Source organism: Anomalospiza imberbis, chromosome 5 (assembly GCF_031753505.1).
Source record: "Anomalospiza imberbis isolate Cuckoo-Finch-1a 21T00152 chromosome 5, ASM3175350v1, whole genome shotgun sequence".
NCBI classification, from domain to species: domain Eukaryota; kingdom Metazoa; phylum Chordata; class Aves; order Passeriformes; family Viduidae; genus Anomalospiza; species Anomalospiza imberbis.
Window position 1 is genome coordinate 30,399,738 of NC_089685.1, and position 72,089 is coordinate 30,471,826.

Consider the following 72,089-nt stretch of genomic DNA (forward strand, 5'->3'; position numbering starts at 1 on the left):
CAGTCTGAACTGCATGCTTAAGAGAAGACACAACAGTGAAAAATACACTTCCACCTTTTATCACAAAAACTGTACCTTCCCTAAGCCTAACCAGCAAAGAAAATAAAGTCAGATCAATCACTAATGCAATTCCCAGGTCATTTGACAGACTTGCATGAAGACTAGATTCCAGCTTAGAATGCATTCCTTAGAGGTCAGGCTAGTTTCCTGCTCTCTCAAGGATAATCACTAACAAAGGATTTTGCAGGGCAATAGTGTCCTCTGAATAACACAGCCCTTAGAAATACACCTGAAGGAAGTCAAAAAAGCATCATGCAAAAATAGCAAAGACAGAATGCAATTCAAAACACTAATTGCTCTCTAATACATGAGAAAGAGTGGCTTGACAACTGCTCCAAAAGAAAAGCTACAGGGTGAATCTTACCTGGGGAGAAGTAAGAATAATAAATGTGCAGTACTATGCTATTATTAAGGTCCTTTTTGCTATTCCTAGAAAAGCATGGATTTACTGAAAACAAATAAAACTTTGTGGTAGAAGAGACTGGCACAGACTTCTTGCCTCACAGTTGCCCCTACATGGGACACAGGTGAAGGAGAGAAAAGAGGATGTATATTTAACGCTCCACACTCTTGGATTCTAATACTGACAGTAGAACAATCCCAAGCTGCCTAGACACCACAGCACCTAAACACAACCTCATTTTTTTAATCTTCTCTCTACTTCCTCTGTTGTAACATCGCTCATTAAGGTTTCATGGGAGGAAAATAAAAGGGCTGAACAGGGTACACTAGAGTTGGCAGCTACCAAATAGTATCAAGATAACAAGCTCAAATTACGGCAATGGAAAGAAAGGATAGCAAGTGTGAAAAGGGACCAACCTGAGCAACAAAGAGCTCTTCAATGATCTCAAAAGAGAAAAGCATGCAAGTAATAGAAATGAGGGCAGATTGTTTAATAATTATTAAGTAGCAGTAACAAGAAAACATAGAACCACAAAAGAAAAACACAGTAAGTGGTAGTTGACAGGAGTAAGAAGAGACTGCACTGTCAAGTGCACCAGCATTAAAACAAAAAAAACCACCCTGAACAATGGACATGTTAGTCATGGAAGATGGAAGAAAACAAGTGACAGCTAATGACAGTGGTAATGAGCTGTTCAGTATCTGTTTCCATTTCAGTATTCCCTAGTGATGGCACCTACAAGCAATTGCATTCACATCACTGACAAAGAAAAATCTCTGCTTAGTAAAGGACAAGAATGAGCTAGAACCTAAGTTTCCTAAAACCGATGTTCACAGGTTCTCTGGACCCTGAAGACTTATACTATAATATCAAAAACTGGTATGTTAACCTTATACAAATATTAAAGTTATTAAAATTATATATAAATTTATATAAATAAAATTATTTAAAAAGTAGCTTCAAAAGTAACAGCAGTTGTTGATGTGAGAATTGGCAAGCTGAAATGTCTCTTTTTAAATAAAACAAAAAGGAAGAAGAAAAGCAGCAAGAACTTCTTAAGCAGTGTCACAATCATTAATTTTCAATCCTAGAAAAAATCCTAAAAAATCTTTGGGAACAAGTATTCAAACTATATTCATTTATGCCTTCCACAGTAACTGACACAAGTACTGCCAAGTACAAGTTATGTTAAAACCTTTTTTTTTTGACAGCAGTGTAATGAAAAAGTATTAAGTCAAGTGTCTTTATCTTGATGTGTGATTGTCACCAGATAGCCTTATAAGCAAGACAAACACAGCTCAGATTAAACAATTACTTTAAGAATGCAGAACTAACCAGAGTTGCTGGAAAGCAAAAAAATAAAATAAAGTCACAGTCTACTGTCAAAAGGGAAAGCTGTAAGGATGTTCTACAGAAGTAAGTCTCAGGATAAGCTCCCTCAATATTTTAACAACTTGAGTTATGGAATCAAAAGACAATATGGAGTTTGACTGTCTTGGAGATGTACCAGAGCACAACATTAAAATTAAAAAAATTATCTTGATGAATTCAAAAGTTACTTAGAAAAAACATAATTTAATACTGCTAAGTAAAGGAATAATTTAAAACTCAAGCTTGACTCCATCTCTGCAGCAAACATCATCTCATATTTTTGACACCTTGAATGCTGTAACACAGCAAAGGGCTGTGAAGTATTTCAGTTTATCTGCTTCACACTATTTATGTAACCTTTTTTTTTCTCCAACACAATAAGGTTATAACCACTGTCAAGTGTGTTGGATTAAAAAAAAAAAAGAAATTAAAAAATCCACTTCTCTCCCCAAAAAGGATTTTTTAGTTGCTTCACATCTGTGAATCTTTTCCATGTTTTATCAAATCCTGCCATTCAGAAATTTGGCACTCTTTAACAATTTAAAAGGGAAAAAGACTGCCATCTCCTGGAGCAGGTGGAGCTGACAGTTCCCTGAATACCCGCATTCTGCTCTCCATCTTGCACTGTTTTCTATGCACTGAAAAGTAACTTCAGATGTTGCATTTAGAAATGAAAGCAGAAGTCTACAGTAGCATATCATCTGCAAGATTAATCTTGGCGGCCTAAGTTCAGTAGCAACATAAAATCAGGTCTACTTATCCACCTTACCAAGTTCTACATGATTGGAAAACTTAATCAGCCCTCTTCAACATGCACATATCCTGAACAGAAATCTGTAAAAGTAGCAGTTTGGACAAAACCCAACAATGACAGCTTATTTTCATTAAAAGCACAGCACAGTGGGGTTATAGGTGACTTTTGGCTTAGTTTCAAATCCTTCTGCCATGATCTTGCTTTTACTTTTGAAGGTCCTTATTCCAATCACCTGTTTTCATACAGTATCTTTCAAAATCAGCCTTTGAGAATGTACAAAATGAGTATAATGTAGTCAAGCAAACACCTTTGCTCAACACTGAACTTGTAACAGTCCATAGGAAGGTACACTGTATCTACAAAATCTGTACCTATAAAATTATCAGGTAACTACTCCATCCCCTACCATTTACTAGTTACAGCAGTATCCCCAATACCTTATCCAAAGTGCTTTACAATAAGGGGAATAAATAGCCTGGTATCAGTAACTTGGGACACACCCAGCAGTAACAATTCTTACTGTAGGCAGCCTGTAAGCAGTACTATGTAAAGGCTCTTCCATTCCCCAGCAGCACTGCCTGCTCTGGTGCTCAGGTCCATGGCTAGTTTGAAGCTACCTTAGGGTAGTGCTAATGTCATTCCTGTCAACTGGTACCAGGCCTGAGGATGCAGCTCTGTTTGTTTGTTTTTACAAAACAAACTGGATTGTATCTGAACTAGGATATAATGTAGCTGCAAATGTTTTAAAATTATTTTTCTAATACTGACTGCATAGAAGACAACATTTACACCTTTTCCTACTAATCCATGTTGGGAATTTGAAGTCTTTTTGAATACTTTTTTTCTCTGAAAAAAAGCACAACTACCAAAACAAAACTTTCAGAAAAGCATCAGCACAGCACAAGGGTTGAATCAGGATGAAAGCAAACTGGCAGGATATTAGCATGCGCAGGATGGAAGAGGCAGCAGATAAGCTTACACCACCACTTGGATTCTACAGTTAGAGTGTACTTGACAAGTGCTGTTATTTCCTCCTGGTCATGTGAGCAGTACAAGAAATTTATCATGCCTCATGCTCAATCTTACCTAAGAATTTCAGTTAATTTCATGCTTTTGCCTTCTTCTACTGTTGAGGTATTTTGCTTAGCCTCCTGAGTCATCTTAAGGGGTTTACCCAGTCAGAACAACTGATCTACAAGGATTAAGTTTCACCAGATTGTTTTAAAAGTACTCTTGAAAGAAGACAGAAAGTGTTTTTCTTTAAACTTTTAGTTTAATGCTACAGTATTTGTCTTCCTTCTATTCTGCAATTACAGTTGAGGTTCACAGGAATAGCTTCAGAGATTCTCAGCTACCAATGCTACAACTTCACTTTTAGATAAACACAAGTAAAAATTCTGGAATTTTCTTGCCATCATACTTAGGTTCACTTTGCAAAGCAGAAGTTCTGATGTGATGGATCTTTACAGAAGAGTGATTTAGGTGTCTTAATTAAAAAAAAATCCTTAAAAATATAATATCTTCAATTCAACATTCAGTTTATTTTCTAAAATAAAAAAAAAACATGCATAATTCTAATATACAGCATTTTATTCTTACCAAATACATGTTTATAAATATCTTTTTCCTTTTAATAAAGACCTCTATCTACAGTCCAGATCCTGAATGCCAATCTGCCCAACTGTTTTTCAGGCAAACAGATTCCACTGAAGAAAATGTAGATCCATATTGTTTCAGGTACTGGGAAACAAATGTACTTCAGAACAAAATAATGATCTCTTCAGGCACTTGCCATTTGGCTAACCCAAGCTTAAGAGTTTCATTATTTATAAAAGGCAACAAAACTGCAGTCTTTACAGCCTTCTTCGCTAATTTCCACATGAAAAAAGGTGCAAATCTAGACATTTACATCAGCCATCCTGCTAAGAGAAAATGCCATATTTCTTCTTCAATTCTTCAACAGAAGCATCTTTTAATCCCATGTGGGTCACATGATTGAATAATACCTGTGTAACTGAAAAAGAAAATCCCAACATGAATTCTTATTTTTGTAATTCACATTCTTAAAGTAAATTAGTCCAATTCTTTCCTTGGTGAGAGTAAGGGGCATATGGATTATAGAGTTGAAATACGAATTCAGTTTTGAACTATAGGGAGGATGAACACGTGTAGCAAATCAGAACTCTCACTTTGTTTTGATGCCCAGGAGCTACCTAACAACACTTCCTTAAACAGGTGTATAATTCAGGCAACAGACAGCTTTTAGTTTCTTTAGAATCTTGACACTATGCCACTGCATGCAGAAGACAAACTATGCCAATGGCAGATAAAGCTTACATCAGGTAAAGTCATGAATGCCATTCGTAAGAGGCATTGCACTTCAGTAAGTCAAGTTACTTTATTTTAAAGAGATTCACATTTCAAAATGTTTTAAGTATAATGGTAATTAGTGAAACTCAGCTGTAGATAGTGAATTTAAATTTACATGGTCCCGGAGAAATGATTTTCTTTTAAGAATCTCACTATTACACAGTCTGTCTGGTGTGCTAAATAAAGAAAAAGTTTGAGACAAAACCTACTTTTATAAACCATGAATTCAAGCCAATGTCAACACAAATTGCAAACCAACATGACTGATGCTTCCAGAACAGGACAGACAACTAGGCTGAGTGCTTTAGAGACTCTGTTTTCATTCTTTTGCCAACAGAAAAGTCAGGATTTGTCAAGAAATAGTTGTAAATTGTGAAAACCGTATAATCTGGATCCCTTGTATTTCAGATGTAAGATTTCATACAAATTCATATATTTGTAACATTACCAGCTACAAACTGACAAGCTAGCAAAGCTTATTTTATCAGAACAAAATGCAGTGGTATTACTGATTAAAAAAAGAGGATTTAGCTGTAGTTTTCTAGTCTAAACAATAAATAAGTAGTCAAAGGATTAAGAAAAATTACACAACATTCATATTAATTTCTAAAACAATAAAAAGCTAGACAACTAAAATGATTATTACATAGAATAAACAAGAATAATGCTAAGTTTTACATATTTTTTGCCAGATTCTGCAGTATCACAAAGTAAGCTTACAAAGACACTACCAAATTACTTACTTTTTTTTTCTGAACCTGACATAAACATTACAGCCATATCAAATCTTTTTAATTCAGAGAGCCTCTGGAGGATTTCAAGGATGAGTGACGGCTCCTCTTTCCTGAAAAAGATTATTACAAATATAAAAATAACCACTGTTGAATAGAAATATTAAGTAGCTGCAAGCAATATTGAAGTATTCAGGAACAAGAAATTAAAGGACCAATAAAATTCCCCTCTCTTTCATATTCCCTTTGTCTTTCCACTTGTCCATTCACAAAGCAAAAGGTCAATATCCAGAAACCTTTATGTAGGTATTATTGTTCTACTGAGCAAGAGTGAAGAAATACAAAAATCTAGACAGATGCAAATTGGCTGCTGGTCATGTACAGAATACCTACTACATTATTTAAAGCTTACACCTGGCTGTAACATCAATATTTTTATATGTATCAGGTAGTGTGAAAGTAAGCAGCACCTGTGGCCATAGAAAGCTCATTGAAAAGCTGAGCCAATTACAGCTGCCTTAATTTTCATCCATACAGAAAATTCCTAGATTGTGTTCATTTTACATTTTTCTGGTCAACAGTAAACAGGCACTGCCTTTGTTACAAATACTAGCAAATTGTATTTTTCTTTCATAATTTCACATTTCTTTTGGAGGGAGACAGGACTTTTACCTTACAGCAAACAATTTCAGCTTCCTAGCCTTTTTATGTTATATCACCAAATGCAGGACTGTATCTCTAAGACAGTATTTTTCACCCATTTGATGGATATTTTACTTTTTAAGGAAACCAAGGGAAAGGCAAGCATTGATCTATGCTTGCTTATCGCCATAAAACAGCACCGAAAAACACTGAGTGTGTGCTTCTCAGACAGTGTAATTCAGAAAAGCTGTACAGTGCCTCTGACAGACAAAATTAACTTCAGGACTCAAATAGTAGCATGGATAGAAATTTCAAAAATAACTTGTCAGGTCCTGTCTTATCAGAACCTCAGTCTCCAATACACATTTGCTACAGGCAACTGTAAAATGCTAGCAGATAATTAAGTCTGAATGAATCACAGTAAGTGTGCCATAAAACCAAAACCCTCTGAATTTCTCAGCTTTAGAAAGTTAAAATAGAAGACAATGTGCAATTTTATGTGCTCTCAGAATACACACACAATAATATGAACAAAAGTTATTTCATACAAATTAATGTAAGTTTCTGGTGCTCTTTAGCAAAGCACAATTCAACAACACTTGGTAGAAGTATTTTTTTCACTTCTTTTCTACCTGTTTTTTCATTGTGAGTTTCACTACTTAAAAAGCAACTATTGAGTAATTCCAATTATTTCATTATGCTCATGTAATGCTGTGTGCTGGAAACAATTTTGTAAGCCTGAGGATGGGACTAGAGAGAACACAAAAGAACCCCAAACACAAAACAAAAAAGCAACCTCCCCCCACCACAAAAACCCCAAACCTTTCAAAACACCAGTAAGCAATGTAAAACAAAGGAGTTAAACTTACTCAATGTAGAAGTCATGTAGAATTTTCAGGATCTGGTTAAACAAGTCTGGATCTAAGGACTTTTGAAACAACTTTGCATAAAGCGATGGCTCTATTTGCTATTGAAAAATTTTAGAAGTTAATTTTAGACAAAAAAAAAAAAAACACACAGCTGAGTCATGAGAATTACATGTGCATTTTTAGAAGGTCATGAACAATGCTGAAGTGCATGAAAGCAAAAAAATCAAATCACACAATTTAACATCAAACAACTATTTTTGCTTGTTTGCTTGGGTGTTTTTTCTAATGGTGATTTCTAACTTCTCTTAAATTTTTTTAGTGATCTTTTTTCAAAATATATGCGAATAAAAGCACACATTAAGTAGATTGCTGTGTTTCAAGTATTTGCTCAGTTCAAAAATACCACTATATCTAATTACCCTAGAAGCACTCATTTGAAAAGTTAGAATTTAATAGAGTTACAAATGTGAAGTCTTTAAAGAAGGGTCTATATTTGAAACATATATTTGTACTTAAAGCAAATAAATTATTTGTACTTAAAGCAAATAAAAAGGAGCAAAAGTATGTGAAGATAATTAAGTAAAGGTATTCTTGTACACTTGAGACACTCTAAACATACATATCCCTTCCACCTAAAATCCAAACACTGTTGATACTCTATGTTTCCTACCTTCAGGTATAAGTACATGTTTTCAGGGCAGTCTTTCAACTTTCTGAAGTCAGATTCAAGCTGGAAAGAATTTGCAGGAATGGGAGGAACTGAAGAAGCAGACATAAATGACCTTCCGATTTCTTTTTCTCTCTGTTTGCTTGCAGGAAAAGATGGATGCAATGTTGATGAAATTCCTTTCACATTTACGGGCACCCTACAAAGGTATTTTGAAACACACGATCAAATCAGCTTTTAAGGAAATTCTACAGTGAGACCTAATTGGAGATCCCTCTGTTCATTAAAAGCTAAAATACTGAAAACTTTTTAGAATAGAAAGTGTTTTAGTCTAAGCAAATATTTTAAAATTCCATCAAATTATACAAGCTTTATATTTGATTCACCTTCTCTTAAAAAAACCACATCTGCAAATACTCAGCCTCTCTCTACTTTGTTTCTGGAAATAACCTCATTTTATAGCAGGTTTCTCCCATATATACCTGACAAAACAAAAAAAAATTAGTATTTTCTACAATTTCATGATGCAAAGCAGTAACAATGTCAAATGGATAAACTAGTTTCAACACTGATAGCAGCAGATCTATTTTTTGTTCCTATAATTTGTCATTTAAGTCCACTGATTTCTTAGAAATGAAGAAATAGCTAAGAATATACTTTTTTCTTCAACACTTCACAGTAAATCCATCTGAGATAGAAAAGGTGTGTGAGGCCAGTGTTTCTCATAGAAATTCTTTGATAAGATTTCTTTATCTCAACAGAACGAAGCAGTGCTGATGCAGCAGACAACAAGTTCTAAGACTGAGCAAGGATAAAGCTTCTGTACTTCAGTGTAGTTTCAGCAAGACAGACTTCAGTTTGCCTAACTAACACAGTGTGACTTAGAAACTGAGCACATCTGAAGCTACCACCTGCCTCAGCAGAGGAAAGGGTGGTGACACTCATCTGCTCCTCTTCTCTCACACAACTGCGGTACAAAGAATGCTTCAACTCTGTTCAAAATATCTTCTAAAAAACAACGAATAGAAGTTGTAAAAACAGCTAAGGAAGACGGAGTGCCCAAGCAAGAAAGAGTACAGCATGCAGGACAATATGAATTCCTTTATATTTGCAATGTAATTCTGAGTTTTCCACCTGACACTAAATAGGCCATATTTGTCTCAACCACTGAGTGGTCAAAAAGGCAGATGTGCAAGGACTGCAGTTTCTTTCAACATTTCTTTTTCAATTCAGATTCTCCAAAGTATCTTCAATATCTCACCACATGTAGACATCTGGAAATTAAGATTATATTTCAACTACATTTACCTTTTAAAAAGAGGATCAGAATTATTATACTTACTGTAATAGTGACGTATCACAGATTTCTTCTATTTTCAAGTGCTTTGCTTTTGGAGTATCAGCTGTAGTCAACTGATCATCCTGATCTAGAGCTTCTGTTGCTTCAACACTCTCGAAATTCCTCCAGTTATTGACTAAAGTAGTGCTGGGCAATTCACCATCTGATGTGTCATCATCAACTTCTTCAATATCTATTCTTTGCAATGGCTTCTAAACAGAGCACAGACCTCATGTCACACGTGCACTCAACCTAAGTGTTTAAACAGACTCCAGACACAGCTGTGTGTAACTTAAAATAATCGTATGATAACCAGTTACCTCTGCAGTGGTGCACAGAGAAGACATTTTCATAAAGGTCAATGGCAAAACCAGGAAACCATAAAAATCTGTATAAAGTCTGATATGATAATTTTATTGCTTTACCCTCATAAACCAGTATATCCTTACCCTAGAGGATCTCTGCATGCGGTCTGTTTTCCAAGTAATAATTAAAAATGTATACTTTTTCACACTAAGGTTGAATAGGCATGATCTATCATATACTTTGTCCCATAATGTGGTAAAGCTTTGTAATTTAGCAAAACAAAAAAATATCCAACAACACAGGCCTTGGCCCACAACTTAAAATTTTGATATAATAAATACCTGTAACTCAACCCTGCTGACTGACGATATTACATACATCCTAAAGTAATTAATTCCACCATATACTAAAATGCTTCAGCTTATTTAATCTCTGCATGATCCCCATTATTTTTGACCATCACCTAGTACCACCATCACAGATCTAAGAAAAAAAGCTCTCATCACTTCTTGCTTTAGAACTTGATTTGCTCAACAGGAACATAGTATGTATGGCTCTAGAAATACTGATGCAAATGCACATGCTTAAACATACTCAACAATTTAGACTTCTAGGAAATGGAAGTACTAAAAGCACAGATGTTTAATCTATACTTATTCTACCTTAACAAAATAACAAGAGGAATACAATCAACCTAGCATCTTCACTAAATTTAGCAGCCAAACTAAACACTTAATAAATATAACTGTCTATAGTATTTCAGCTCTCCACAATAAATTCATCTAGGTTTAAAGAAATAATGTTTCTAGTTATTGAGAGGACATAATACTCCTCTCTCCCAAAGGATCAAAACAATTACACATTTTCTATTAGAACTATCCATCTGAATCACATTACTTATGAGGGTAAACAAAGGTTTTCAAATAGCATGAGTGCATACAAAGTATGAGCACTGTTTGTATTTACACAACTCATTGCTGAATGTATAAAGATTAAATGTACTCAAAGAGGAAGCCTAATACATAAAGAAAATAGGTATTACATTTTTTTCATCTATAACTCATTCATCTGACTATAACCACTGATAATTCATAGTCCAAATACATTGCTTATTGAAAACCAGTATCCAGCTGTCCTGCAGTTTACATGGATGAAAATGCACGCTCAAAACTCTTTGGAAAGCAGCCCTATGTGAAAGCAGCATACGGCACAAGTGGGCAGCTTGTCTTATAACCACTATGGCTGCTGTAAAAACTGTAAACAGCAGTAGAAATGAATTAAAGTTTACCCAGAGGTTCTCAACCCTCTCTCATTTACTCTCAACTGCGATGTTACTTATGGGCACAAGACAGGGTTTTGGGACTGCCTGCCTATTCTACATTATAAATGTATGCATACACTATGTTTGCTGAGGGTGGTATTGCAGGCTGAATGCTTACCCCACCACTGCTGTGAACATTAGCATTTCCTTGCATGTGTATGTTCTTGAAAAATATCAAAAGAGTAAATTTATGTATTTTTTGCTTTCCACAGGCAGGGCTATCTATCAGGGGTTAATCTACAATACAGAAAGCAGATTTTAACTCTAAACTCTACTTTTCCAGCCATTATAGAAAGCAATTCATGTAACAACTTACTGTTGATTTAATCTGTAATGGATTATCAATCATTTTCACTATATTTTTGATTTCCGCTTCTTTTATCAATACTGCAGGATATTCTTTGTGAGTCTGATGCTCTTTCTCAGCTAATTCCTGAAAAAAATGCCAAGTTGTCCAAAAGATCAGGTGTTCAATGAATAAATAAAAGGTATGTTAAAAATAATGTAATAAAGAATAAAAACCTTCTAGTACTATAGCCTTACAAAAAACTCCTAAACGAACAAAACCCCACTATACCCGAATAAGCATACATACATTCCTTATTTTCGTGAGTTCATTTATTGCTTGTTTATTTCCAGGTTCCAGCTTCAGAACAGCTTCAAAATCTGAGTGAAAAACAACACAGAAACTGCAGATATTTCAAGTTACAATGTACATGTGGCAGATTTTTAATCTTCTATTTTCCATTCATAGCTCTAAAAATAATTAAAGGCAGGTAAGTGACAGAATGGCCAAGGCTGGAAGGGACCATCAGTGAGTCATCTGGTCCAAACTCCCTACTCAAGCAGGGTCATCCTGGACTACAATGCACAGGATGGCATCCAGACAGTTCTGAAATATCTCCACTGAGGGACTCCACAACCTCTCTGGGAAATCTGTTCCAGTGCTTGATCACCTGCACAGTAAAGAAGTTCTTGCTCGTATTCAGGAGGAACTCCCTGTGCATCAGTTTCCACCTGCTGCCGCTTGTCCTATTGCATGGAACCACCGAGAAGAGCCTGGCTCCCTCCTTTTGACACCTTCCCTTCAGATACTGATAGACATTGGTGAGGTCACCCCTCAGTCATCTCTTCCCAAGACTGAACAGGCACAGGTCCCTCAGCCTTTCCTCATAAGAGAGATGTTCCATTCTCCTGATCATCTTTGTCACCCTCTGCAGGATCCACTCCAGGAGCTCCATGTCTCTCTTGCACTGAGGAGCCCAGAACTGGATACAGCACTCCAGATGTGCCCCAGCAGGGCTGAGTGGAGGGGCAGGATCACCTCCCTGGCCCTGCTGGCAGTGCTCTTCTCAGTGCAGCCCAGGATTCCATTGGCCTTCCTGGCCACAAGGGCACTGCTGACCTATGGACAGCTTGTTGTCCACCAGGTCCTTCTCCTAGCAGGTCAGCCTGAGTCAGTGCTGGTACAGGGGTTGTTCTTCCCCAGGTGCAGGGCCCAGCACTTGCCTTTTGGATTTCTGACGGTACCTCTCTGCCCATCTCTCCAATCTATCAAGGTCTTTCTGGAAGGCTCACAGCACTCTGGGGTATTGGCTGCTCCTCCAAGCTTTCTATCATCACTTAACTTGCTGAGGAGGCATCTGCCCCTTCATCAAGTCACTGATGAACAAGTTAAACCACAATGGGCTCAGTATTGAACTTTGAGGCAAACCACTAGTGACAGGCCTCCAGCTAGACCCAGTGTCACTGATTAAGACCCTCTGGGACCTGTTGTTCAGCCAGTTCTCAATCTACCTCACTGTCCCCTTATAAGTCATCCTAATGCCTATATCATGACCTACTTTTAAACGAGCTTTCCAAACTATTTCTTGCCACTTAGCAACAGCTGTTCACACAAAACTGTCTTCTCATTATGTGGGCACCAACACAAGTTTTTATACATATTCAGTGAAATCCAAGAGAAACCGCTTAATTCTTAACTTCTGCACTGATAATCTCAGTAAGTCAGAACAAAAAAGATCAGGATGTCCTTATACTCATCTATTACCTACCACATTTAGGCTAATTCAAAATCATACCTTGAATAGCTTCCTTTAACTTCCCAAGAGCAACTCTGGCAGCTCCTCTTCTGGCAAAAGCTTTAGAATAGGAAGCATCTAAGAGCAGAGCTTGTGTGCAGTCATCTTCTGCCTCTTTGTACCTCAGCAAAAGCATAGTACAAAATTAATAATCAGTTTCAAGAGGCAGTTTCAACTGAAACAATAGAAACCAATTAAAATATAAAGGTAGATCTTCATTACCTACATACATAAACGTATCACTGAGCTAAAATGTGAATTAAAAAACTCCCATAAAATATGGTTTCTCAGCACCTTGAAATTTAAGCTGTATCTGTTGGTATCTCATAACAAAGTGCTGACTCTTTTTAGGATTACAAAAAATCATATCCTCTGTAAAGAAAAAAAGCCACATTAAAGCTTGTCAGAGCAGAGACCACTTTAAAAATTCAACAACAGCCTTAAAATTGAAGTTAGTACCATGGCTTTGTACTTCTGAAACCAGAAATACCACTGCAAACAAAGAAAAGGTACCAGAGAGAAGCAAGTATGCATGAGAATAAATTTCTCTACATTTGTAATTCTGTGACTTGTCCTTAACTATTTCAAAATGAGAACTCAGAATATCCTTGCATTAATGTAATTTGCTTCATTTTAAGATTAAATTTCCTCATCCCATTTATATTGTTACATTAGATCATGATTCCACTATGTGCTTAATAAAGTATTTTCATTCATTCCTCTTCTCCATGTTCTAACTACCATTAAATTTATGCAAATTAATTTTTATTTTCTGTTCTCACCAACACTAGCAGTTTGGAAGAATACCAATGTGCTTTTGTTACATTTTATGTTTGGTCCTCTTTCAAATGTAAAGATCCATGATACAAGATTTATTATAGGGAATCAATTTTCTTGCTTGGTCATTCAATTAAAGTATTGCTTCCTCTGAATTTCACAGAAGATTATGTGCATTCTGATATCCTTTAAATTACAAGTGTTGTGTCAGAAATACTATCCATGCAACCCATCTTATCCTAATTTGAGATCAATCTACTGTCTTTAGAGATACTCAGCCATGCAACATTAAAACAGATGACCAACATAAGCCTCTGCTCTTCATGCTTACAAGTTTTAAATTACCACACCATCACAGAGCCAAACTAAGTTCACACCTAAAAAAGAGAACTTATTTAATTTGCTGGAAAGCATAAATTTACGTAAAGTTTCTGAGTTATTTGGATAAAACTTAATTAAAAATAAACAAGCAATACATACATCCGTCTATCAGTGAAGTTAAAAAACCATTTTTAAATACAAAAATTTCCAGAAAAAGCTTTCATTCATTCCCTCTAAAGTCAGAAGTTATAATCCACTTCTTTTTACAGTGCAATGTTTAGTAGCAGACTGGGTTTCATAGTCAAAGACAAAGCTTTGGGCAGTTCCTTTCAGAAAGGTGAATACCTGGATTTTGCACACATAAAAGAATGAAAATCCAACTTCAGAAACCATTATTTCATACTGGTGATATTTTATTCTCTCACTTGCTTCCTACAAATTGCATTTTGAGATCACACATACAGATTTGTTCCCTCTCCTTTACTGCTTTCAATGTAATTTATTCTATACTGCATTCTAACAAAAATGAGGAGTGACAATAACTCGAGTGAAAATCTGCTGGATCATTATTCCTCCTGATTTACAACAAACAATACAACATGTGCAATTCCACTTACTTCTCAATCTTTAGGTAGGCCATGGCTCTGTTAGCTGGCAGTAGTGCATTGGTGCCATCTGCTGCGATACCACGGGTGTAACATGCTATTGCAGCCTCATACTTTCCTTCTTTGAAATAACCGTTACCCTGGAATATTTAGGTCCAAAAAAAAAAAACCCACCACTGAGAAAATCCAGTGCAATTAACTTTGTCTTATCCTTTTTTGCAGAGAGGGTGACAACATTATAAGGATGAATTGCAAAGAACACCCACATCAGGTCAGACAGCTACAGCATATTTTTTCCTATCTAAGTTTGGAGGCAGAACACAAAAACTATCTTAATACTTTCTAATACTTCAAGGATAAAAAACAAACTTTGCAGACTTGTAAGTCTACAACTTGTTATTTAACTTTATGCTTGATGTGCAGGATAACCTACCCTGTACCTCATGAATTTAAACACAAGCTGAACATTTACAATTCCCCTTTCAAGATGATTATATGCATTTCACAAATTCATATTTATCCTGCTCCATAAAACTTATCGTCAAATATCACTTGGGTCCATATGTTGTTGTTTTCCATACAAGAAAATTACATTACTTTTTTGCTTGTTTCTGGGGGACTAAAATTACCTTTTGTTTCTCAATACTGATTTGAAGCTGCACATCATCTCTGCTACTACTCTACTGACTGACAAAAAAACAGAAAGGCCACAGTTCAGACTTGACAAGGATCCACGTCACCAGGAACAATCCTGCAGTGAGTCAGCTCTGCTGCCAATGAACTATTGCATTAGACTGAAATTTCTCTTCTGAGACCTAGTCAAACTCTCGTTCCTTAATGCATACTTTCATTCTTATCTGACTAATTACTTTTTACAACCAGTATAGCAAACCTGTAACAAGTCAGGAGTTACATAACTAAGTAAGTGAGCAGAAAAATTATGGTTTAGTTGGTAACTTTATTTATTTATTGAAAGAGTGGTGAGAGGGAGAAATCAATGAGCCAACTGTGAGTCAAGACTATGCATCCAGAAATACATTATTATTGTCATTGTAGCCTGCACCCCCAAAGTCCTTTTTATAACTCCTATTCATCATGTAATCAGACATTTAAAAACAAGAAATAGTCCACAACTCCCCTTGGACAAGCAAGCATCAAGATGCTTATACAGAGAAATGGAATCTCTGTAAAGTGCAGTTAAAATTCTACTTGTCTTACCATATATTTGAAATTTTGCATAAACAATTTGGGCTGTAAAAGCTACCTTTTATAATTATTCCTCCACACAAATCTAAACAGAACTCACTGTCCCAACTCACCTTCCTGAAGGCAAAATGGGAAACACTTAAGGTAACATCAAGGACATTCCATGTTCCATGTATGAAGTTCAAGGCAGTATCAAGTATAATTTATACATTTGCATAACTAAAAGCAGCATAACTAACAGCACAACACAACTTTTTTCTTTGCTGGGTTTCTCCTGTTCCACCAGAACCTGTGACCTACCAGATCTTTTTCTGCAATTGCCTTCTGCTTGAGCTGCTGGTCTTCAATGCGCTTTTTCTCTTCATCTGTTAATCCTGTTCTGACTGCATCTTCAAACTCTTTCTGTTCTGAATTTTCTTTTAATGACAGAGCCTGTAAAAACATAATTTTCCCCTTCAGTAAGTATTTCCCCATTTAAACATTTTCAGAACATAAATTACAATAATTTCTAAACTTTTAAGATAAGAAAATCTGCCAAGCTTTTTAACAGCACTGCCTGTGTTGTAAATTAAATATAAATTGAAGAGACAATTTAAAAACAACTTGAAATTGTTTCTTGAAAATGTATTTCTTTCAGGGACTGCAAGTCAGAATAATGCTTGGTAAATGAAAAGTATGTAGCTTCTGAGGCACAGCATGAAATTACTTATGGGACCTTTCTATACAGTCCAATTCATGTATCATTTATTTCTTCAATTACTGGAGACTTTGCATCTTCATTCTGAAAATAAGTATTTCAAGCACTGTCAAAAACACAGTTGAAGAGATGTAAGTAAATTCATACAGAAGCGACAGGTGAGCTTATATTTACAAAGGTCATAATTAACATTCTCCTTGCCGTGAAAAGGATCTAACTTGCACTAGGCATATTTTGCTCTGTTCTTAGAACAACTTTCTGGTTTGGTTGACCACAGCAATCAGTGGGACTACAAGCAGGCTAGCAATGCAGTTTTATGGCCAAGAGAACACAGAAGTTCTCTCCTGTGCTGTGCTTCCTTATACCAAAATACTAAGCATGACTGAAAAGAGCATTAACACAGGAGATAGAAAATTGGGGCAAATTAAAAAATAAATCAGACAACCAACCCACTAAAACCCAACCAACCAACAAAAAGTCCAAAAGACACCAGATGGTGCACACTTACACATGCAGTCTTAGTCTGAGATCCAATATTACACTGATATTTGCATATGTGAGTTTCTCCAAAAGAAACTCCAATAAAGATTTTGACGTCGGTGAACTTCAGATGCCAGAAAAAGCATGTGAGACTTTATTGAATCAGTTCTCATTATAAAAATTGACACAGATATAAACTGAACAGGGTGTATTAATTTCTGTTAGAGTCTATTAATCTTTTTACCTGATCAATTTTCTTCAATTCATTTTTTGCTTCGAAATTCTTTGCATCCAGCTCCAAAACTTTTTCATAATCTATCAGAAGACCAGAAAAGTATGTTTCAGGTAGGAAGCAGAGACCAGTAAGCTGAGCATTCTTTTGAGATAAACCTTTTTTGTAATTACCCAAGAAGCCTGAGATATTTTAAGTAATACATCATTCTAGAACAGTTAAAGCTGAATTATTCAAGAACTAATAACATCTACTGCTATAATTTGGACTTGCTACTTGAATTTTACCTTGCCAGAAGAATATGCAACATAGTATTTCAATTCTTTGTTTATAGGAAACAAAAATTAAATTCCTCCACCAAAGAAGCAGATCACATAAATTTGCATTTTAAGAAAAGCATTTAAAAAAGACCCACCTTCTTTAGCACCATGAAGATTTTTCAAAGCAAAGCGAGCGGCCCCTCTTCTCGCATAAGCCTTTACGTAATTTTTATCTAAAGCAAGTGCTAAATTGCAGTCAGATTCTGCAACAGAAAACCTATCAAAGAAAAAAGTAGTTGGACACATCTAGGTTACAAACCCCAAAATTTCAGTTCACCCTACTCTGAGCCTCACCAGGTTCTTCATAACACGGGAATCTTACAGGCTTCAGAAGTGGCTCAAACCAAGTACTTAAACATTTCTTGATTCCAAATACATTAAAATAAGAAAGGAAAACAGCAGTAACAGCAGTAAAGAATCTCTACTGCCACAGAAAGAATAACCAATCCCCCTGTATCCTTTCTTCACCCAAAACAAATGAAAGTCTTAGAAACAGAGCTCACTGAATGTGAAAGGCAATTTAACTTTCTCTTCCTCTTTTTCCTTCAAGTCTTACACTGTTAACACAGAAGATGGTGAACTGTTAGTGTGCAAGCCAAGGAAGAACTGATAAAGGAGAGTACCAGATTGCTTCTCCTACCGAGTCTTGTTTTACTATGAAACTGGAAGGCAGGTTGCAACAATGGCCTTACACAGACTGAATCACAGCATGACGTATAAATCAAGAATTAAAACTAGACCAAAAATCTGAAGGTAGTGTTTCAAGTACATAAATATTACAGATTTAACAATGCAAGTCTTACTTTTTCATTCTATAAAAAGCTGATGCTCTGTTTGTGGGCAATATTGGATTGTATGGATCAGAATGCATCCCTCTAGTATAGCATTTTATAGCTTCATCAAAGTTTCCCTGTTTAAAGTAGTTATTCCCCTGTGAATAGAAAAAAGCATTTTCAGCAAGTTACTGTACATTGGCAGACACATTGCTAATTAAAAACCCTTAAAAAAATAAAAGTATTCTAGAAATGCTTCAACATTTCTCATGAAATACTGCTTTACTATGAAATATGCTAACTATTATACTCTAAGTGCACCATATTAAATACTTTTCATGATATATTCTACAACATAGAACTGTAAGATATTAATTTTCAGTATCTCTAGGTCATTTCCAGAAACATGTAACAAGGACACACATAGCTACTTAAATCACTGAATGGGTTTTTTTTTTAAGTTTTTAGTAACTAGGTTTGGCATCTTTGCTTTCCAAGTCAACATTCTCATTTCTGCCTCCTCTGGGACACAACTTTTACCTCATGCACCCTCAATGACCTCACTGCAGCCAAGATAACAATAGCCAAAGATACCTCAGCTTCTCAGTGTAGACTGCAGATTACACGTGAAGAAATTCCCACAGCAGCAGGAATACAACACAAATATCACCCACACAGACAATTTAAAACAAACAAACAGACAACTCACCCCACAAAAACCCAAACCAAAGCTAGAACTACTGAAGTCAATATTGACTGGCAGATGGGTTAGGTGATTGCTTACAAACAGAGAAGTTTATCAAAAACACAGAAGCTGCCACTCAACTTAGCCTATTTCTCATGGCAACAAAGCCTGAGGTAGATCTCTTACTATATCCTACCTTATTAGGTAAAACTGAAGCAATTTAATCTTGCCATTATTAAAGCCATGAAGTTCACCCATCATTCCCAGATGTACTGGCCTCACAAAAGGAGTATTTTTAAGTTTTTCCAGATTTAGTTTGGGGCATTCAGATGTTGTGTTCAGGTAAAAAAACAGTTTGCTCTATATAGCAATTCTATACAGCCACTGAACTTCTCAAAGCAAATCAACACCAATACATTTATCACCACAGGCATACATTAATTAGAATCTGCCACGCTTGCTGCTACTGACAATGAGAAGGAATAGAACTGGAGTGAGAATTTTCTATTTTGGAATAATGAGCAGGAAACAAGACAGGAAGACTTCCAAATAGGCAATTGTTTACCAGATGTGTGGTCTCAGTAGATGATCTTTTAAAACAAAATTGCAAATACTCCTATACTAAATTTTCTTTTTTAATCAGTAATAAACATCTATAATTCTATAACCTTTTCCTTCTCTGCAAGCGCTTTTTCAGCATCTATGTGAATTCCATCTTCTTCAGAGTCTGATTCTGGAGATACAGAGTCATGAGTACTATCTTCTTTATCAAGTTCTTCAAGTATTTTATCCTGTAATCAAAAAAAAAAAAAAAAAAAACCCAAATGGTTGGCTTCATTATAATTTAACAGTGCAAAATATACAAGTAAGATTTTATTAATGCGTCCTCCAATACTGACAGTTGTGCTTAGTCTTATATTCTACTATAATTATGACCTTTTAATAGGCCTATTGTTAAAACAAGTTTTTTTCCCCTTAAACTCAAATTCAATCTGCTGGATGACAGCACAGTCAATAGAAAACCAAGCATTTATTGATATTCCAAATAAACATGTAACCTTTTTGGGAGAAAGCTACCTTATGTCCACACAATACACAGCACAGTAAGATACTGACGAGTGGACTGAATTCTCAGCATTGTAACAAAATTTTATTTAACACAGAATCAACTGGGGACAAGACTCTGGCAACAAAGCAAATCTTAAGACTCACCACATCAAGTTTTCCCCATGCTTCATAATCGTAAGACTTGATCTTGTTTTTCTTGTTTTCCTCAGAGGTTATCTTTGAAGGGACTTTATTTTTGCTTTTCTTCTTTTTCTTAAAAGCCTTGTTTCGAATTGGTGGCAAATTCTAAATAGAATTATGTAACTTTTTATAAAACAGATGTGTGAAAATCACTTACACTGAAGAATCTACAGCACCTGTATCTAGACAAAATATCTATCTACTGGCTAGTTTTATTTTAGAAATCCATCCAACAAGCTGTTCTCATGAGCTCTACAAAACCATTAAGAACTACAAGCATAAACCTTTCAACACTTAAAGTAAATATTACATGTATGATATAAAACTCAGTTTTAGAAGACAACTCTCTTCAGAGTATCACTGAAGAATCACTTCAATATACTAAATGTCAGCAGTAAATTACCGATACTGATGCTGCAAACAGAAAAATTCTCATAGATCTACCCAGAACCAATAAAAAATTTACTGGCCTCATCACCTTCAGAGGCTACTGTCCCATAGCTCTGTTAGTGGTGCAGTTCACAGAGAAATCTCTCTCTTACTTGAGGTGAAGAACACATCATGGATTAGTTTATGCCTTCTATTCAGATATTTTAAGTAAAAAAATATAATTTTGCTAACGTAAAACATAATTATTATAAACACTATCACATTATGAATAGCTGAGTTGACACTGGTCTTGTGTTTTCTTACCTCTTCTGGGACCCCACTCTGTTTCCTGAGCTCAGAATCCACTTCTTTAATATCTTTTTCCCAGCTCTCCAATTCTCTCACAAAATCCTGCAGCTCTTCAGCATTTTGCTTCACTTGCAGCTGCAGTTCTATTGCTTTACTTGGTGCACTCATCATAATCTGCCAAAATTCAAGGAATAAAGCTTTCTAAAAAGAAGTTGGTAGTGAAGGAAGCTGGCTACTTCAAAATTAACAAGTCTGACTTACGTGCCAGTCAGACTTCCCAATAGTACAGTAGGAACATTAAACACTAAGAGACTAAGAAGAAACACAGTTTAAATGTCTTTGAAAAAATGAAGGGAAGCCATATTACTCAGATAAAACAAAGTATATCATAATGTGGATATTCTCAGTTCAGTCAGAGAGAAAAAGAGAAGGTTTTCTAACCAGCTGAGAGCCTGGGAGACTGTTGGGAAAGAATGTAAATAATTCTCTAATCTGTCTTGTTGTTCACATTGTTTATAGATAAGTTCTGCCACTGTGCATCATTCACTGCACACCAATGGTGTGAGATGTTTTTACTCTAAGACCAATGAAATTAGTTTGCACGATGTTCTCTATATATAGGGCAGTGCATTTGAAATAAATCAGAATTCATTATCTTTGCCTTTGACTTGGAGTCTTCTCGTTACCGTCCTGCTCTACGGCGACAATCATAACAAACGTTTTCCTAAGTAAATATAAGGTAAAGCACCCAACAAGTCAATGGTAATCCTGAAATTGCAAGCAAGTCCCTAAAACACTGTTTAATAATTATTAATACTTGTTTGTCTTCATAAATTTTGTTGTCTCAAGTGAAAGAAGTTTTGTTATCACAAAAATATGAAGTCACAATTAAAAAGTAACCTTAAAAAATTTTTGGTTACAATTCAGAAAAAAAGAAACCCCACATGTGTACAGTTCACAGCAAAAAATCTGAAAGGATGAAGCAAACATGTTTTGAAAACAATCATGATTAAGTAACTCATGATAAGCTACATACAAACTTCGACAAAGAGAGTTATAGACGGCTGCTAACTATAACCTCTTGATGGCAAGATTCAGGATCTGTTACAAGCCTCATGGAAATATAAATAAGCAATTTGTAGATGTACTACACATAAAGCTTTTAAGGAAGAAAAAGGTCTAGGTTACCTGACATGCTTTATTTAATATTATTTTTCACACCTGTGCAATAACCTAGTAGTACAACAATATAAAAATTTATAAGCCAAATAAAGATAATGATTTCTGTGGTACAATGTGCCATCCATAATTACAGAGAAGGGTCTCAAAGAGATGGAAAAACACACTGCACAATTACCACTGAACTAATGCTACCAAAGTAGAAACGTTTTTACATGCTCAGGAATAAGCAGCTGAGTAGATGCCCGACTGCAGCAGCTGGTTTTGCCCTAGTTCATACAAAGGTGGTGACATAATTATCCTGAGCAACGTGTTAGGTCTATTTGAAACAAAACAAAAGAAACTTTCAGTGAAGCCAAAATTACATAGCTTTCATCATGTTTCCAGTTAAGGAGCTTACTATGTTTTTTTCCACCTTCAACTGCTGTCTCATGCCGAACTACCACTTTAATATTCAGTCTGTTAATTTCGTGCAACTTGGGCTTGGACACATCAAATATTTCATAAAGCCTAGCATTTCTAGGTAGCTAGAACAAGATACTTAAAATATGCAAAATAATACCTTGTAGTCTGCTGAACTTTTCTTTTTCCTATGTCTGACTAAAACAGTGTTCTCACGCAGGTCAAAATCTAACACGAAATCTGGCTGTTCGTTCTCTGCTACTCTACAGCATCCTGCTGAAGCGTATAAAGTCAAATTGCTCCGCTACCGACCAGCCGCACACAACTTAGCAACGACCTTAATCCACGCACTGACAAGCGGCCTCTGCGGCGCAGCTCTTAGACCCTTCAGGGCACTTTTATTCGACTCTCAACGCTGAGCCTTTCCAACACCCGAGGGCTGCTGGTTCCGGCGACTGCCCTGGAGCGGCAGCACAGGCCCGCCCTGGAGCGGGTCCCGAGGCCGCACCGCAGGCAGCCCCGAGGCAGAGCAGCCCCCCTGAGCCTCAACACCCGCCTCTGCACCGCCCGCATGCTGCAAGCGAGGCCTTGACTCCATCAGGGTGCACTCCCCCGCGCCTCGCCTCGGCACGGCACGTCGCGCCGCGCCGCGCGGCCAAGCCGCCCGTGGACCACAGGGGTGGGGATGGGGATGGGGATGCGGATGCGGATGCGGGACGGCGCCGCCAGAGCATCGCCGCCCGCGCTCGCCCCGTCCCACCGCGACCTCACCTGCGCCGCGCCGCCCGCGCCGCCCAGCGCGCTCCCAGGCTGCAGCGCGGCCCCAGGCGGCGGCGGGCGACAGCGCCTGCGCGCGCGGCCGCCCTCCCACGTGCCGGGAGCGCAGCCGGCGATTGGCGCGGCCCCGGGCCCCGCGTGCCCCCGGCAGGCGCGGGACGGCGCGGCCGGACATGGGGGAAGGAGAGGCCGATTCGCCGCCGGCGGCAGAGAAGAAAGGGGCAGAGGAGGAGGAGGAGGACTTCGGCTACCGGCTCTTCCCGGACCGGAATAAGAAGCCGCAGAGCTTCCTGGTCCGCAGCCTCTTCACCTTCCACAATAAGTGCCAGCTGATGCTGAGGCTGACCCTGCAAACGAGTAAGCGCTCCCCCGTCCTCCCGCGGGCCCGGCCGAGGTGCCGAGGCGGAACCCGGGCCGGCCGCGGCCGCTTGCGGCGGTGACCTTGTGACGCGGGTCCCGGGGACGGCCGTGCCCTCCTGCCGCAGCGCCCCTGCGGCGGCCGGCCTGGGCCCCAGCCGGTGGCGGGGTGGGGCTGCTCATTTAGGAACACGCTGATTTTGGTTAAGACAAAATGCAATCTCGAAAATAGCTGAGAGAGGCTTTTTTCTTGTAAGAAGGTTCTCCCGTACTTCTCTTTTTTTACTGAGAAATTGAGATGATTTGTCAGATTTCTGTTCATTCGTGCCCCTTGCACTGTTTGATATGGACTGTGAGTGTTGACAGCAAACGATGGTCACTATAGGCTGCTCTATTTATGTTATTAGTAACAAAATAATGTCAGGAATGACTTGATTCCTGAACAGCTTTTACTCTGTATCCTGGGCTACATCAAAAAGACCATGGCTAGCAGGTCAAAGGAGGCAATTCTTCCCCTCTATTCTGCTCTCCTGGGACCCCACCTGTAGTACTGCAGCCAGGTCTAGTGCCCCCAGCAAAAGAAGAAGACGGAACTGTTGGAGAGAGTCCAGAACAGGGAGGTCAAGTTGATAAAGGGGTTGGAGCACCTCCCCTACAGAGACAGGCTGAGAAAGTTGGGGCTGTTCAATCTGCAGAAGAGAAGGCTGCATGGGAACCTCAGAGCAACCTTCCAGTGTCTGAAGGGGCATATGTGGAACCAGAGACTCCTCATCAGGAATTGCAGTGATAGGGCAAGGAATAATGAGTTCAAACTGCAACAGGGCAAATTTAGGCTAGCTATACAGAAGAAATTTTGTGCTGTGAGGGTGGTGGTGCACTGGGACAGTTGCCCAGAGAAGCTGTGGTTGCACCATGCCTGGAGTGTTCCAAGGCCCTGTTAGATGGGGCTCTGAGGCATCTGGTCGAGTGGAACGTGTCCTTGTCTAAGGCAGGGGGACTGGAACTAGTTTATCTCTAAAGTCCCTTCCAACTCAAACTATTCTATGATTCTATATCACATAGTCTGATTTGTAACAGATGCCAATTGCATTGCAATAGGATTAAACACAGCATGTATAGAGCTTTTCTTATTTGATTTTTTTCCTTGACTGTCTTTATATTTTGTTTATAGATGATTTTCAAAACTTTTGTCTAGTGAAATTGATTGCAGAAATGTTTTTCTAGATCCATATGCTCAACTTCTCCTTGAGGCTCTGAAGCAATCTGGTTGGTATGTAAACTAATTTGTCTTGTTCTGTGTAGTAACTTCGTCACCGTGATAAGTAGTGACTGAAGTTTTTCAAATTCTTTTCTGGGTTTTTGTTTGTTTGGGCCTTTCAGCACTGTCTTCAATGACCGGCACTTTTCTTGTGAAAACTGTGATGGCTGTGTCGGTGGAGGTTTTGATGCTGCCACATCTCAGGTAGGTGCTGGACCCTTTCAAAGGACTGCAATTTTTTTAGTGTTTTGTTACTAGGACTAAATCTACCCATACTGATACACGAGTTAATAGTGAAAACAAGACAAATGAAAGATGTTCCATGGCATTGGAACTAGTACATTTCAGTATGATAAGGCTGTTAATGTTGAAAAACACCAATCCAAGGACCCTAAATGCTGTCAGTGGTGTGTCTCAGAGAAGTAAAGGGGGTGTTGCAACTTAGTGAAAAGATATCTGTATCTCTTCTTCTGCAGATTGTTCTGTGTCAGAATAACATTCGCCAACAATCCCATATGAACCGGGTGGTCACACATGAATTGATTCATGCATTTGATCACTGCCGTGCACACGTTGACTGGTTTAAAAATGTCAAACACTTGGCATGTTCAGAGGTAAGTTAAAATGCTTCTAATGTTGTCATTTTATTAATTATTGCTGGTTATTAGGGTTGCTTGGTGTTGCATGGTCTGTTACACACAATTAATTTGTTTTAATCCTGTTAATTCATTTTGTCCTTTCTGTCAGGTCAACCTAAATAGTTTTGTTCAGAAAACAAATACTTAGTTGTCACAAATATTAGTAAGTTAATGTCATGCTAAGTAGAATGTGATCGCTGTGCGTGTTAGAAATGGTTATTGACAAATAAGAGAGTTGTTAGAAGTGAAAACACATTTGCACATTAATCAAATGCTTATAGAATTCTTTTTATCCCATGGAAGTCATGGTATGTTGGATAGTTGTCACATTAACCTTGGTTTTATTTAGGCTTTTTTGATTAACAAAAAACTTGTCTTTTCCTGTAACATTCATTTTTTGAGTAATTGTGATATTGCTGCTAGTACACTGTACTTATGAATCCATCACCTTTGGATGAGGTTCTGAGCAACCTGGTCTAGTGGAAGGTGTCCCTGCCCATGGCAGGGAGATAAGAACTTGATGGTCTTTAAGGCCCATTACAACCCAAACCATTCTATGATTCTGTGGTTTCAGAGGACATTTGAGTATTAAAGGCCTTAATACTTGCCACTTTAGGAGGTGAAATTAAATGGAGCACAGGCTGGGAGGGATTCCTCTTGTGTATGTTACACAGGTGGTGTGTGTATGAATCTGTATACTTTTATTTGATTTCTGATGTAATCCATATCATGTTGTCACAGAAAAGTTTATTCCAGGCTCAGCTTCACTCTTTCATTTCTGATTCTTCTATCTGCTTTCCTGCCAAGTGGCACAGGGAGCCAGGGAATGTGAGCTGTGGTCAGTTCATAACACTTTGTCTCTGCTGCTCCTTCATCCTTGCACTCTTTCCCTGGTCCAGCTTGAGGCCCTTCCCACGAAATACAGTTCTTCACGAACTGCTTCAACATGAGTCTTTCCCTTGGGCTGCTGTTCTTCAAGACTTACTCAGCTTGAGTTCTTTCCACAGCATAGAGTCTTTCAAGAATGGACTGCTCCAGCATTGGTCCCCCAAGGCTGACAGAAAATGTACTCCTGCATGGGCTCTCTATGGGCTGCTGCTTTTTTCAGGGCACGTTTGTCTCTTGTGTCATGATGTCTTCCTTGGACTGCAGTGTGGATATCTGCTCTCTACTGTGTTCCTTCAGAGACTGCAGGGAAACAGCCTCTGTCTCCATGGTCTTCTCCTCTGATGCCTGCAGCACCTCTTCCCCATCCTTCCTCAGTGTCTGGGGGGCTGTTTCTTTCACATTTTCATCATTCCTCTGTCTCACAGCTGCCCTGTAGGTTTTTCGCCCTTTTTTGAATGTGTCATCACAGAGATACAACCAGCAGCACTAATGGTGGGTCTATTTTAAAACCAGTTAAAACAGTCTCTGTCTGACATAGGCTCAGCCACTTCTTCAGTCTCACAGAAGCCACCCTGGGAGGCCCCTCATTTTGCCATGTAAACCCAATACAATAATTCTTAACTATCATATGCTTTATTTTTTTGTCCAGGCATTTCCACAGTGCAGAATAAAGCGTGTAAACCTCAAAGATAAGTTTTATATAAATCATGATTGTGCATGTTCTTGCTCTTCTCAGGATTATTTGTTCACTTCAGGTCTTTTGATCACTTAATTATATGGTATTTACATTTTTTGTTGATGGCTTTTTTAATTCTTACTTTATATTTTTCATGCATTTATGTTCACTCTGGTACTTAATTATAGGAAATCAGGATTTATTTACATTTCCTAACAGACTGTGTAGGGTAGAGAATATTTAGCAGACAAGAGAAATTTTAGTGTACAGGACAAGACAGCCAAGCTAAAACATACATGCTCATTTACATGTAGATTTTTGCAAAACAGGTGGGTTACTGCTCTTCTGGTATTGCATCTGTAATCTTTGAAAGGTATCTGCCTTTCTTCCTGACTGCTCTAACAGATTCTGATATAGACCGGGGAGAATATTACTTTCCATACACACATACATATAATTTCTACTCATTTATTTAAACTTTAGGGATGTGTGAGAGGTAGTTGCTGGAGAAACTTGAAGGTTGTTGTAGTTCACTGAGACTGAGATGGATGTAAAGGGTATGGTAGTAACAGGTATTTAAGAAGTTGAAGTGGCCTCAGGAATATCCTCTACCAGCAGTTACCAGAAATATACTGAAGAAAAGCATTTGTTACAGTTTCTTTGACTTTGTATTTTCATGTCTTTCTCTGATCTTGTGATTTTTTTATTTTTCTCAATAGATTCGAGCTGCTAATCTCAGTGGAGACTGTACTTTGATGAATGAAATAGCCAGGTTTAAATTTGGATTGAAAGGGCACCATCAGGTAAAAACTGTGGCTGTTAAAATCTAATAATTTTGTTATGTAACCTACTTGGTCTTAGCCTTCTGAGTTTTCATAACTGAAAACTTTAGAAAAAGAAATAGTTGCCATGGAGTTGCTGTTTCCTCTTAACTAACCCTTAATGATCAATGCTAGGGTTTTTTTCCCACCTTGTTATTTTTATTGGAGTGAAGTCCCTGAACATTTAGTCATGTTTTAAAGCATTACCACTGACAATGGATGGCTAATAAAACCAAACAAAAAGCAGGGCTTGCAGGAAATGTAGTGGAAATGCCTTATCCATTTAAAGTGGGTGACACTCTTAAAAAGTCTTTGAAAATGGAAGGAAGCAAAATGAGAAGATTTCTAAATAATCATGTGTATTAAGTCTTGCAGGAATTATTTTTGTGAATACTAATGAAGTCTACAAATTGAGACCCAAGTGGTTGCTCATGTTAGAGTGGCAGTTAGCTTGTAGATGATGCTTACATATTTTTTGGTGTTTCAGTAAACAAACTGTAAGAAGAAGTTACCATAAAGAGAAGTACCAAAATGAAGGCCAGTAGAGAAGGCATTTCTTTGTTTTACAGCATTTCAGTTTGTAAAGAACCTAACTGATACTTGTTTCTTTCTGACTTTTTTTTTTTTGTGTCCAGGTCAAATTTTACAAATACTTAATACCTACAAAAAATGCCAAATTGTATTTTAATTCCTGTTCTAAGGAATGTCTTTTAATTATTTCATGGTTTATGTGTACATGGAAAGCTAAAACACATAGTTTACACAGGATGGAACTAAAATGTACTTTGATGCTTACTACAGATACTGTTTGACTCTTCTTTCATCAAAATTGTCGCCTGTATAATAGGAGTTAATACTTGACAAAATCTGGAAACACATTATGCTAATAATGACGGATCTTTTTTTTTTTTCCACTTTAGACTTGTGTACGAGACAGAGCAATTCGTTCCATTCTGGCTGTTAGAAAAGTTAGCAAAGAAACAGCAGAAAAAGCTGTGGATGAAGTTTTTGATGCCTGCTTCAATGATCTGGAGCCTTTTGGAAGAATCCCACACAGCAAGGCAGATGCAAAACGTGCTTACAGAGACTTTCAGAACAGAGATCGCTATACTGCTAATTTGTAAGGGAGGAGTAGGAAAAGCCATGTGAGAAATTTCATTAATACCTGATTGTTCAGTAACATCTGGAGTTATAGTCTATGCCCACAGTGCTCATGGAAACAGCAAATCTGTCAAACATATAAATTAATTTTTTAGACATTTTTCATGAATCAACTGCCGTGGAAGTAAATGGGGTAAATGAACAAGAGTAAAAACAGTGCTTCCTCGCCTGATATTCCAGAAGGATAATTTAGTATACCAAATGACTTGTCAAATACAATTCAATGTGCTTTTAATTTTTTCACTGACTGACTAGGACTTGGTTTCTGAAAATTTTGTTGTCACTGAATAAATCTTTCCATAAAGTCATTTTCCCTGTCTTCAATACACAGTAATGAACTTGATAGTCTTCATCACTTTATTTTAACAGATGGGCACCTGAACTACAGCTCTGTGCTCTAGATTTAATAACTATGGCTAAACCCAAAATTTAGTAACTGCCACATTTGCTTTTGAGCACCTCCTGAAATTCTTGGGTGGTCTAACGTTTCCAGTGGTGGGAAAGCTTTTGTGACTTGAGTCCTTTATGCCCTGAACATGCTGCTCATGTCCTCATTTTCTTTGGTATTGGAGGACTGGGGTAGGATGATCAGTGTTGCCTTCTACTGTTCTGTGTTCCAAAATGTTTTGTGATAACAGAACTATCAACATATGAAGCTTTTTCGGGCAATACATAATTTGACTGTGGTAGGGCAGCAGACTCTGGTGAGACTTGAGCTGTAGTGAGGCACTGAACTGCTCAGGAAGGGAAATGTCAGCACATGCACCAATTTCAAGAGCCTGACATGCTACAGCTAAAAGGGGGAGGTAATCCCAAGTACCTCCAGAATTTGGCAGCCTTTGACAGGGCCCTTGTTTGACTGTAGACTTGGGCTCCCGCAATCCACCTATTTATTTCACGTGCCTACAGTGTTTTGGATCTATCATTCTATAATTTCCTCCTGGGAAGTATTCAGTCATGTGATAAGTCTCCAGCCCAGTTGTCCTGCTTCTAAGGTGACTTTCAGGAACAAGATGCCTGAAGATGACAACAGTGTGTTGCCTTTTCCTGATCAGCAGCAAACACGTTGAGAAGATTAAAACCTAAGCACAGTCCTCACAAAGGACAAAGCAGAACACACACAAAGTGCCTGAGAGAGCTGATCAAGTCTGAATTGCCTGAGTTCTGTTTGTGTTGGACTATGTGTGGGTTGCATTTATTTCCAGTTGTAGCATAATTCTTGCCTACAGGAACCATTGCTTCTGGGGCTAAGCATTGATGTAGATCCCTGTAGCACTGAAAGTCATCCCCATAGTACTGGAGGAAGTTAGGGTCTTGACTAAAATTCTTCAAACCTGTGCTTTCAGTAGTTTTACAGAATTTCAGATGGAGATTTCATAATCTTAATTTCCTGGGGTAGTTCATCAGTGACTGACATAATCTCATGCCTGAATATCTGAACAGAAAAAAATGGGTATAATAACCTAGATATCTATGGAGAAAATTATACACTGAATTCTAGGCTTCCCATTCTCCATGTAGTCTCTATAGACCTGCAGTTTCCAAAATCCTCCTGAGGATCAGAGATGCCTTGAAATCCACATAATAGTATGTGTTACTATTCCCTTAACTCTTACTGTTCTTCAAGTCACCGTTTTAGTCAGTATGATATATGATACTGGGTTTTTTATAGTTCTGACATATTCTGGCAGATAATGCCTTCCCTTCATTTTACCTTATTAACCAAAGTTCTGCTTTAATGTGTGTGTGTGTTTGCATTTATATTGTATTTTGACCAATACATAGTTTGAATATATACATTTGTCTTCTATCTGGGATAAGCTTTATGAAGTCTACTTAGAAATGAAAAATATAGCAATAAAAACTAGAAATTGCAAGCATACAAACTGCTTTTTTTTCCTTTAACATTTTTGATAGGTGAACATGATGAAAATCTTGGAAAGAAAGCAGAGATAATCTGTAAGAAATATTGCTAATAAAGTGGACATTGGGCTATAGAAAGACACAATTCTTAACATATATATGTATATTGCTATGAAACAGTTGGAGACCATGTTGGGCACTAATCACAAAATGTTTGATTTTGCAATTCTTGGAGAAGTAAGGAGAGGACTCATTGGAGCTGTTGCCTTGGAGACAGGCAATCTACTCCAGAGAGTAGATTTCATCCTGTTTAGGAGCTTGGTTGGCAGGGTACCTTGGAAGGCAGTCCTGAAGGGTAAAGGAGTCCAAGAAGGCTGGATATATTTCAAGAAGGAAATTGTCAAGGGGCTGGAGCAGGCCAGACTGAGTGAACAGAGAGCTTTGGATGGAGCTCAGGGAAAACAGAAGAGTTGGAAGAAGGGACAGGCCTCTCAGGAGGACTACAAGGATGTCATGAGGTTTTGCCATAAGCAAATTAGAAGAGCCAAAACCCAGCTAGAACTTAATCTGGCTATTGTGTAAAATAGCCAGTAAAAGTGTTTCAATCAATACCTTTGTGACAAAAGGAGGGCTTAGGAGACTCTTGATGCTTTATTGGATGGGAGGGGAAACACAGTAACAATGAGGAAAAAGCTAAAGTACTCAATGCGATTTTTGCCTCAGTCTTTAGTAGTAAGACCAGTTGTTCTCTGAGAACCCAGCCCCCTGAGGTGGGAGATGGGCAGGGAGCAGAATGAAGCCCTCATAATCCAAGGGGAAATCGTCAGTGACCTGCTACACCACTTAAACAGACACAAGTCCCTGGGACTGGATGGGGTCCAACCATAGATACGGAGCAGGCAGAAGTGCTCACTGAACTATCTTCCATCATTTATCAGCAGTCTTGGCCTAATGGGAAGGTCACAGTTGACTGGAGGTTAGCAAATGTGATGCCCAGTTACCAGTAGGGTTGAAAGGATCCAGGGAACTAGAGGCCTGTCAGCCTTGCCTTTGGGGTGGGAAAGGTCATGGAGCAGATCATCTTGAGTGCCATAATGTGGCACATACAGGGGATCAGGCCCAGCCAGCATGGTTTATGAAAGGCAGGTCCCTCTTGACCAACCTAATCTCCTTCTGTGACAAGGTGACCTAGTGGATGCAGTCTATCTGGTCTTTGGTAAATCCTTTGACACTGTCTCACAACATTCTCCTGGAGAAACTGGCTGCTCTTGGCTTGGATACGTGCATTGTTCAGTGGGTTAAAAACTAGCTGGGTGGCTGGACTCAGAGAGTGGTGTGAATGGTGCTACATCCAGTTGGCTGTGGGTCATTTGTGATGTTCCCCAAGGTTCAGTATTGGGGCCAGTCCTGTGTAATATCTTTATTGATGATCTGGATGAGGGGATCAAGTGCACCCTCAGCAAGTTTGCAGATGACACCAAGCTGGGTGGGAGTGTTGATTTACTGGAGGGTAGAAAGGCTTTGCAGAGGGATCTGGTCAGGCTGGATTGATGTGTCGAGGTCAACGGTATGAGGTTCATCAGGGCGAAGAGATAGGTCCTGCTCTTGGGTCACAACAACCCTGCAGCACTATAGGCTGGGGGGAGAGTGTCTGGAAAGGTGTACCTGGGGGTGTTGGTTGACAGTTGTCTGAACATGAGCCAGTGTGTGTCCAGGTGGCCCAGAAGGTCAGTGGCATCCTGGCGTGCATCAGAAATAGTGAGGCCAGCAGGACCAGGGCAATGATCATCCCCTTATACTCAGCACTGGTGAGGCCACACCTTGAATCCTGTGCTCAGTTTTGAGCCCCTCACTTCAAGTGCTGGAGCATTTTCAGAAAAGGGAAATAGGGCCGATGAAGCATCTGGAGAACAAATCATGTAAAAAGCAGTTGAAGAAATTTGGATTTTTTATTATGAAGAAAAGGGCGCCTGGGGGAAACTTTATCTCTCTCTATGACTACCTGAAAGCAGATTGTGGTCAGGTGGGGCTTGGTCTCTTTTCCCAAACAATAAATGACAGGGCAAGAGGAAATAACCTCAAGTTGTGCCAGGAGAGGTTTGGATTGGATATTAGGAGATACTTCTTCATGGAAAGGGTTGTCATGTATTGGAACAATGGTTGAGTCACCATCCCTGAAAGTATTTAGATGACACGTAGGTGTAGGTTTAATGGTGGACTTGGCATCGTTAGGTTAACAGACTCATTGGTCTTTCCAATCTAAATGATTCTTTGATTCTATGTAATAATTTCTATGAAATAAAATTGCATATCCAGAAAAAGTCAGTTTAAACAACAGATACTTTTCAGTTATACAAAGTCAAATGATAATGGCGAATATATGCACAGCAAGTCACCTGAAAGTAGTCAGGACAGTCTAATGGGCTTCTTCTCATTCCCTGAGAAAACGAGGGACAATAATTACATGGAATTTTGCACACACTGTTTATCAATTTGAGCAATCACTTCATTGCTTCAGGTGCAATTTTAAACTGCATCCTTTTTTCTCATTGAAACAGAAGTTAAAAAAACCAAGTAAAAATTCCATACAAACATGAAAAGTTTATGAATCAATTAAGCAGCAGAGGGAGCTGAAGGACTGTAGAACAGCATGCTGCTGTGGAAAATCAGCTGCAGACCATACACAGCTGTTCTTCAGTGAGCGGTTCACTCTTGGTTAAAATTTCTGTTTTAATCAAACTTGCATAACTTTAATGTTAAAAAAAGTTCAAAATTAAACTATACTTCAATTCCTTTTTTTGTTTTCAGAAGAATATTAGCTTCCTTTAGAAGAACACTTCAAAACATATATGGAATTACTTTTGCCATCTATGCTGTTTTGGAGTGTGATTGTGTTCACAGGGACACTTAGATAAATGCTGGGATGCATGTGGCAGACCAAAATGTTAATCTGTAAAGTCCCATCATTGGTAATCACAATTATACAAATGATATTAGCTTAATTCCTTATTCTTCATGCCTGAATTTTCAGAATATTACAATTTTTTCTCTTAAATCTGAAAGATTTTCAAGTTTTGACCAAAAGAAAAGAGCATCATTGTCCAAATAGTAAAGATACATAATTTTACATAGAAGAGTAGTTTAATAAAGGGCCTTCAGTTATTTTATTTCTGCTAGAGAAGAAGTGCTAGCTGTGACATACCTCACTGAGTAGCTGCTTGGTAGAATTCTTTTAAAGTTTGGAGCACCTAGCTCTCAATTGTATGGATGTATATCAGTTACCACAGAAGCCTTCATATATTGATTGTAGTTTTTAAAAACTGTTTTAGAGACTGTAGCAATTATAAGTGAAAACAACGAAAATCATCAGTAAACAGTAAAATCCAACTCTGAAATACGGAAAAGTTCATAAATTCTCAGGGCATGGTCAGGGAGTCTTACTGTGTGTTAGACTTGAAGAATTCAGCACCAAGAGGTAATTATCCTATGGAAATCCACCCAAATTACCTACTAAACATTCATCCTTTAGCCTGCCTGTATGCCTGATTAAAAAGAAAACTAGAAAACAAAGTTTTACTGGGATTTTTTTGTTTTGTTTGTTTGGGTGGGTTTTTTTTTTTTTTTTTGTTTGATTTTGGTTTTGGGGGGTTTGGGGTTTTTTTGTTTGTTTTTTGAGAGGTTTTTTGATATTGTTGTAGTTGTAGCTCTTTAATGGGTCATGGGAAAATAATTCAGAGGTTAGGAGAGAATTAAACCACTACTTTCACTTTTCTCAAGAAAAAGATGAAAGGAGGAAAAAGAAGAAGATGAAAGTAGGGAAAAGGAGAAGGGCATACACTAAGCACTCTGTGCTGTTGAGAAGGAATCAATATATGAAGAGAGATCTTGGTTTGAGCCCCAGTTCTAAGCAAGAAGTTCTGAAGTACTTGCTGGTTTTACACCCATGTTCTCCACTCACAGAGATCTGCTGGGGAAACAGCTGTAAACGAGGCAGGCTGTGTAGCAGCTGGGCACCATGCTGGCTGCAGGGCCAATGGGAAGCCTCTGGTATCCAGGCACTTTGGTCACTTCCCCTCACTCCTTCCAAGTGCAAAGTGGAGCCCTTAGGGGCGCCTTTCCCATTCCCGGAGTGTTTCACGGTTGAATGATTTTCTTTCATCTCCATTTTTTGTCCTGCTGTTTTCTCCTTGTTTGAGGGAATTACTTCTCCATGAACACATTACACCTGTTCCTCTTTCCTACTCAAATTCTTCCTATGCATATGTATCATGAAGAAGTGTTTAAAGATTGCTTAAAGAATTACCAGCAAAGGCATCAGTAAGAACAGGTTTAGTATAAAAGTGACAGCATGACAAAATTTGTTGACGAGGTTTAATCTACTCCTTACTAGATGGTTAAGGCACACCGAGGAAAAGCAACAAAAAAAAATGCAGAGGCAATCAATCCAAACCCTAAGGGTCCAATAGCACTTAGCAGCATTTAAATTAGATGGTACTTAAACTTAACAACATTTCACCTAATTTACTTCATAATTTAAACAATTTGGCAAAGAATTCATATAGGATTTACTATATCACAACAGTAATTTACTTACAGGCCTAGCTTCCTTACAAATCTAAAGTACTTAAGAATCAAAGAGAGCAGCATTTCTCCCACATTTAATATGCATACTTGCATGCACATAGGTATAAAGAGTCTGTACAAGATAACTATGAAAAATTACCCTTGAAGTTAGTGGAATACTCACTTAAGATACCTTCTCATCCTGTCAATAGGTAAAGGGGTTGAGCCTTGGGGAGTAAGGGTATCAGATCTACTGTCATTTGGCAATCCTTCAAGTACAGCAAACCTGAGAGTTCGCTGGCTCTGAGAGGTGTTCTGCTCAGAGGGAGGTTGCTGGTCATAGCCTGCTGTGGTCCAGGACAGCTCAAAGGGTTTCATTTTAAACCACTCTTTATAGGGCTGCAAGACAGTCAGCTTCAGTCATAGCAATGTTTCATCTTGGCCACACTTCAGATCGGAAACTTTCTTTGAAAGTATGAGAACAAAAATATCATTCCACTTGAGTTGTTATTCAGGCAAAAGAAGCTTCCAAGGTTGTTAAAAAATGAGGGAGGGGAGCTCATTAGGCAGCACAAGTTCCTGGGAGCAGATGGTATTTCCGATGGGCTCAACAGTTGCTCAGCTCAGGTGCTGTTGGTCAGGGCCAAGGCTTGACAAGCATTTCTCAGAATATATTGAGGCCTGTGGAGATGGAAGGATGCACCATCACACTTTGCATGTGCAAGTAAAGGATGGACTTTCTTCTTTTCCTTTCATTACTAGCTACCTCCTCCTTGTTCTGCTGTGCATCTCCGACATACACAAGGGAGAGGATAAATGAAATTTTATTTGGGGAATGAATGTGCTGTTACATGTGTGAGAACAAGGGGTATTTCTTCCAAGAGTCCTCTTTTAATTTCTACCTTCTAATGCCACAGCACTAGATTTTACTCTGATAGCTTCAATGTGGTCTGGTGGGAGCCAGCTGGGAGTTGAATCCCCTTCCCCAGGTATTGTTTTACAGAGCTTCCTTTTCACCTCTGGTCATATGCCCATGAATAAACCTGGATACCTGTAGGGATCATGACTATTTTTATCCCACTCCTCCTGTGCCTCAGCTCCTGCTACTGACCTCCTCTGCTCCTCAGCTGCCCTCACAATTCCTACATCCATGCCGAACTGTTGTTGGTGCCAGCTGGTGTCTTACCATATTTTAGTCTCTTGACTTGACACTTTACTGGAAGGCGCTTGGGAAACCATTGGGGAATATGTTTCTTTACCATAGGAACCATGGCAGGGGATGGGGATTACCTGTCAGACCTCATGCTGGTACTGAATTGAATTTCTGTCAGGGCTGAATATTCATTCATGGGAACTAGAGCATTCCTTGGTATCACAGAATATATATTGCCCTCAGGTTTCACGCCTTCTGCCTTAGACCTTCTGGTACGAGGAGTAGGAGAATAATTACCTGTAGGACTGGGAATACAAGAAAAGAAGGTCACGGGTACATATTTCCATCTTGATGCATTTTCTGACTGCTGAGTAAAAGCAGACTTAAAAGGACAACTTTAATATAACAATCATTTCCTGCTTTTTGTATTCCTACAGTAGAGCGAATTTTTCTGCCAGACACTAACTGAAGTGGACTGGATATTATGTCAACTCTTTCTGGTTCCTGCATATTTCTACTTACTTCATGCAAAAAAAAGATACCAAGGGTGTCCTCTTCCTTCTCTTTACAATACCCATATTCTGACATAATATTCCCCCAGAGGTGACAAGTCTAGGTTTAAACCTTTAAGACTTCTGCTCAGAAGTAAAGAGATGCTCTGTGTTTCAGACACATGGGCTCAGGAAGTCTTCCTGAGTTCAGTCAATGAACCTTGTATAGCTGAGTCTTTGATGCAGTTAGGCTTTTAGAAATCTTACTGTTCACAGGCCTTTTCAAATGTCTATCTCATAGAAAATGCACTTTTCTGAAGATATTTTCTAGAAATCTGCTAACCCCATTCAGTGAAGGCAGAGCATGTAACTTCTACACTGCATATATCACCATGAAGTAAGGCATCTACTGTATGTGCAGTACTACAGTCTTAGTATGGAGGAAAAAAAAAGTAAATTTTAACACTTTAGATTTCATCTTAGAAAGTATTATGTTTAGGAAATATTAATATTAGTTTAATTACTTTTTGTCTTGGCACATTGGCCTTTGTAGACCTTTTTTGAGACACATAACTGTCACCATTCATGACATGCTTAATGTAAGCAATCTAACTCCAATCCAAATGCTGACATGAAAGGCAACAGATCTGGTCCCAGAGGCTGGGTGTCTGAGAATAGATGTCCCCTTGTTGTCTGAGGGTGACTGAAGAACTTGTGAATGAACTTTAGGAAAACACTAGGATAATAGATTTTCCTATTCAAAATCACCCTTCCCTGTGATGACCCTCTTTCTTGCTTCTTCAAGACTCTTGGACATGATCCTTATCTCCTGAGAGTCTCATCAAACTACTGTCCACTCTCTCCATTCCCTTCAGCAGCAGTGGCTGTGGCAGCTACCCATCTTCAGGCATATTTGCTTCCACCTGAGAAATTCTTGAAGTAGTGTTTAAAGTAAACCTCCCTCTTGGGCAGTCTTTGTTTCAACACTGGAGATGTCTATGGAAACCAGCATCTCTATAGTTATGTTAACAGCTGTGTAGAAGTCTTTTAGAGATCTAGGTTTTGTCTAAATTTAATTTCTTCTGATATGTTTAAGTGGGGTTTTTGGTGCTGTTTTTTCTTTGTTTGTTTGTTCTGTTTTAGGGGTTTTTTTTGGGTTTGTGGGTTTGTGTTGGGTTGTTTTTTTGTTTGTTTTTTTTTGTTTTTTTTTTTTTTTGTTAACAGAACCCTTGTCCTCTTCAGCTGTAGCCTCATAAAGAAAACTCTAAAGGAATGGGTGAGAGAAGGGACTAAATTACTTTTTTCTGGCTTTGTAAACTGTGCCAGTGAAAAAGCCCAAACCTTTTCACTGCCTCTATTTCTCTTCTTCAGGAATCCTACTTTCAAGATGTGAATGTCAGACTCTCGGGACACAGACTCTTTTACACAGCTCTGGAAGTTCTGATCAGTAAAGCACTTAAGAACTTACTTACATTTAATCCTGTCATTTTTACAGACTTACCATTTGTTACCTTGTGAACTACAGTACTCAGCACCTTGGAGAACAGTGTTCCAAGTGCATTAAGTACACTTGAACTTGCTCAGTGAGCTATTGCATGTATGGTCCTCTCAAAACACAAAAGGAAGGTCATTAAATTGATGTGACACACTTCCTAAGTAGTATGTTAACTTCAGGGGTGTCTTTGCATTTCCATTTAAAGTGTTATTGTCTGCCTGCTGAGACTCTTCCTGCTTTATAGCAGTCATATCTTGTTTTAAAGTGAACTTTACAGTGTATTGTTAAAAACCTTTCACAACAGAGGCTGCTGGTATTCAATGGTGAATGGTAAGATTCATGTGTGTAATTAGTCAAGTTTTGAAGCCTTTGTGTATTCTTTGGCATGAAAACTACTCTACAAATGTAAGATCATTATGACTGTGACTTGTCTCCTTGGAGAGAGAAAAACATGACTAGTCTAAAAAATCCTAGCAACATCCTATTAAGGCGCTAGGTTTTAGCCATTCAAGTCACAAATTTCTCAGCAGAAGTGGAAATAATAGGATACTGATGGCAAATTGGTTTTTTCCACATCAAGACTATAAATAAGTTGCCTAAGCCAACTTTTCTAATCCAATTTCTCTATAAAAGTTTGCAGCTAAGTTCGATAGAAGAATGATGCAGAGTGACTATTGTTCCTTATAGCTGTTCTTTGATTAATACTTAGATCCCATAACTTATAATAACAAACATTTAACCCAGATTCAGAGCTACAAAGAAGGCAGATATGTAACTTTAAACTGTAAAATCTATATCAACGGTAGAAGGGCGATCACTAGTAGGGCAAGAGCCATGCTTACAGTAAGGCAATGTATTTGCAGAAATGCTTTTGTCTTCTAATGAAAGTTTTTCTTCTGTTATATTCATACTCTTCCTTGTATCCTCCTTTCTTGTTTTCTTTCTCCCCATAAATTTAATATTTACAATGCTGTATTTGTGAAGGTAGAATTTTACGAAACGAGACATTTTAGATGAGGCAGTTGTGTAAAATTAGGTGAACTACTCAGAGAACTGAAGCAATAAAAGGTGCTTTAGGTGACTAGACACACTGTACCCCAGAAGTCAAACTTCATTTGCGCAAAGCATTTATTGAAGAATTTCAAACAGAAAACTGCTTTCTGCTTAGCAAGATACATATTTTATCACTTGCAAGTATAGAACATTTAGGTGCAAGTATTGGTGGGGTCCTGCATTCTCTGATCTTGCAATGAAATACTCAGAGTGACGCCCCTCTTACTGCCATAGACCAAGGACAGGGAGGGACTTCAGGAGGTACTCACCACATTTGTTGTCAGTGTTGTCCTTTCCCTGTAATTTCACGTTCCTTCCATAAAGGGAAGAATGGGTCACAGAGATTTGATTCTTCACCTGAATATTTTCCTATTTTTAACTGTTTTGTGAGATTGACATAAATAAGTTAGCTGAGGATTTAGCCTACAATATGATAAAGCATGTGTAGCTACTGTCAGAATTCCCTCCTGAAAGCACATTACAGATTTGTTGTTCTGTAGTAGAGTTTATAATAAACAGATAAACATTGCCTAGAAATCTATTTTCCTTCTCATTAAGACAATTGCATGTTTGCATAATTTTTCCTTATTCTTTACTAATCCTGCATCTGAATGGTTAAAAACACATAGCTTTTAAATTTCTCCCAACTCCTACACATTAGTAAGATCCAAGCAATAGCATGATGAAAAACAAATTGAGAACCAAAAGAACTTCATGTACTAATGAAAAATATACCTTATGTTTGTCTATTTTCTAAAATCAAAATTATACATCAGTGATATGTCTAATTGAATGTCACAATATTAGTAATTGTGCTGTCTATGAAAGAAATTTGTTCCAAAGTCAAAATGTCACCTTGCTGTCAAATAATCCCATAGATTACCATAAAGAGAGCTAGCGAAATTGTCTTGTGACTGAAAAGATATGTGATGTGAATCCCAGTCATTACCAAAGACATGACTTCCATTGCAATTATCTGCCTACCACAAGAGCTTCCTTCTTCCAGCTCTTGCTTACCTGCTGCCACACAAACTCATTAACATTTCCATTGATGCAATGCCATTTGTACAGTTAACCTTTGTGCAAAGTGGGGGCATTTCTTCATTATGATGGATTCTGTAATATCACAACAACTTGCATTGAGGATTATATTTTTCTTTTCTTCATTTATGGTTAAATTAGAAATTAGTTTAACACCTGGGTTTCATTACACTGAGCTGCCTTGTCATCTGTGGAAAATGCAATTTGGTTTACAGGTAGCTTCAGTGTTCTCCATCTAAGAAGGGATTACTGCTGTTTCTCAAAGTGACTTTTAAAGGCAGATAAATTCTTGCACATTTCATCCAGTTTTTGATGGAAAATAAAAAAGTATTTTTCAAAGTAAATTAAATAATTATTGTTTCATTTTTAGATATCAAACTTCAGAAATTACAAACCTTTTCCTGTATCTAGACTTTTAACAAAAAAGTTACAATCACTTCTCTAGATGATTTTAGGTTAAAGATTGACTTTATTTAAATACTTCAAATTCATAGTAACAATCTTAAGTTTTTGGCTTCTTTTTCATGGTCTGTAAGCATAGCTTCTTTTTGCATTTGTTGGACCTATGTAAACCATAAATGTTTTTTGCAACACCTATAGAACACTTTCCATAAATAATTACTTGATCTGTATAAATTTAGATTAGAATTTTAATTGCCCAACTGTTTTAAGATTGAAAGTAAATACTTTATTTAATTAACCAGTGCTGAGAAATATAAAGAGTGGTTTAGTGCTAGACAGAAGAAATGTATCACATTTCAGGTGTTGGGTGGATCTGTAGAGATTTTTGCATTTAGTTTAGGTGATATATCTTACATTTCATCTAGAAATTTAATGAAGATTATTGCTCATCTGGAATTTGAAGTATTTCTCACTTCTCACATGATGTGGTTTGTGAAGCTGATGGTGAACATGCTGCTAATTTTACATTTGTGAGTTCTCTGCCACACATGGAGGGCTCAGACTCTTTGACACCTCCTGTTCTTCCCACTGTCCCATTCCTAAAACATGCTTAATTCCATTTCCTGTCCTATTTCTGCCTCACATCAGTTTCTTTTTAATTATTTCCCAAGGTTGCCTGGATTATGTGTCTTTCCTTTACTGTGCAAATTTCTAGTCCCAGCTGATGCAGCAGCAGGGAGGCAGGTCTCTCACAGACTCATATTGGAGACAGAAGAGGACTCCAGGCAGCAACTGGGTGTGTTAGGTCAGGATGTGTTCTGCACACTGATCAGAAGAGCTCTGTAAAAATCCAGACTCTGAACATTTGCCAGACAATAATTCAGTAGGGGAGTTTGATACAATGCAGAGTGTTCTGGAGCATCCATCACCTCACAAAATGAAAATAAGTTCTGGGGGGTTCTCATGAGATATGGTGTAGTTACAAAACATACACTTTGTAGACCTGCAATACAGTATTGCCATTGTTTGTATCTGGCTACAGACGTTGAAATGAGTTTGCAAGGCCCAGAACAGAGGTGCATCATGCTTGCCCTCTCTGAACTGTTGTTGTTTTATGTGGGTTGGCTTTAACACTTTTAAATTTTTCTATTGACTAGATGGTTGCTACTAATTCATTCTACTTTCCTTTAACCTTATAAAGTATTAAATCATAGTTTTATTCAGTTAGCAATAATAAGCAGTTGTTCCGTGTAGAATGCTACATTTATGGCTACCATGAATATGTGGTTTACAGAAATACCGGCCTGCTAAGATAGCAAAAGCATCAAGAATTGGAAACACAGAATGCAGAACAGAGGAGGGCAGATGTGCCTGTCAGCACAGGCTGACACTGGGGCTGCTTATGACACAGGGCTGTAAACAACTCACCAGTGGTCAAGTAAAGGAAGCAACATCTGGAACTGCTTTTAGGGGTATCCCCATTTTTTAGGGATAACAAAGAGAACAGATAAAGTTGTACATTATACACGTAAAAGGCACTGTATATAGTTAATTTGGTTGTAATGTGGAGCTTCAAATCATTGGAGAAAAAAGAAAGGGTAAAAACATGTTAGCAAACATATAAAAATGTTCTCAGGTACATCACTTATTGAGAAAGAAGATACCACCAAAATGAACATCATATTCCTACTGGTGAAATGCTCCAGATACTGACACTAATCATATTACCCATCACTGCTACCAGGCTGAAGCCACTGGCTGCAGGATCTTCATGAGTGAGGAGAGGGTGTGTGTAACACTAGGAAAAGGGGTAGAAACCAAGCATATGACAAGATTACTATTATTTATTAATCTTGTTACTATTATTAGAACAGAGACTTTTCCCCATAAAAAAGTAATAATTAGATCTAAACCAGAAATTTTTTCTTGGATTATACGGTTGTAGTTTTGAGCGAATTCATTACTTTCATACCAGATATATTTTCCCTTTGCTTGTTGACAAAATCTGGAACATAGCAAGAGTAATTGCTGGAAATGGAAAAAGACCATAGGCAGAATCCAAGGAAGTAAAGAGATTTTGTCTCCTTATTTCTGTAGCTTGCTAAACTGTCAGAAGCCAGTCCACAGACCAGCTTCAAGTGGAAGGACAGGTTTTTTTCTGTGGGGTGGTCACTGAAACAGATTGCCTGAAGATGTCATGTCCCATCCTTGGAAGTATTGAATGACAGGTTGGATAAGACTTTGAGCAACCTAGTCTAATGCAAGGTGTCCCTGCTTATGCCAGAGGGCTGGAACTAGGTGTTCTCTAAGGTCTCTTCCAACCCAAACCGTTCCATGATTCTATGATTTGCTGTGGAACACTACATTGTCATTAACCTATACTCTATCAATCAACCATAACTTCACTGGGGCCACATATCTTCCTTCAAAATCATACTCCTGTCAACACCTGAAATCAAAGGAAATTGCCTGACTTTAGGTTTCTTAAAATCAGGCCTATTATATGATCTCAGATTATTCATACTCCTAGGAAAGAAGCATTTTGTCTTTTGTGTAACAGAGTAATGTCTCAAGTGTGTGGTGGCTCTCAGCTAGAAAATGACTACAGACTAAAACAACTGCAGGAAATTCTTCAATATGAGCCTTAGGATATCTTTGAAACACTGTAAAAGGGACACATTCACTTTAGCATTTTCAAATAAATGAGACAGAAACAGAAGAAGGAATGTTTTGTAAGCTATATTTATATGAAAACAAGAAATGTATCTTATTTCTTGTGTAATAAGATTCCTAATGTGGAAGCCTTTCAAGAACTTCCTGAGCTTTTGCAACTAGAGAGGGAATTAGATATTCAATGCCTGAAAATTTCACCTTTAGGGGTACAATAATATCATTTCCCAGTGAAAAGAAACAAAAAAGACTCATAGGTGAAAAGGAATCTTAATTGATTCTGATTATGCAAAAGAGTAAAGTAGATTAATCAAGAGAAAGACATAGAAACATTTTATTGCACAAAGAGTTTGAAACGTTTTATGATTATGGGTGCAAGGGTTAAACCAGATGGCATACATTTTAAATAGGCACTACAGCAACATGTCAAATATGCCCATATTTGCATATACTTTATGTTAAAAACATGCCAGCACTGTCTTATATATTCAAAGCCTAGCAAGTGGAAGTCAAAGAGGTCACCTGTGCAGCTGGTGCAGGTAAATGGAATTCCCATCAGGCCGATTTAGAAACTCTAAAGAAATGTGCTAAACACAATGCTCCATCTGTTTCTAAACTATAGAGACAAGCATGCAATTTGCATGCTTTAAAAAATAGATATTATCATTTTAGATTGTTTTTTATGTGTGCTCTAATACATTTCAATATATGTCACTTGTTTGGAGAACATACAAACATGCAAATAAATGCCTATACCATAAATACCATTGGTTCGGAGTTTGCCATCCCAGTTTTGCTACTGTAAAAAAAAAAAAAAACACAATCATCTTAATGCTTAACTTAACATAGCAAATGCTGAGAAGTATTTTATGGTCATACTGTGCCAGGTGGTTGCTACTAAGACCTGTCTAAGAGTGAACACTAAATAAAATGATAAAATCAATCTGAGAAGGAGGGATAATAAGGATGAATATTGTAAGACAAATACTTGTGAAAAACAATAGATCAGATTCCTCCCTTAGACAGACATTAAAGTCTTTAGCTGGATGCTATGCAGTAATTTTGCCACAGAACAGAATTGATAGCAATGATTCTACTATCTAATTTTTGTCTAAAGCAAAAGCCCTGGTAGCTTGACAGGACACAGGACTTTGTACTGTACAGTAATTACTGCAATGCAATTTTATAGTGTCCTGCCTGTAACTTTACAATGATCCTATCCAGGTTGCCTCAGAAGCAGATGAGGGAATACACACCTGCTAATGTTGCTGATTTTGGCAGTTGCTGACTGCTTTTATGTCTCACCTCCTAGTCTCCTAACAGCGTTAGCCCTTTTCTTGGGGATTTCTGAGGCCCTCAAACAGTAACAGGACAAATGACAGCTGTCTGTGTCCAGGTCATCTATATTTTGCATGCTTAATTAGTACAATTGACTGCCCTTGGGTAGACATTTGCTTTCTGAACATGTTGACCACTGTGTAGGTGTTCCAGAGATTGTCTGCTCACACATTGTGGATCTGCTAAAACTGTCCTTAACTAGATTTTTTAGACATACCCTGAATAGCTGCAAAGAGCACCCACACAGCTCTCAGGATGTCCCTGCTTATTCAAGCTTTAAGTTGTGTAAAAAATTGGAGAGAAAGTGGAAAAATACATGCCATAATGATATGATGCAATTTCATCCCTTTTTCTACTCCAGTCTTTTCCCTTGTTAATATGTTGAATAAGAGGGTATTGCAGTTAACACCAGATTTTATTGTGACATGCTTCTTTGAAAGATATTTGCGGGTCTACATAGACAAGAAAAGGGTTGCACCATCAAATGTGCAAGATGCACACACCAAACTTTGAACCCTGAGTTTTCAGGAGTGGCTCAGCTAGGAGCCTGGGGGTGTTAAGGATGCTGGTAGAGGAACAGGATCTGAGAGAACTCTGACGTAAAGCTGTTAACCTCTGTTCTGTGGTAGTGGATACCTGTAAAATATTGAGTGGGAAGCACCATCCAATCTGGTTCACTAAGGAAATATGGCTTACCATGCTGCTAATGTGACTGTCCATGGATCCATCCTATCCATTTCCCATGCTCCCCAAATGTGCAGGGGGAGAGAACTGAGAATACCAGAAGTGGCTAAGTTTGGATGGGTGACAGGTATTGCACTGAAGGTCTGAAGGTGCTGTAGTGGTGGTGATGGAAGAAGATGAAGAGGCTGAGAATTGTGATGAAGGGAGAGGAGAGGTTCACAGAATATGTGGAGAGATATGTTTTTGTACTTCTGAATGACACAAAAAAATCCTAGGAATTAAGTCTTCATCCACTGTCTGCTTTACATTAATTACCTTACTTACAGACCTTTAAGCTTCATTGTTTATGCATGCACCGTTTTAATAAATAAAAGCTGAATAAACTGGCAAGGACTTAGTCCCTGTCAGTAGTATCTTCTGATTATATTTTGTTGATTTATTAACTGGATGAGTAAATTTCCTGTCCCCAATGGTTATATACCAATTTTTATTTCTTCAAGGCATCAAGAAAGTTATAAATAAAAAAAATACTCTTAGGGCCAAATGTGTATTTGTTCAGACATATTGAATCTCTTCTTTCAAGAATATCTTTTAAAGATTATCTGAAAGATTTGCCAGTAATTTACTCTTGAGATAACTAGCATAAATGATGAATAATTTTAATAATGTACTATTATCTGCCTTGTACAGGCGTTTAGACACATTAAGGCAGAGTATGAATAATTTAGTTTGAGCTGTGTTACTTGATCCCAAACCCTGTACCTCAACACACATAAAAACACAGTTTGTATTAGTTTTATTCTGCTTCTGACACTATTTACATCTGTTTTTATACTCTTAATAAAAGTGCATTATAAGTGTTCATTGAATTTACTGGATAAATTCAGAACTGTTTCTGAGATCTTCCTTACCTTAGGGTGCCTGGCCATTCCTTCATTATAATTGTTTCTTCTTCTTGATTTTTTTTTTGTTTTGTTGTTTTTTTTTTTTTCTTAAAGCAAAATTATGTAGTAAAAAATCAATAAAAGCTCTTTTCTTATATACCACTATATATTTCATCCTCTAAAAGTTGGTTCTTGGGAGGCAGAATGCTTTAGTGGTGAAGGGGTAAGGATGTGAGCTTGGGCTGCACTGCTTGCATGGCCCTGCCTTGTAGATGGGTTGTAGATGAAAGTGTAGATGAAAAAGGCCATGAAAGTGTTCATTATTAGTAAAAGAAAGTCATACCTCTAAAAGTGGGTCTTCTTTCCCAAACCTGAAGATTAATTAATGAAATTAGTAAACATAATTTTTACCTTTGTCAATGATTTCTTGGAGAGTGGCTTTGGCAATGTTACTTTATTGAAAAAAAATTTAATGAACTAAGGTTTTATATAATTGGTGTAATATGGCAAAATATTCCTAATATTCAGTTAAAGAACATGTAGACTCCAGTTTGTATAAATAGGATATGAAGAAAGGGTACTACTCGTAATAGCTCTGTAGATCAAACGTATCTTAGAAAAGTAAAAGACGAAGAGATGACCTTATCCAAGTTAGGAATAAAAATTCTCAAGGACATGGGCAAAATCCAATTATTAAATTCAAATAATAATAACAGTGTACCAATTTCATATTAGGAAATAATCACAGCTCTCATATATTAGAATAATACATAAGATAGCAAAAAAAAGTAATTTAAGACACATATCCAAGAGCCACACTTACTGATTTTTATATCCTCTATAAATCCATATCTTATTCTGAGGATAATAAATGCCTTTAATGTCTTTCACCCTCACTGTGCAAAACTCTTCCGAAACAGCATTTGCAAATTGTGTTTCTACTACTACCATCAAATATTTTTCTTTTTTACAAAAAGAAAACTCTTTCTTGGGGGAGAGTGGGAATATAATTAATACTGAAATTAAACATCTTGCTACTGGTACTGTCTTGTGTGTATCTTTGGTCCAGAATAAAATATTGGCACTCCTCTGGTATCAAACAGATATTTATATGCCAGGCTTTATTTCAGGCTGTCAAATAAGTAGCACAATGTCACCAGTTTTTAAAATGTCCTGTATTATATCATATGTATGTATGTATTTTATATTCAGGCATATGTGCATGCACATATACATCCTACCATGCACAGATACATAAATAATACATGTCCACATAAGGTCTTTAAAACATTGAATTGGGAGTTGGGTTGAAGTTATAACTTGTAATACTAATGATGCAAAATTTTGAGCAAGTGCGTTGGAATTTTCAAATCTTGGGTTGAAACAGAAGCTTTTGATGATAGTTTTAATAGCATGGAAAAAAGGATACTATTTCTGTGTCTGCTACATAGGAATCTGGGCTGAGTAAACTGTTAATATAAGCATCTGACTAAATACTCAGTGAAGCTGACACCACCTCCTTGAAATCTGAAGGTATGCAGGCAATATACCTAGAGCATTTGCCTTGGCTCCATTCCAGTTGTTGTCATATACTATATCTAACTTCTTAATTTTAATTTTGCTTTTAGAGGGGAGTAATACAGCGAAATCAGCCAAATGCTCCTCAAAACTCTGCTTCTCCTCTTGGGTTTGACCTGCTTCTTCATGGAGAGAAAAAAGAAATCCTCAACCATCAATACCTATCATCCACAATAGTAAAATGGATTGTTACTTGCAAAATATTTCCATATTTTTATTCCATTTATTCCTTTATTATTAGAGTAGTTAACATTGTTGACTTAATTCTTAGTCACCTGATTTATTTACACTGGAATAGATAACTGAATAGTTGTGTTAGGGGGTTTTTGGTGGGGGGTTTCCTTTTTGCTATTTTTGTCTTGTTTGGTTTTTTTTTTTTTTTTTTTTTTTTTTTTTTTGTGTGTGTGTGTGTGTGTGTGTGTGTGTTGAGGGTTTTTTTGGAAAAAAAGGAGTCCTTATGCTACATAATAGTGTGATCTGCCATTGACACAAGAAAGCAAACAAAGTTTACATTCCAGGTAGTGGTGACTTTTCTTTTGCTTTTTTATCTTAAAACCTCCATTATATGCAGAGGTGACACATAACTTACACACCTAATTTATAATCCTTTAATCCTCAAATATTTTTATCATTCTAGGAAATTGAATGTTAGATCAATGTCTAGTCTATATTTGCTCAAATATTGTTTAGTTGACCTTTATTTCACACTTTACTTATCTGAATATTATGCTTGATGTATGTTCTTGACAAGGAGTAGCAACAGATACACTTATAATGGCCAGATATCCCAGACATCTTGTCATTTTCTACATAAAATGTAAAAAAAAAAGCATTGAGTCAGAACTACTCTTCTGTCTTCAGTGTGATATTTCAAGGTCAAAAAATATGTGTTAATGGAGCAATTTAGCATGTAATAAATAATGCATTTGCCGTTGCATGGGTTATATTTCTACAACTATCTAGGTTTCTGTTTTCTGCATTTTCAATCCCACCTTTCTATGAATAGCAATATTCAAGTCTTTAAAGTAAAGATGAGTGTAGAACTATATTTTCATTTCAAAACTACCAATCATGTAAAATATAATGTTCTCTCTCTTCTCATACTGTTTTTTCATTTTTTGCTACAACATCTGAACACAGAATACATCAAGGCAGCTTTTCACACATTGAAAAAACCCATACATATTGACAATATTTGTAGATGTACAAATTTTGTGAGGCAGCTTTCAGGCTGGGTGGCCCATAGCATAATGGGAAAGGACTACACCAAGCACTAGTATCCCAGCTGAAAGAACTGTGCCTTCACTGTGTTGAACTTCAGGAGGTTCCTGTCAGCCCACTCTTCCAGCCTGCTGAGGTCCCTCTGGATGTCAGGATGATCTGGCACCTCAGCTTCTCCTCCTAGTTTAATGTTATCTGCAAATTTGCTGAGGGTACACTCTGCCCCACCATGTTAAATGGAAGTGCACCCAGTATAGATCCCTGGAATATATGACTACAGACTGCCCTCCAACTAGATTTTGTTCTGCTGATTACCACTCTCTGGACGAAGCCATTCAGCCAGTCTTCAGTCCATCTCACTATCTGCTCATGCAGAATGTATATCCATAGTTTCCCTGGGGACCATAAAGTACCTGGAAATGGTTTCCAGGATTAGATGCTTCATCAAGCCTTAGAATTATGTCCTAATAACAAAACCTACTGGATCCAAACCAAAAAAACATTCATTCTGCCTCTTGAAACTAAACTTTTGAATAGACACAAGTCAAAAAAATCACAGGCCTTGAAATATGTGAAAGAGGGCATATTTCTATGTCAGTAATCTACAAATTCACTACAGGTGAAGCAGAACTGCAGTTCTGTTCCCTCTGTCTGGAACTGGGTTTAATTTTTTTCTATGATCTATTGTAAAAATCAATTCTTTTAGGTGCTGAATTGCTCCATAGAAGTGATTAGCTCTAGATATTCATCATAAGAAACAAGTGGGATGCTTATTTCCTGAGCTAGTTCCTGTAAGTTATATACCTGAGATAAGTGGGATGACTCTGGGTACAGGAATTTTGTTTGCAGTTTTGAAGCTTCAGCCAACTGCTTCTGATGTTACATCTTTCCCTGTTTTGAGCAAGTAATTATTAGCAACATATTTAAAGTCCTTTTTGATATATCACATCAGCTATTTGTTGTTCTTCGTTCAGTTTTAGGAACCTAGCCTGTTCCTACTGACTTCAGAAAATGTGGGAACAAGCCTTCCAGACCCCAGCACTGCTGACCTGAGTCGAGGTAACAGCAGTGGAAGGGTGTGGCACACTTTCCACAGCAGATGCACAGGAGATGGGCAGAGTACAATGTTCTCTTGCAAGCCCAGATGTCTTGGGAATTCTGAGACTTTAACAGATTTTATACCACACTTACCAGCACTGGGCAGGACCAAATAATCCCTGCTTCTTCTCAGTTATCTTTCACTTTCTGTGTTTAGTGGCTCTTATCTCAGGACAAGTCTGTCTTTTCTATCAATCTGTGGAGTACATCATAATTCCTAGAGGGTCTCTCAGTCAATATAAGGATGCACACCCTTCTTTTTCCTTTTAACAAATACAGTGTGAGTAGTTTATAATGTTTGGGCATTTTTATTTCCTGACACAGCTTGCAAATTTATACCTGGTTGTCACTCTGTCACGTTCCAGAATAATACTGAAGCTTATCTATGTAAGGAAATATCCGGTCCAAAATTCGAACTGCAAAATGAAAAGTTACTCTTAACCATGCTTAAACATTACTGCTTGTCTTGCCTGAGATTTGTTGCATTTACTGTTGCAAAGACTTTTCAAAAACACATTAGTTAAATGGAGCTGAAAATCATTCATGTATATTTTATGGAATAAATTACAGATATATCTCCAGTTTTAAGTTTTAAAACATGGCTTTGCTTGGACTATTAAAATAGTCTGCCCCGTTCAAAATAAGCTATGTAATGAAACTGATGTGCAGTAATAACTTTACAATTCTTATTAACATAAAGTATTTTAGCACAAAATGCATTTTGAAAATTTTTATGCATAAATTCTAGCACTTCTGTTCAATTCTTCTCAGCAAATACTGAAATAAAGTTATATACAGTTACCTAAAACTGTGAGAAAAATGAGAGAATTTTATTTTTTTTTAACAACCATGGAGACTTTTGCCATATTTGCAAAAATTAAATAGGATAGGATAAGCTAAACACAGCAGGACTGCCTGCAGCAGAAAGAAGCAAGACAAAGTCATACAATGAAAAATACCTTGTTCAAAGTCTATGTAACAGATTTTTCAAATTTATGTTACAGAGAGAAGGGAGATTTTGGATTGCTTAATGTCTTAAACTGCCAGCTTATGTGATGCAGAAAACAGGCTGCTGACACAGAAGAGGAGCTTTTGAACATAAGGAAGAACTTGTATAAGTTCTGTTCTTTAACTTGCAAAATCACAAGGGGATTTGTGTGCCTTATCATCATCATCATTTGTAAGGCTCCAAAAAACTTCCTTAATGAGACTTTTAAAAGGGCTTATAGTTGTTCATGTACTCTGAATCAGATGTACAGGAGAAACACCGACAAGACGTTCTCAAGTGGTCAAAACAACAAAAAAACTTTACTAGCAATTTTAGAAAATCAAAGTACTTTGGCAAAAGGTTTAGAACAGCATTCACTCAACAATAAAACATTTCCCAAAACATTAGCTTAGTCCATTCAACTTAGCAAACCCTAAGCCTGGTCGATTTTAAGTTACTCAAAAATTCCAAGGGAATTAAAAGAAGAGAAACAGAAAAGGCATACAAAAGAATAAACATAACAATCATTCCTGGTTCCAGCAGCAACCAGCTGATAGAACTTCCAAGAGGAAGATCAAGTCATGTGCTTGCTTTGGGTCTTGCAGTAATTAATCTTTGTCCATCCTGGGCCCTTCCCCCAGGTGGGACTTCTGGTCATTTGGCCACTCAGGAGCTGGGCTGGGGCTCCACAGAAGGGTGTGGAGCATTGCCTCCAGTGTGCCAGGGGCTGGTGGCCACTGCAGGGCTGGGGCAGAGGTGCGGGGGGTCGGGTGTGCAGGGCAGGGCATCACCTCACCAGGGCGAGGCCTGACCTGCTCCTTCCCCCACACATGCACATAAAATATTTCAAGCCAGCAATCTTGTTATTAAATACGTATCATAAAACATGGTTTTTTTGTATACAAAGAATTTAAATTCTTTGAGTACTGAAAACATCACAGAGTAAGTTGACTTGTTCTGCTTCAGATCTAGAATAGTTGGTTCCTTTGGGTTATTTAAAATGAATACTATTGGCTGACATAAAATTCCTCCTCTCCATGCAACAGGTTTCTCTTGTGCAGGAGAAATAGCTTCTCTGAATGTTGTCTTTGAATGGGTTGAGGGAAAAATTTGTTATCTGTACATTGTGAAGGAACACTTTAGGGGCTGCCAACTCTAAACAGAAGTTCAGTCCTGGGTTTTTAAGATTTCCCTAAAAATAAGTGTTCTTCATGTAAATAATAATATTTAAAAAAAATTGGGTTTTTGGATTTTGGGTTTTTTAAAATTTAATTGGGGGAAACTGAAGCTGAGGTCCAATAAGAAGATTAAAAGCAATAAACATTGATAGAATAGGTGTAAGCAATAAATCTAAGGGAGATCTAGCTGACAAAGGTTCTCTGACACACCCTTCAAGGCCTGAATGGAATGCAACAAATTTTGGGTTTGTTAATATCTGCTGAAGCCTGTCAACTCAAAGTTGCCTTCTCTGAACCACTGGTTACGGTGCCTTGCTGTGCTGAATCCCTCATGTTGCTGCATTGAAGATGTAGCCTTTTACATCTACTCATACTGTGTCCATAGAGCACCTGGTCTGTGAATGAGCTGGTCTAGACACTAATTTCCATTTCACTTTAATCTTGCATTGACTAGACTTCACAGTTTAAATATTGAAATATCTGCAGAGCAAATTGTCTGCTAAAACAGGAGTTGAGCAGAGTTTGGAAAATAAGATTTTTTTAAGTCGTAAGAAGTTAAACCATGTCTTTGGATTCTTTCCCAGCCTTGCTGGTTAATATAGCATGGAATTTTATAGTCTGAATTAAAAATAATTGCTAGAATCCTGGAAATCATATGACTTCAAGTCATATGTCTTGCAAATCAAAGCCTAATTAATTATGCCATTAAACAATTGATATTGTCTAGTGACCAGCAAATGTATATTTTGAAAATCAAAACAAAATGCACTGTAAAATGAGCTTAAATTCTATTAGTTGCATTAAACAATGCCTTATAAACTGAAAACTGATGTTTTGGCTGCTTGCTGTGAAAAGAACTCCAAAACTAGATTTATAAGCCAGCAAGCTTGCTGGCTTGGGATGGTTGCCAGCAATAATTTTGAAACAAGAATTTGAAATAGGTGTAAATAAGGTCCAAATACTGCAGACTACCCGTTAAGGTATGATAGAAAAAGCTACAACATGAAGAATAAAGTCCTTATCTACTGGTTTAATATTTATTTTGTATAAACACACACAAATTGTGCATGCACTTGAGGAGATTTTTGTTAACATTATATGTTTCTCAGCATTCACTATTCTAAAAACAGATTATAGCAGTCCATCCTGACCACATAAAGAGACCATTATGAGGCCTTACCTAAACCTGCATGTCTTTTAGCAGGCCGGAGTTTATATGACTTGTTTTCTACAAATGATAAAAGACCTGTGATTTGTGAACCTGAACCTTCATTTTCAAAAGACTCAGCTACACAGATACATGTAGACAAAGGTAGCATGGCATATTATGACTAAATGCTTCTGTACAAAAAACCCGTTTTTCCAGGTTTGGAAAAAACCTGGATCAGACTTACCAGTCTGAAGAAACTATTGAGAAAGACAGATCACTAACATGAAAATTTAATACAATTATTTTTTTAAAATAAGATTTTGTCTGACCTTCTATGTGATTTTCTTCCTCTGCCCAGTTGTCTGAACAGTAAAGATAATCCTGTGATAATTGGATAAGAAACACTTTTTGACCCCTTTCAATGCTGTCTTCAGAAATTTCATCTTTTATTCTTCTATATTTTTTCTTATTATTAATTAGCATAGTTTTCAAAAAAGCCAGGACTGCAACTTAAGTTCTGATTGGAAATTCCCTTCCTTCTGATCCAGGTATTAAGAAATTTTTAAATGTTAGCTTGGGATAGAGAAAATGAGGGTAGAGGAGCTCTGATGTAGCCTGGAAATGAAACAGTTTGGTGAGCAGTGTCCTGTGTTGGTCTGTAACCAGATGGGAGGAAATTAGTAAGGAGAATGGTCTTTAGCAACAGAAGTACTACACAAATGTTGTGGTACTCCATAGAAAAGAGACATATTTTCTGTGGGCAGGCATATTGTACCTATGGATGAGCTGCCCTTTACTGATCTGACCTTAAGTTTCTCCTGCTTATATAAATTTTTGTGTTTTCCAGAATTGCTTCTGAAACAAAGTAGCACAGCATCATTCCAGGTTCCAACCCCTGCTGTAAAAACACAGTCCTTGAATACTTAACAAAACAATACAATATACATCTACTGTGTGATGTTGAAGCTTGAGAAGGACAAAGATCAAAATGTGTTCCTTTCTTGAAATTCCATTGGTATCATTTGTAATGCCATGTCCTCAAGAAGTCTGCAGTCTGCAGACAAATGCCTTTGTCACTTATCAACCAGAAGTGCAGAAATTTAGTGGAATGGGACATAGAAGTAGTTTTTTGAGGCTGTGGCAAACATGTGGGACAGCTATTCTAGTATTTCAGAGGCAATTTGATTTCCATAAGTGTCCTCAATGTGACTTGCCATGTCACAGTCCTTCCCATTTTTGTATATCATTTATTCATTAGGCCAAAACTTATTCTTTAAATGCAGAGTTGCTATCTGCTCCATACATGCTGTGCTGGTGGGATGAGGAGGGTATCTCACTTCCTGCCCAAGTTGCTACAGGAGCCTTTGTCCTAGAATTACTCCCTTCTGTTAACTCAATAGGTACAAGATTAATTGGAATGAGGAATTAAAAATATCCCAAACTGTTTGCTGGTCTTAGCCAGGGGGAACATGGCATCTAGGTAATTAATACAGTAAAATATTTCCTTCACAATATCTGTCTGAAGCCCCAGTAGGTCCAGGTTAGTTCCATGAATGGACTAAGAAAGGAAATATAACAGGTGCAGCTGCAGCCTTTCCTTCTCTGTCTGCCAGAGGTTCATCTTGAACAGTTAAGCTGAAGTTTCATGTTCCTTTTTCATATTTTGCAAACCATCATGTTAAAGAACCTCTCTACAGCTGTGTGTTAGGCCAGTAACTTCTCCACTGGGGAATAACCTGGTTGCTGTGTTGAATCATTTAGTGGGAGACTCCACAGAGAGGTCACGGTTCAGCTGTTCCTCTAGCAGTTTCCTCTGATTTCCTTCTTTGCCTCTAGCAAGATAATATTTCACAGGCAGAAAATATTGTATTCTTCACGTCAGGATAGTAAGCACATAAATATGTATAAATATGCCATCCTTGGTGCTCAAACCATCTGTACAAGTGTCACCACAAGAGCTACGGGTAGCTTTTTTGCATATCTCTTTACTTATTTACAGTCTGAATAAAGCATTAAATTCCAGCTTCTAATTAGCAGAGCAGCGGTTACTCACTATTGCTTTGCTTTGGCCTGTTATCAGCTTAGTCCTGATACAGCAAAGCCATCTGTGGATGTACCAACTTACCAGCCATTGCAGCTTGCAAAGGTTTAGCAAGGTATTGAAACTCATCTTTGAGGAGTCTGTTCAAACTTAGCCCATCTTTGCTGGTTGTCAATTTCCAAGCAATATTGATAGTGGGCAGTTTATAAAGGGATGCCTTAATGAGAAGCAGAAGGATATCACACACAGAAGAAGGATATCACACACAGTTCCCAGAGGCATTTATAAGCCTTGATCTGGAATGATTTATGTTAAGTGTTCATTGTATTAAGCCTGTTGCATTTGGTTTTAGGTCATCTACTGAATCTATCCCTCACATAGAAAATGTACTGTCACAGAATGGGCTTTTCTTAATCATATTTTAAAATTTACCCATTTATTGTCTCTTTTTTGTCATCTGATGCATTTACAGAATTTTTTTCCAATTTATTTTCTCCTCCTGAAAATGCTTATTTGAAGAGCAGAGCATTAGCAATGATGGAATAACAGGCTGATTGACAAAGATCTCCACACTGACTCATCTGTGTGTGGCCAAATAAAATCAAGAATTGCAAAAAGAAATAGGGAATATATAGAAGATTAATTGACAGAAGAAAGACCACATCTGTTTGAAGTTCTGCAATGTGGGATGTCTGTAGGCTTCCAAATGACTTTTGCAATTTGTTATCTTTACAAATTACTTGAATGGACTATAAACAAGCCAGATTGACTAGGAAGGCAATAATGAGAAGAGGAATGACCACTTCAAGTGTCAAGAAAGTTTCAGTGTCGTCTTTGTATTATGGCTGATACCTAGGAAATATAAATTCTTCAACATAAACATTTAGCTTTAATAAAAAGAAAAAAAAAAGAAGGAGGTAAAAATAACAGAACAAAACTGACTAAGGAAATAAGGCTTTTGAAAGAGGATCTGGGAGAAAGCAATGGAGATTTTCTTTTGAGTAGCACTTTGATTATCTGTAAAGATAATTCCTAATTCCTTGATATGACAACATACTGTATCTTCCATTAGATAATCATCATGCTTTTACATCAGTCCTATTTCAATTAAAATACCATCTAAGATTTCTTTCCCCACAGCTGCATATTTTAATACATCTGAAAATTAAAATAATGAAAAACATGCATATACACCTATCCTGTTTTGAAAACAATGCCTCTTTTGTTATTCAGAAGAACCATTCCCCAGAATTCCTGCTGGCAAAACCAATGTTTGCACATCAACCTTTGCAGCTATTTCCAACATACAAAACTTAATTCCTGGTAGCTCCCCATCTGGGAAAAAATAGGGCAGCTCAAGCAAATTATGAAAAGTTACCTGGCCAAATACACAACAGCTATAAACTAAAATTTATCTATGCAGTATGTTTTTAAATTAAAAATGTTTTAAATTGTAGACTTTCCTGAAGAAATTTCAAATAGAATACGAAAAAAAATTAGTCTGATATATCAAAGGAGACAAGAGCAAAAAAAAAAAAAATGTGTGGAGTCAATTGTGCTATTTCCCTTTGTCAAAATAGGTAAACTTTCCTCTGTTCCTCTTTGTCAATAGCAGAGCTCCTACTAGCACATAAAGGACCAGTATTTCATCCCTAGACTCTGTTCTTATGGCAGGAAGAAGCAGAAGTATAAGTGAAAAATAAACAAATTTATTTTCATGCTAAAATTGATCTAGCTTTCTACTAAGAAAAAGCAATGATTATGTCATTGAACACACAGATATTACTTCATCCTTCTTTTGCTCATCATATTTTACAAGTTCAGGCATGAAAACCAGCTTACAGATGTACTTGTTTGATTTCCCTTATTTTTGATATTTCACAAGAAAATTATAATAGTTTTAAGATTTATGAAAAGCAGATATTTCAATTTCCTGCTGATGGAGTTAAAAAAACCCATCCTTTCTATTGGCAAGTTGATGTCAAACATCTTGTAGGAGAGTTACTGAACATGAACATGAGGACACATGAAAACCAGAGAAGAGAAATCTGGAAGGAATGTAAAGAATTTTCCAAAAACTAATAGTACTTTTTGAGAAAACAGAAGCAATCTCTTCATAAGGAAGAGGGTTGAGAAACAGGGATCATAAATTGAAATGGGATATTCTGACTTGACACAGTGGGGTGGGGCGCAGACAGAATCACCATAAGGGGAGAGCCAGGGGGAGGGACAGGCTGCCCAGAGCAGAGGCTGGGCAACCCCTTTCCCTGTAAGTTTTCAAGACCCAGCTGGAAAAGCCCTGAGCAACTTGGATGGAGGTCAAATGTGGCTCTGAGCAGGAGTTTGCACTAGAGATCACCCGAGGTAATGTTAATTTTAGGAGGCGGATGGTTTAGGCTTTACAATGAAAAAAATAGAAAAAGGATTCAACATTATATAACTGCTGAATACCAAAGTGATTTAAGGAACATAAAATTTCCTTAATCTCTTGGTAATTGAAAGCATAATGTAATGCTGAAATCCTCTGAATGCTGTTCCAATGCACTTAGCAACTAGAACTTATATTCACATTTATTTCTGAAGCTGTGTTAGATCTCAGCAATGATTCTGGTGGCTATGTATTTTAAATTTGAATTGGAAATTTTAAGATATATATTTTCATAGCAGGGCCTATCTACCTTGACTGCAGTGAGGAAAATATTTTTAAACTCTCACAGGCTATATAAAAGACAGAATAAGGGTTAGTTTATCCAGTGAGAAATGTTTCTTTTTAGGAAAAGAACACTGTCATCATCCTAAATCCTCAAAGAAGGAGCTGAAACTAAGCTTTTGAAATAAATCATGAACAGAGATCATGATCAAAACTGACTTGTTATTGGAAATTTAATTTTCTGTCTGTTGCAATAAATAAATCAAATTTTTTTTCACCCCAGAAAGCACTAATCAGTCAGATCACTGTTCTCAAATCTCTAACTGCTGTGCTCACTGAAGAAAGACTTCTGGGCTTAACCAATTCCAGAGTGTTCTGCAGTAAAGTGCACAGTCCACAGAACCTCCTTTTCCTTCTAATTTTAGAAAAATCCCAGACTCCTAAACTCCTATTCTTTTTTGTCCATTATGGTTTAAAAGTAACTAAAAAAAAAAAACTTGAATAAAGTTTATTTTTTCATTCATTTTTTTTTTCTAAAGACAAATGAAAATACACCTACCACAGAGGAAAGGAACAGAAAATATTTTTGCTTACATTTCAGGACAAATTTAAAAGAAAAGTAATCAGAATTTCCATTGAAGCAGAATTTCTAGTTTCCAGCTAGTTCACAGTAGGAGCTGGATATTAAATTCCATTAGGCAAGTATGCCTTCACATCCTTGAAAGGACTTTTTCCTCTGGAATATCCAGCTGTCAGAAAAGTTGTCATTTAGCCCTGGGCCATAATATGTTTTTCTCCACTGTGATATTCTGCTTTGCTTTTGTGAACTTTAAAGAGTTCTGGTACCATTTTGACAAGGATTTGTCACATTGATAATGCTTCTATGCAACTTCTATGGAATTTTCTCCGTGTTTTCATGTGAAATGCAATATGCTGTTATGGCTATTATGTCCAGAATTTACCTTTTGGCATAGCTGGTGTTTGGATTTTGTGCCTTCATCAACACTGTGCTGTTTGTCATGTTAGATCCTACAAGTTAAACAATTAATGGCTTGTGGATCTTTTTGCATTTACTCATCTACAATTTACTGAAGAAATTAAGTTATAGTCTTGGATTGTGTCATTTGGGTGCATCACAGGATGTGTAAAATGTACATAAATTTCAACAGCATAAGTACTCAGATGTTAATTTCATTTTCCTTGTTAAATGCTTGTTTGATTAAAAATAGGATTCTCCATCTGCTGAAATTTGTTATGGCTATGGCTCTAATATAAAATTTGTCCAATATTTTAAGGATATATTTGGCTGTGTAACCACAGGACATTATTGTTAGTAGCATATAAATGATTCAATTAATTTGATGCTAATTTGCTAAATGAGATTTTGCAAATTGGAAAATAAAAATCACAGGTTTTTATTCCAGTTTCAATTTAGCCAGATTAAAAAAAAAATCATTTTCCCTTCTTATTACAACTTATTGCAACTTTTATTAAAGTTTTGTTTCTTTTTTCTTTGTTTTTAACTTATTTAAACTAAAGTTTCCTTTTCATAAAATGTATAAGACATAAGATTTTCTCTTTTCACTTTCTGTTTTTCAGTCCCACACAGATTCTTACTATCATACTTTTATATCTATTCGCGAACATCTATTCCTTTTTTTTATTGCAATCACTTTTTCCTTTTCCTTACGTAAAGCAAATGTCATATCTTAGGAAAACCTGAACCCTTCTGCTAGAGTGGAAATAAACCTAATGTGGTCTTCTCTACTGAACAGCAGTTAGTCCATAAATGTCACAAAGAAACTACAGAATTATTTTATTAAGTAATTAAAATCCAAGCCCAAACATTAGGATACTAAAGTAACAACGTATACAAGAGTCATTATCACACTAACTTTGCCTGAATGTTATGAGGCTTTCTGAAACTTTTGTGTCTGTTTTTGGGGGCTTTAGATGGTGGAAGTTTTTGACTATAGCCATGCACTGTGGTTTTGTGTATGTTTCTGCAAAGTCTGACCCACTGGAGATAAATCACAATTTCATCTCAGACTTGTATTCAAATAAACATATGTGATAAAACAAGTGCTGGGAAGATTAGAGTGTAGGAACTGCTAGCCTGAGAATCTGGAACATCCTTGACAAGCAAAAGTGGGAGCTTGGGTTGGCATTCATAGGTACAGCTGAGGCTCTGCAGCATGCTTGATAAGCACAAAAAAAGAAGCTGCCATAACCTGCAGAGCAAAGAAACTATTATAACCTACAAACTGACCTCCTAAAATAGCAGAACTCAGCAACAAGGAGTGGTGTCCTACTCCCACTTATGTATTCATATTAAGGATATAAAAGTAAGTAATTGTCTTCCCAAAATGAGCTTTTCTCTCGAATAAGTACCCCTGTGTGAACTTAACTACACACTTATTTTGTCCCCATTCCTGGGAGCAGCCAAATGGACTGTATGGGTAATAATTTGAAGGAAAAATATTTATATAGGCATGCATGTAAGTAATTAAACAACTTGTTCTTGTCTAGTGGCAATTCAAAGTAGTTTGCAAATATATATATATATGTACATAATTGTGTATGTGTTTATATGCATATATATGCTTGCTTTAATAATCACAAGTGCATACCTTAAAAGTAGTTTGTAATAAAAACTCTGTGAGCTTGATATTACTGAATCCTATGAACACACAGTTATGACCAACTTGGGGGATGGGAAACCCCTGCAGATCGAGGCTCTCACATACTCACAAAGGAAACAGCCTTAATGGTTAGCTTTTAATGTCAAGAAACAGCAAATTATCTCTTGGAATTTCTAATCTTCTTGGTTTATAATGTTATTCTTTGCCTTATTAAAATAATTAACATAATAACCGCATCTTGCCAAACACTTCAAGAGGAATAGAAGTATCTTTTGTTTTATTAAAACATCTCAGTTGTAATTTGTCATAAATTTGCTTTGTCATGAGTTTGGACAAAATTCATACCCAAATTAAAGTAAATTAATTTACTTTGAGATGGCACTACAGAGTGGAATTTAATGTTCTGGCTATAACAAGCAATATTTGCATTTCTCTACTGTCATCTATGTACATAAACATGCCCGTAAACAATATTTTACAATATTTGTATTGCTTTTCTTATGGGGACAAGTGTATAGATGTTATAGAATCATAGAATCATTTAGGATGAAAAAGACCTGTAAGATCATGGAGATCAGCTGCACTATTGCTGATATAGGCCAGGATGACAAAACAAGATTTATTAAAAATAAAAAATCCAAGCCCCCAAAATAATGTTGTGAACTATCTTCTTCATCTATGTGATTTTGAAACACACTATATAAATTTATTTCATTGAAAATTTAAATAGAAAAAACAAAAATGGCAAAAACCACCCTAAACATACAAAGGAAAACAGTCTAAAAGGTCTATTTGTTCTAGAATTCTTAACAACAGAAAATAAGAATTTCCTATATAAGTGTCACTTCAGCCACAAGTCTAATTGAGAGCTAATTATAAGGGTGTTCTGGAAGAAATGTAACAAAACTGTATTTTCTAACACAGTCAAAGAAGCATCGAGAGGAGTATTTAAACAAAAAACAATTAAAAGAAAACTTGTTTTATATATTTCTAGTCTATTATGACTAGAAATTGAACAAAAGAACTTTGCCCTAAAAATCTAATCTGAGAGACCTGTACTTTCTTTCATAATCTGGGCCACAAAAGATACAGAAGTTGTATAATTTTTTTTTAAATTCTGTGTCCTGTCCTTGTTTTGATGAACATATGTAATTTTTTTTTACTGTCACACTCACAAATGACACCCAGGTGACCTGCCATGAAAAGGAATTTTCCACATTGTCCCAGTACATTTCCATCAGCATGTAGGCCACCTTGCAGCCATCAACTGCCATTATCTGTCTTCATGCCTAGCATCATTCACTATTTCTGTCTCACATCTACCACAGTATGTCTCAATCCCAGTTCAGAAATTATTCACATTTTCCATTTGAAACTATCCTGAGTCCTGTGTAGTAGTCTGTTTTGCCCTCATTCATCCTGGTATGAGTTGCCCCAAACTGAGTCTTACCTTAGGATCCAGAAGAAATGAGAAATATGGTGGCAATAGAAGTGGTCTGGAGTGATGGGCATAAGGAGGCCAGAGTCTGTGGGAGACAGATTGAAAAAAAAGAAAATGAAGTTAAAAGCATTTTTAGACCAAAAGGTCTGGAACACAGACATTAAAAAAATAGGATCTATAGACTAGACTAGACTAGGCTAGGGTAGATAAAAATAGAACAGAACAAACCAGAACAGTTCCAGTTGCAAGAAACCTACAGTGATCATATTAGTCCAACTTCCTGTCCACTCCAGGGCTGATCAAAAGTTAAAGCACATTATTAAGGGAATTGTCAAAATGCATCTTGAGCACTCACAGCCTGGGAACATTTAGCACCACTCTAGCAAGGCTGTTCTGTGTGTCTGACCATCTTCTCAGTAAAGAAATGTTTCCCAATATGTAGTCTGTAACTTCTGTGGTGAAGATTTGAACCATTTCCTTTGTTATTGTCAGACTATAATGTGCAGGGCCAGTTTGTAAACCTTGACTCCAAAAGGAAGTACCTCATTTGTGGATTGGTGGGTTTTTTATGTGCTGTTAGACTTGCCTTAAATGTTCTGGAATCCATCTCTTTGTGGTAAACCACCTTTATCACATAAGAACTGTTCTCACTGACAGTGCTCAGGTCCATCTTAAGATAGGTTAAGGAGAGTGTCCAAGAAGTCTAATCTAATCTATTGCTCCTCACTCTGAGTTCAGAAGAGACCAAGTTCACAGCCTTCACAGCATTCTGCACACGTTGTCCTTCAGTCAGGAGACATTGTCATGCCTGCTTCCCTTGTTTTGTGGCCAAGGTATAGATCTGAGTTTCCAATGCTTCCTGTAGCCTTCCAGGGATATCAGAGAGGAATAGACCACCTGTAACTGCTCTGTAACAGGGTTTTATTAGTCACATATTCAATTTGCTTCTACGTTAGTGAGATTTCTTCATGAATTTGGGAGCAAGATTTGACCTCTGATGTGATATGCATAAGTTATAGCTCATTAATTCATTGTCTGACAGAGAGCTAAAAGGCAAGAGTATTAATAGGTTCTCCTGTACCTACCACAGTCACAGCTCCTCAGAAGATAGCACACATATGCTAAGGTTGAGTGGAAAATCTGAGCTATGTTAATAAAGTTATAATAAATCAGGCTTGTTGGAACTTTTTGTCAAGAGGGAAGAGTCTTTATCATGGTGATCCATGATTTGAACAAGAATTCTGCACAATTGATCTGACACAGGTGACATTAAAATGTGTCTAGATGATGGTGAGGAACATCAGGGAGATATGTGTTTTCCCCACATGAATCAGGGAAGGTAAATCTAGGTGACATACTAAGTAAAACTTTGTGGAATCTTGTGCCCTTTCAGCTGGAATTATGAAGGTCAAATTTTATTGCCACAGTTCCAATGATTTATGGACAATTTGAGTAAGAAAAGCAGCCAGAGCAGAAAGGAAGTTCACCACAGAACTGGCACAAGTATGCCAATTTAATGTAAAATACCACAGATAACAATGCAGGTGGCAGTTCAGAGCACCTGGTCCCATCTGCTGTGATTTTATATTTTCAATTAATTTTAGTTGAATCAAGTTTATTTCAATTGAACTAAGTGATTTAATGACTGAGCTCAGTTAGGGCTCTATCAACTCTTACCACAAGGGAAAAATGTGATTCGTACAAAGAAAATAATCTGGAGGGGAACCAAACAGGAGGGAATTTAGCTACTTATACCTTATTTATTTTGTCTACTCTTGATCTTTGAGCCTTGTGCTAGTACCAGGAGCAGCAGAGAAACTCCATTCTGAAAGTCTGTAAGTGCTTGTTAACTTTTCTCTGTCTTACTGCTCCCAGCCCCTTACTACTGCTCCTTGAAACTCTGTTGATTCCTCACAGCTCCCCTAAGCTTCCTGATGTCTCTTCCTCTTGAACTGGATTTTCATTGTCACAAAATTGAAAGTCATTAATTCTAGTGTTAAAGAAAAAGAAAATGTTTGTATATTTCCTACTAGCTGCAGGAAAATTCTGTTCTGCCTATATAGCTGGTGTTGAATGACCTCTGATATTCACACACTTTATGCTAAAGTGTTGTCAAAGCACTGGCCAGTGTCCACACAAAGTGAGTGTTTCAAGACATTTTCTACTTTGACACCTAGATATGAAATTATAAGGAAGTTTCTTCAGTGTGATCCAGGACAATCAAGAGTCCTTTATCCTTGCTAATAATGCTTTGAGTCATCTGATACTTCAAGAATTTCTTTCTTAATACAAGGGCTCAAAATATAATTTCTGCTTTATATCTGTCAGTAGTTTGCTTTAAATTGAAATGGAATCTCATAGTCTCATTGATACATTTGGCTGTAAATCATAGTCTGAATTATACTGTTCATGTAAATTTTTCAGACCACAGGTTTGAATTTAAATCCCTGAGATATAACTTATTACATACAATCAGATGCAGTGTTTCTTAATTCTGTGTTGAACTAATAACCTGTTTGTGGAATTTCAGTATTGTAACCTTAATCTTTCAAAACAACACTTGCTTTTAATAAAAAAGCCACCACCATTTGGATTTTCAGTTGAGCCACCTTTTAAGCATGGCAGAATTGCTGAGGTTGGAAGAGACGTCTGGACATCCCTAGTTCAACCCTGTGCTCAGAGCTGGGGCAGCTAGAACAGGTTGCTGAGGGATGTGTCAAGTGAGGTTGTCTATATGGAATATACGGGGACTTCATGGCCCCTCTGGACAAACTGTTCCAATATTTGACTTATCTCACAGTTTCTTATGTTCAGGTAAAATTCCATGGCTTTTACTTTGCATCCATTGTCTCTTGTCCTGTCAGTGGTCACTACAGAGAGGGCTGGACTCCATCCTCTAATCCATTCCACTATGTATTGATATACGTTGATAAGGTCCCTCTGGAACCTCGCTTCTCCAGGCTGAACAGTCCCAGCTCTCCCAGCCTGTTTTCATGTGACAGATACTCCAATCCTGTTGTCAGTCTTTGTGACTTCACTGGAGCACAGCACATTGCTCCAGTATGCCTCTGCCTTTCTTGTACTGGGAGCTTAGAATTGGACCCCCCACTCCAAGGGTGTCTTACCAGTGCTGAGTAGAGATGAAGGATCACCTCTCTACCTACTGGCAAGGCTCTTGCTGATAGAGCTGAGGTGGCTGTCTGCCTTGATTGCTGAAATGGCACAATGCTGGCTCATGTGCAGCCTGGTGCCTACTAGGATCACCAGAGATTTTTCTGTCAAGCAGTCTTTCAGCTGGCTGGAGCTAGCCAGTACTGGTATCTGAGGTTATTCTTCCTCAGGTGCAGGAGTCAGAATTTCCCTTTGCTGAACCTGATAGATTTCCTCTGCCCATTTCTCCAGCCTGTCAAAGCACCTCTGAGTAGCAGCATGACCCTCTGGTATATCAGCACCTTCTCCCAGTCTGGCATAATTTAAAAAATCAGTGAAGGTTTTCTTGGTTCCATCTTACAGATTAATGAATAAATTTATAAATATTGCTCCTACTCCTGGGGTCACATAATTAATGTTTGACTTCCAGCTCAAAACTCTGCCACCTTTTTTCAAACCTCTGAGCCTCCCAAGTCAGAAGGTTTCATTCTTTTTAATTTTCTCTCCAGACATTTTTGAACAGTGAGGACTCCTTATTTCCTCTTGCTTCTTCCTTTCTTTCAATTATAGTATAAGCTTGTGAAATATCAAAACTAAAATTTTACCTGGTACATCTTTTTAATGATATTAAGAATTCTTTGTGAGAAAAATATTGTTCTTCCATCCAGAGAATCAAAGAAAAAGAAGCCCAAACGTTTATTGGTCCTAGTAGCCAAAACACAGCTCCAGCATTGAAATGGAATGATCATTAAATCCATGAGTAGAAGTCTTACTTTCTATTCCTCCAGGAAGGGTCTGATTAGAAGCCAGTATGCACCAGCTGCCTGAAAGGAGGTTGTAGGAGGTGAGCATCAGTCTCTTTTCCCAGGTAGCAAGTGACTGGACCAGAGGAAATGGCCTCAAGTTATTTCAGAGGAGGTTTAGGTTGGGTATTAGAAAAAAGTTCAGGCCAGATGTTGGGTCAAGCTACCCAGGGAAGTGCTGGAGTTGCTATCCCTGGAAGTATTCAAGACACGTGTAGGTGTGGTACTTGGGTCTATGATTTAGTGGTGAACATGGCAGTGTGGGATTAATGTTTGCATTCTATGGTCTTTGAGGTCTTTTTCCCAGCCTAAACAATTCTGTAACTCTGTTTAAAACCTTTCCAACAGGTGGCAGTCTACAGTTATACTTTGGGGTTCCTTTTGTCTTTTCTATTGGTGAGCAGAACAAGATGATGCTTTGTGCATAAAGCAGTGTATAAGTAAGTAGGGTCACTGCTGTGCCCATCAGCATAACTCTTATGATACGTGGAGGTAACAAAATGGAAATCACAGTTTAGAAATCCAATTTATCTTGCTGTGAATGGAATTGCATCCACTACAGGCAGCAATTAGTTCTGTACTATAACAGTCTTATAGAAATGTGACATTGAAAGACTGTTTGCAATCTACTAAGCTTTAGATCAGGGAGTTTAGAAAAATGTCAATTCCTGGTATGCAAAGAAGAACAAAGAATTTTTTACCAACTGCAGCCAAAAGATCAGATCACAACTGCTGAGGTAATGAAGCAAAAGTTTCCTTCATCTTCAGTTGCTTATACAGTTTATAAAAGCATATTGTTTTGTGGTTACCTATTTCTCTTAGCACTGAATTTCTGTCATGACTGAATTATGGATAGATCTATTTTAAGTCTATACCTTCATACCAGTGTCTATAGCCCTAAGACTGATAAATGAATGATAAACGAACTTGATGTTGAAGTACTTGAACACTGATTATTTTTCCCTGTGCTTTTGCAAGTGTCGAATAGACAGTTCCCTCATAGGGTAAATATATATCACCAGTCCTGTTGGAGCTTTAGCATGTTAATGTTCAGGTAAGTATTTCCTGTCTACATTTAAGACAGTAAATAATGGGATTATGTATCAGGCCTTATAAACTGACTACCTACGCTAAAAGGAGATGGGGCTTAATAGTGTAAGAAGTTCCTTCTATTCTCATATTTTTGCCTGCATATGAACCAACCTTCTAGCAGAGATCAACTTCTTTTTTAAAGAATGTGTTTATACATTTTTCATTGCTTTCCCTCTTCCTAAATTCATGCTCAGTATTATTCCTGAAGGCAGCCAGAAACATATCATAACAGCCATTGTGCTCAGCAGACCTGGATGCTGGTGACTGTCGGAGCTCATGTCTTCCACTCATAACACTTAGAAATTGTGCCATTTATTTTCCCTGGGAAAGTTAATTACCAGAATATGGTGTTAGTCAGGGCTGCTATACACTTTTACCTTAGAATTACTTGTAATTTGAGAATTATTTTTTAATTGGAAAGTATTAGATTCAGATCTCATTTGTTTCTCCATGAGAACTTTGCACAGAGAAATGTTCAGAACCAATATTTAGAGGATTGTATATTATTTTCTACCGCCTGAATGAAAAAGCAGCTTCATATGAATGACTGAAGGAAGGAATTATATACATATGGCCTGTATCCATGTCACATCACTCAGAAATATACCCTTATCCATCCAATGCTGATGCTGGAGTACCTTTGCTCCTCATTTCCCTTCAATTTGAACCTGCCAAGAATCCCTGTTGCAGTCACCCTATTTGAGGTGAAAAGGCATTGTAACAGTGTTTGCCCAAGAAACTGTGCCAAAATATTTATACCAGATCAATTTCTTTGCAGAGAGAAAGATGATTTCATCCTGTTTTAGTGTGGTTTAATGAGTTACTGCTTGTAATAAGTAAATACGACTAGTCTAGAGAAAGTCTATATGGATACTAACTCTTACCTCCTCCATATTTTCTAAGTCCTAAAGAGATGAGGGGGGCTGTTGGATCCTTATTTTGCAAGTAAAGGAACTGTTATTAGAGAAACTGAGAAAGGGTGAGGAAGATGGATTGCATCACAAGCATCATAGTTCATGAATTTCCCCCCAAGTTCCAGGAGTATGATCTAAATATTTAGAAAAAAAAATCAGGTTTTCGCAAACCTCATCCTGGAAACATTGAGAGGAATCACTGTAGGAATGTTGTTATGTTGTTGGGCCTCACCCCCTGATTGGGGTGGCCCGGAAAGGTGGAAAAGTCTCTCCTCCAACCCATGTCTCCAAAGAAAGACTCAGTAGTCTTCAGTCGTCCGGTCTCAAGGTAGTTTATTGTATGATATCTAAAAGATTTCTCCCTGAGTTGCTGTGGTCCGTTCAGCAGTCAGGCAAGGGCACACTCCGACGCCCAGGGGGCTGGTGCCCTCTTTTATATCATACATTACGTATTAGATACTTACAGTTTTTCCCCAATGCCCATCACCTATATTGAACAGTGACTTTCTACTCTAAACCCATCTGAGTGCCAACATCACCAAGAACATGGAGCTTAGGAAGAAGAAGGAAAGAGGACAGGGCACACGCAAGTCCCTCCATCTTAGAACTTCTGACCCCCATGTACAAAACTCAGACCCCTCTGTACAAGGCCTAACACCCCCCTGTACAGCACTCAAAAATTCTTCCTTTCACTTTGTGACTACTTCTACTATAATATCTAAACTTTTGTGATTTCTTGTTCTTCCTGCAAAGTTGGTAAATTGTTCCATGGATCAGGTTCAAAGCCACAGGGGTCTGTGGCTGCATTCCAAGGTCTCAGATGCTTTTGACCTGGGCCTGGAACATCCAAGAGTGTCCAAGGGACATTCTGGGTTCCGACAAATCACATTATCTTTGCTGTGTAAATGTCACCTAGAAAAAGCAAAGTACCTGCAGACAAAGCAAGTAGACACTGTGATTTACTTACCCTATTATGGATAGACAAAGACATGGCATGGATTCCATACTGGAAAGGTCTGATTTATTAATTTAAAAATAAGCATTAATAACTTTTGAGGTAGGTACCTTGTTGTATCTGAGAGATATCCATATAAAGCTGGCAGAGAACCCCAAACCCAAAAGTTATTCATACTTCTGGCTTTCCAGTTAAGACAGCCTGAGACATCTAGAGCAGTATTAAAGACCTGTGCATGGGTGACCAAGTAATCCGGAAATATTTACTATTCTTCCTAACAAGTAAAGCCCTGTAGATGCCTTAAAAGTAATTTCTATGTGACTAAATATAGATCCAACCCACTCAGAGCTCTCACACATCACACATGTTTGTAATGTGCTAGAGCCTCTGTTCTGCAGTTCATAATTTTCATGGAGAAGGCAGTTGCAGGTCTGGCTTAACCACTTTGCAAGAGTGATGCCTGTCTTGCATCCACAGTCCCAAAAAGTAGGATGAGCACATTGAAAAGTTTAATCCTATACCTTTTCTTAATGAGCCTAAAATGTGCCTGTAATTCAGCACACAACAACTGCAATGGCTGAGGCACTGCAGGGAGCTTCAAAACAGGTGTGGTACAGGAGCTTGAGTGATACTGGTTTACTTCAGTTGGCTCCTTCACCTGGCAAACAGGTAAGAAATCTGAGAGTGCTGAGCCTCTCTCAGGACTAAAATTTTAATTGACTAATAAGATGAGTTAATATTCTGGTATGTGGTAGTTTGGCCTTAGTTTGTGACGAGCTCAACATTAATAATTTTTCACTGGCTGCCAAAGTAAAAAAGCCCAGAAAGCCAAGACCAGCGGGCAGCATTTCAAGAATATGTTTAAAGAAAATGTGCTTCCCATTCACACCTCAGATATTGTCTTCCAAAAAATCGATGGAGTTAAATAACTCGTGTCAATTTTGGACATAGTTTATATTTTATAGGCTTGGATTTTGATTCTTATATTGACTTTATGCCAATATAAATCCTTCACTTCAAAGGAACTAATTGATTTAAATCTGTAACAGAACATAACAGGACCTATTTGCTTTTATCAAAGCTCTTTTGACTTCACTGTTACCAGCCTTACACAGGAATGGTCAAAGGACTCCACCATAAATTGTAGGTTTATGGTGGAGTACTTAAAATTCATTTTCAGTACATGCCACATAATTGCATTGCTAAGACAAATTCATTCTGCAGACTATGTTGGTGCTAATTGCAAATAAAAAGAAGACAAAAGAAGAAAGCTTGAGAAAGATGTGGATCTTGAAAGAGTGGAAAATCTAATTTGGGGACCTCAGTACATATATAGAAGATAAAAAAAAGGTAAATTGGATCAGATATTCAAACCATCCCTTTTATCTCCCTTAGCATAATGGCTGTGCATATGTGCATGTGTGTGCATATAGTAATAGGCATAGGTGTACTTGTGTATGTCTGTAGCCACATCATACATTTATGCATTGAAGTTAAGAAAGAGCATTAGTGGATCTAAGTAGAAAAAAAAGTCTGTCAGATCTCCATCCCTTAAGGTTTTGCTACATCTGAACACAAAGGAACAAATGAAGTTCAGTAAGTTTACCTTTTGATATTGACATTGGTGTTCCTCTTGTAGGAAAGACCATTTTTCCTTGGGGGATTGAGAACGAAAAATAGCAGCTCAAATTATTGAAAAGTGATAATGAAGAATTTTTCAGTCTAAGTCTTTTGAAAGTCAACTCCAGTTTTGTGACTTCAGAAGTATTTGAGAACCTCTTTTTAATTTTTTTTTAAGTTCACAGGCCATTTCTCGTGCCATAATCAGGTTTTGCACAGGAACCTGCTGGTCATCAGGGATGTGCAGCTGTTTGACAGCTATGCTGTGCACACTTGGCAGGAGCTGTTCTTTTCTTGGTGCCTTCTCCCTCTGCCCAGCTCTGGAGGAGAGGAGTCTCTTGTCATCAGCAGATGTCTGTTCTTCAAAGGCTTCACAATTTATTCCTTTATTCCATTCTTCCATACTCCCAGTGCTTGGGAAATTTTGGACAATGTCCTTTGTATATAATTGGAATAAATCAACATGTAAAATTATAGAAGACAGTAAAATAGTATATTTAATCTTTTTCTGTCAATTCTTATGGTTCAAATATTGTGTCTCCTGTTCTCTCTTTTCACTAATCCCTGTCCATTTTCCATATTGAATGGCAAAAATGGTTTTTGTTTTTTCCAGTCCTGCTCTTTAAAAAGCAAGTTTTCTTTTCCATTTTTCCATTAATTTTTTTTTTTTGGTCTGTCACACAACACAGGTTTATACATACTACTTTCTCTGAAAGATGGGCCTTGGGTAAAGACACAAATTCCTCATGAGTGCAATTAGTAATAATCTGCATACTTCGCCTTCAAAATTTGTTTTCACAGGTCAGCCTGATTCTGGCTGTGTCTGCTTTTGGTTAGG

The 72,089-nt window shown here is 37.5% G+C and overlaps 2 protein-coding genes and 1 long non-coding RNA gene across 4 annotated transcripts; 2 read left to right on the plus strand and 1 right to left on the minus strand.

Moving 5' to 3' along the window:
- Positions 1–4,109: 4,109 nt before the first annotated feature.
- Positions 4,110–22,654, minus strand: RPAP3 (RNA polymerase II associated protein 3). Of its 2 annotated transcripts, none has more exons than XM_068190070.1 (17): positions 22,516–22,654; positions 20,952–21,110; positions 20,223–20,363; positions 19,679–19,801; positions 18,356–18,483; positions 17,648–17,769; positions 17,245–17,315; positions 16,124–16,255; positions 14,630–14,757; positions 12,915–13,036; positions 11,429–11,499; positions 11,150–11,266; positions 9,210–9,418; positions 7,871–8,066; positions 7,201–7,298; positions 5,702–5,802; positions 4,110–4,602 (listed from the first exon to the last, which is right to left on the minus strand). In XM_068190070.1, exons 1-17 carry the CDS (start codon positions 22,546–22,548, stop codon positions 4,511–4,513), a joined length of 2,043 nt encoding a protein of 680 aa, XP_068046171.1. In that variant the 5' UTR covers positions 22,549–22,654; the 3' UTR covers positions 4,110–4,510. The 2 variants fall into 2 exon arrangements, with proteins under 2 accessions (XP_068046171.1, XP_068046172.1); XM_068190071.1 differs by lacking the exon at positions 22,516–22,654 and adding an exon at positions 21,198–21,233.
- Positions 22,655–23,418: 764 nt separating this feature from the next.
- On the plus strand, positions 23,419–30,569 carry ATP23 (ATP23 metallopeptidase and ATP synthase assembly factor homolog). The gene is made up of 6 exons (XM_068190072.1): positions 23,419–23,651; positions 24,876–24,921; positions 25,032–25,113; positions 25,386–25,523; positions 27,831–27,914; positions 28,853–30,569. The coding sequence occupies exons 1-6, from the start codon at positions 23,468–23,470 to the stop codon at positions 29,054–29,056; spliced, it is 738 nt and encodes a 245-aa protein (XP_068046173.1). The 5' UTR covers positions 23,419–23,467; the 3' UTR covers positions 29,057–30,569.
- Positions 30,570–31,257: 688 nt separating this feature from the next.
- LOC137473938 (uncharacterized) lies at positions 31,258–53,115 on the plus strand. The gene is made up of 3 exons (XR_010999072.1): positions 31,258–32,172; positions 50,504–50,588; positions 51,632–53,115. It is a non-coding gene; the product is annotated as an uncharacterized lncRNA (long non-coding RNA).
- Positions 53,116–72,089: the final 18,974 nt, after the last annotated feature.

Bases quoted from the DNA above. Each gene is read 5' to 3' on its own strand.
- RPAP3 (XM_068190070.1), bottom strand. From the start codon at position 22,548: ATGAGACAGCAGTTGAAGGTGGAAAAAAACATA. The intron at 11,500-12,914 runs GTATGATTTTGA...TTTTTCACTCAG, and splicing joins GTTAAAGGAAGCTATTCAAG to ATTTTGAAGCTGTTCTGAAG. The intron at 4,603-5,701 runs GTAAGTAATTTG...TTTCTTTTTCAG, and splicing joins GTCAGGTTCAGAAAAAAAAA to TTACACAGGTATTATTCAAT.
- ATP23 (XM_068190072.1), top strand. From the start codon at position 23,468: ATGGGGGAAGGAGAGGCCGATTCGCCGCCGGCGGCAGAGAAGAAAGGG. The intron at 25,114-25,385 runs GTAGGTGCTGGA...CTTCTTCTGCAG, and splicing joins TTGATGCTGCCACATCTCAG to ATTGTTCTGTGTCAGAATAA. The intron at 27,915-28,852 runs GTAAAAACTGTG...TTTCCACTTTAG, and splicing joins GATTGAAAGGGCACCATCAG to ACTTGTGTACGAGACAGAGC.